The 72089-nt window shown below is 36.3% G+C and overlaps 1 protein-coding gene across 1 annotated transcript; it reads left to right on the top strand.

The window, feature by feature from the left end:
• Positions 1-22346: 22346 nt before the first annotated feature.
• Positions 22347-52020, top strand: LOC138705767 (uncharacterized). Its single transcript, XM_069834401.1, has 2 exons — positions 22347-22406; positions 34799-52020. The coding sequence occupies exon 2, from the start codon at positions 34805-34807 to the stop codon at positions 35801-35803; it is 999 nt and encodes a 332-aa protein (XP_069690502.1). The 5' UTR covers positions 22347-22406; positions 34799-34804; the 3' UTR covers positions 35804-52020.
• Positions 52021-72089: the final 20069 nt, after the last annotated feature.

Raw genomic sequence — 72089 nt, 5'->3', positions numbered from 1 at the left:
TACGCTTTTGGAGACGTCTGTACTAGATTATTTCATGCAGAACTTTATTATTTATGTTCTTAGTGACATTTCATGCAGGGTTCACACGAAGCAAAAATTATGAAGTCAGCTTCTAAAAATTGAGAATTAAATTATTCGTATTGTTTTTTAACCAAATGTTCAATTATTTCATGAAATAAAGAGATTGTTTTGTTAAATCTTTATTAGATTTTGAGAAGTCTCATAATTCAAACATTTTCAAACATTAATATTGAGTCATATTTGTATTCCTATTTCATATTTGTAATACTTTCTCTACCTAGAAGGATGCGAATTCTAAAACACTTGAGTCGTCCTCAAGTACTGAGCAGCACGCCGAAATCCAACGTGTGGACCGGAAGTTGCTTGTGCGACGCTTCCGTGACCAAATAATAACAAATGTCTAATTAGGAGGACATCTGCCCAGCTACCTGGTAGTTAGTGGACTGGAGAAACCAAACTAATTGCACAGATTCTCAGTACCTTCGCAACCTCTACATTTTTCAGGTTATGAGTTTGATTCTGAACCTCTAAAAAGTTGTAGTGGTATTCCTTCTGACATGAGAGTAAGTTCAAGAGTTACTTATATGAAACCATGATGTAACCAGTCTTCAGATTAGTGTCCAAATCACAATGATGCTGCAACATTATCTTAATAACCAAGCCGATCTGGATTTGATTCCAAACGGCGACATGAAATTGTTTCCTTTCACAGGGACTGAAAGTGTACTCCATGCCATGTATCTAGCCTGTATTGTTTTAAGCGGTGAATGCGACATGCTAAATACATTAACATAAATCCAACTAATTATGATAATTTGATTTTAGTTGACTATTACACTTTTACTACGCCATACTTTTGACCAAAATACGGCACGGAACGACGTATTTCAACCAATCATGGCTGCTTATCCTACAATTTTTATCACCTCACTAGCATTTGTTTCTTTTTGTTTTACTTGGTTATTTAACGACGCTGTATCAACTACGAGGTTATTTACGTCGATGGAACTGGTGATAAAGATATGATATTTGGCGAGATGAGGCCGAGGATTCGCCATACATTACCTGACATATGCCTTATGGTTGGAGAAAACCTCTGAAAAAACCCAACCAGGTAATCAGCCCAAGCGGGAATCGAACCCGCGCCCGAGCGCAACCCCGGATCGGAAGGCAAGCGCCTTAACCGACCGAGCTACGCCGGTGGCTATTTGTTTCTTTGTTTGCCAACATTGTACTTTCAATAATTTTACATAATAAAACGATTCATGGTTATTTTATCATTCTTAATTAAAATTTGTCTATCATTTATCTTGTTTATATTATGTAGATTATGTTATAGCTTTTGCTGTATTAGATTATGAGACTGCAACGTGTTCATAATATGTGCGTCCGTTTCGTCTGCAATATTCGCCGGGCTGATCACGTAACACCATCCCTCGAAATGTTGTCCTGGCTCCGTCTAGAAGATCGTAGGAAAATCCATTGTCTTTCCCTTCTCTTTCACACATTGCATTTCTCCACTCCTGTCTATCTTGCGTCTCGTTTTCAAAATTTATCCGCCCATCATAACCTAGACACACAATCACAACACTCCTCAATATTATCCATTCCCTCCCACCGAACATCCTCATATTCATCTTCTTTCACTGTGGCTGTTCCTCGGCTTTGGAATTCCCTACCGAGTAATGTCAGGGACTGTCAGACATCAAACCAATTTAAGAATAGACTAAGGAAATATTTTTCTAACAATTCTTGTTAACGATAATAGCTGTTTCAGGTTTCTCAATGTTTAATGGTTATATATATATATATATATATATATATATATATATCACAGATAAATATCTAAATTATCTCATTATTATTATTATTATTATTATTATTATTATTATTATTATAACTATTTCTTACCAATGTTTATTATTGTCACGCTAACATTACTTATCCAACTTTCATTATTTACTTTCATGTTGTTTTATGGTCTAGATATTAATGTAATAACTATTTGTATTCAATTAGAATTAGAGTCTGGCTGGGCGGAAGAGAAGGCCTACTGGCCTTAGCTCTGCCAGATTAAATAAATAAATTATTATTATTATTATTATTATTATTGTTATTATTATTATTATTATTATGGATAGTCACATATCAGAGATTGTTTGATAATTGAAGTGGAATGCAACTGTTATAATAAAAATGAAACTGAATCAACAAAGCCTTCTTGTCCAGTAATCGTTCATAGAGTTCAATGAAGTTTGTATAGTTGGCACAACTAGTAACAAGAGAACAGCTCATCATAACACACTATTGTCACAGTCTAATATATACAGCCACGAAGCTTGAGTTTATGAGGGTACTAGAAACAATAGACTGTGCAGGTACTATTTCGCATTGTCTGTAATGAGGCGATAGTAGCGATCCTAGTGATTAGCAACTATCTATGGATGCATATTTACTACGTATTGAGCTTCGTGACTGTATATACTAGACTGTGTTGTCATCTAGTGGAATATTTGTAATGATGAGATGGTACAATAATACATTTTCAAGACAGTTTAGAGTTTTAGTAAGTCAATTAATATTTTATGCAGCATTTGTCTGTTTTGTCTAGAACTGAAGTAACCTAGGGCTTCTGTATGCTTTTATGGGTCGAGAAATTGCAACCGGATATTTAAAAAAAACATGGACTAAGAAAGCAAGATGGAAAAGGACTAATTTCAGAAGAAATGAAACTATAACAGTAGTAATAATTATAATTATTATATTATACATTATTTTGTTGTTTTGAAGAAAAAATGAATGGAGAATGCGTGAAAAAGAGAACTGATTTTCCATTTCTGATTGTTATAATTTCACTAGCACAACAAAAATAACCATTTTCCTTTCTATTCCTCCAGCTATAGAAAGAACTATAGAAGCAGCTATTTAAATTAAAAGTGAACAAACAGGAAAGATTCACAGTACGAAGTTGTTAGCTAATTCACTTATCAAGCGTCTTCGACATTTTCCTGGAAGTGATTGAAAAGTTCAGGAAATGAAACGACGCCCAACGGACAAGGACTCATGGGAAGATCCGTTCGTTATAATGGCAATATGACGTCTGTTCAATCATGTCCGGGACTGTTACATTGAAAGACTGACTGCCAGTTTCCGCTGTCTCTCTTCTGTTCCGCACACACCCTCAACAATGCCGCGGCTACGGATGACTCTTACCAACAATGACAGCGCCCTATTCCCTGTGGTTTAGGTTATAAAGAGAGAAATTAGAGTGGATGAGATGTGATTGGTAATTCATTTTGAGTTCCCCTTTGATGCAGGCATTATTCAATGAGAATGATTTCACGAAAGAAATGGTAAGAAAAATTGTGAAAGCATAACAGCAGACCAGAAGAATCCGAGGTATTAGGAAACGTCTAGCTAATCTTTTGGTTAACCACATGCAAAAAAAAACTCAAATTGTAGTTTTTCGGCTATAAATCAAGCGGACTATGCTTCGAATCTCGACAAAGAAATAGAAGTATTATTATTATTATTATTATTATTATTATTATTATTATTAGTATTAGTATTATTATTATTATTATTATTATTATTATTATTATTATTATTATTATTATTTTGGTCACGTGTTGGGATTCTGTCGAAAAACGGAGCTGCTGCGCAACAATCGACGCCATAAGGCCAGGACCGGTATTGCTGATGTCCTCAAGCGTCGTGGATGGGAGGTATACGAGGAGATCCACTGCGTCTCATCCTTAGATTCGAACAGAAGAGCAGATATTGTAGCCATCCACAGGACTCAATCTAAGGGAATCATTCTTGATCCTACAATCCGGTTTGAGAGGGATGCCCTGCAGGCACAACACGTTGATGAGGAGAAGAAGTCCATTTATGAGTCCTGCATCCCATACCTAAGTGAAAAATATAACCTTCCCACTAGTCAGTGGAGTGTTTCTGGTCTTTTGTTTGGTGCGCGTGGCACCCTTCCTAAATTCACATGGAATATTTTAAAAGCACTCGGTCTCGATTTTTTTAAATTCAAAAAATTTTATTGGATATTCTTAAGGATTCAATTCAAATATTGCATTACCATTTATATTTTGGCCATTGACGATTCTTTTGGGTTTTTATTACTCTAGATGTTTTGCTAAACAATTCCCGTATTTAATCTTTTTGTCTTTCTAAATTATTTCTGTAGTGCTTTTATTCTGGATCTTTATGGTCACCCTCATTGAGGGCAGATTATTTTGTTAAAAATGTTTGTGTGTATCATCAACAATTGTCTTATTTTTTATACTTTGTATGTCTCATTTATTTTGACCTGCTGTTCACATTTTATTATGCTTTTTCCTTTCTTTCTGTATGTTATATATTATGTCTGATTTCTACTTACTTGTTGTTTACATTTTATTATTATTATCTTATTCAGTTTTGTGTGTAAAATTGTAGTGTACTTTGTAAATTTGTAGTGTTTTTTGTAACGCAGTTTTACTCCTGGTTGAGTGTTAAAGAAAGCCGTATGGCCTTAACTCTGCCAGGTTAAATAAATCATTATTATTACTATTATTATTATTATTATTATTACTATTAAGTGTAGCCCTTCCTAACAGGGACTCGGTGTGCATTGCAGTCATAGGCGGAGAGAGAACCTTTCCTTGGTGGGGCAAAGGAAAACCATAGAGTCCCCATATAACGGGGTTATGAGGGACATCATATAATCACGTAGTTGTGTCTTAGAGAGGGAATTTCATATTCTTACGACGGTTTTCTATTTCTCGACAAAACGCGAAATTGAGTACAAAATGCGAAATATAGAGTTTCTGCAAATAAGTGCGAAATTATAATTTCATGATTTTTTTTTCATGCACTTTGGCCAGTCTTTAAATTTTTCTTGCAGTTGCACATCCTTTACTTTCTGTTCCAATCCACCCCCCTCCTCCCCAGTTTTAAGCAGAAAGAACAGCCACTAGCGGGAATGCTGTAACAGGCTCGCAAACAGTTATGTTGCTTTCTCTTTGTTTATGAACAGGAATAAAGGCTAATGTTAACATATTCTTAACAATAGACTACAATCTAAACAAAGAAGAGTCTATTTAAACATAAGATCTTCTTCATGTCAAACTAAATGGGATATGTAAATTATTAGAAATTCAAAATAGGTCTTAAACAATATAGGATTGTTTACCTGGTGCTTAAAGTTTTAAAAGGAAGGGGATCAATATGTGATAAAGTAGCCAAAATACAACTTTGACCTTAAATCCAGAAGTTTGAGATGGGCAGGGCATGTAGCACGTATAGGTGAATCCAGAAATGCATATAGAGTGTTAGTTGGAAGACCTGAGAGGAAAAGACTTCTGGCGACGCCAAGATGTAGATGGGAGGATAATATTAAAATGAATTTGAGGAGTTGAGATATGATGATAGAGAAGCGGTGACCAAAACTCGAGCTGCAGTGATTACATGCGACAGACAGCGTATGAAGTAAGGAGACGGAGGAAAGGTACTTGGCATGAAAACTACAACCAGTGGTGGTTCTGTACTAACATCTTGATCAATTCCGCTGATAAAAATCTCAAGCATTGCTGTATCAGTAATGTCACTGCTGTCATCAAGAGCCAGTGAATAATATACAATTTTTCTTGCTTCTTATTTTAACCTTCCTCTTGAATATAACCCGGAATTTTCTAAATTCCTTTTAATACTTGGTCGAGAAATTCGTAGTTTTTCAAAATTGAACACTTCTTATGGAGAAGTTATTTAAGCTATTTTAATCATTACTCTTTTGAAAAATTCTGTTCTACTAAAAGGCGAGATATTTCAAACCCCATATGTAGCTGACTTCCTTACATTTATTTATCTCATCTTTCTCTTCGTGGCTATGATTTAAGACATGTCAATTCCTGGAGTTTAACAGTTCGTTGGCACATAATATTGAATTAGTTTTTCTACAATATTATTATTAAATGAATAACTAATAAATAGTTACCCTCATCTAAAGATTAAGAAGATTAAAATTCAGACAAAACCTAATAATTTTATCCTTCTTGGGAGAAGATCTAAAAAATATCAATATTCATGCACGTACAGAAGAATGATAGAATGGTCAGTAATATAATAATAATAATAATAATAATAATAATAATAATAATAATAATAATAATACATTATTCAGCGTGGTAATTAATGTTTCTATAGGTCTATACTCCTAATTGAACCGTTGAGCAAAGTCAACATATTACATTTTGTCCGACAGAACAACAAAAAAGTTCTCCTTATTCTTTATGAAACCATCTCTTACTGCTTGTAGAGACATGTAGAGCGACATGATATCGGCACTGCTTGCTTTCAGTATGTGAATGAAACACACAGCAATGTACAGGAAACTCCTCTTACCCGTTTGAATGTCTGTGATTACACGATGTAATCACAACACCCGCTTTGGTCACCGCTGTGGTAGAGACTGGATTAATTTTGCTCAGGATAGGGACCGATGGTGGGCTTTTGTGAGGACTGCAATGAACCTCCGGGTTCTCTAAAAGTTATTTGTAAGAAAGTAAGTAAGTAATAATAATAATAATAATAATAATAATAATAATAATAATAATAATAATAATAATAATAATAATAATAATAATAATAATAAATGAGACCGGTGGAAATGGAACCCCAGATATCTATTCAATGGAAATTTAAATTTTGTGCACGACCACGTCCCGATAGCGTGTGCAGCACGTGTTTGCACGCATGTTATTACCAACTTGGCACACTTGCCTCCTGTCTGTGTTGAAACAAGACGCAGCAGATGGGCAGCGATCTGCTACCGGGGTCACCACGCCGCCCAAATTTTCGGAAACTGGTCAGCGGCGACTGCCGAATTGAGGTCGTATAACCCGCGCGTGATCGTGCAAAGGAAGTCCAGCCTTGCCCTCGCTGACGTCATGGACCATGAGAATCTCGAAGTCCGCGAACACTAGCTTTGGTTCCATTCAATAGATGAAGCACATCACTGGTTTAACGTCGACACTAATTTTCTGAAAGCAAGATGCACTCTCGTTTTTCCTGCCATCAGTTCACCGTTTCTTCCTAATTACCTTGAATATGCAGAAGCCAAAACCAAATTTTATTACTGCACCGTTTCTTTTTGGGATAGATCAACAGTTTTGTAATCAAACTACGAATGTTTCAAGGAGCAAATAACCAGCTACAGTCATAGCATAGCTAACACAAGTCGAAAGTTATTATCATCATCATCATCATCTTCTTCTTCTTTTTCTTCTTCTTTTTCTTCTGCTTCGCGGGTTAGACCTTCGGCCTGTTCCGTCTTGAGGGGAATTCATCTTGCTGATGTCTTCTGATGTAATGATGGTGATGATAACGTACTTAATGCGTTTACTATAATGATAGATGAAAGACACAGGAAATTATATCTCTAAGTTATGTTAAATTATATTATGTCAATTCTGCAATAAAAAATCAATTTCCACCTTCCTCTAACCGGATCTGCTGTGACAATACTTGCATGTTCAGTTACACAACGACAGTGTTCACGCACAGAGAGGTGTCCCAAAGCTCAAGGTCCGCCAATAATGATTGGTTTACAACTCACAACACAAACTTTAGTACAACTGCGCTCGAGTCGTGACGAGGATCATTATTAATCAGCGTTGCCAATGTATGAACACTTACGTTCAAAGATATCTAATGCCTAATAATCTATTGTGATCGTTGGTGTAAGTGTGGCTTCTTTAGTTATTACTTGTATGAATAGATGGCGAAGATACTATTCAGTGTCGCCAATTATACATAAATATACACCTCCGAAACCTGGTCTACTAATAAATGAGGAAAGGAAAATTGCGACATGGGAAAGGAAAATTTTAAGAAGAATATACGGGCCCAAACTGGCGAATGAAGAATTGAATATTAGAACTAACAAGAAATTTTACGAGATATATGATGAACCGCATAATGGGTGTAATTAGAAGCGCAAGGCTGAGATGGGCTGGCTATGTTGAAAGAAGTGAAGAGAGATCATTACTGCCGAAAAAGATTTATAGAGGGAAGCCGGATGGAGAAGATATATTGGAAAACCTAGGAAGAAATGGATTGAAGGCGTTGAAGAAGATATAAAGCAGATGTCCACCGTTGTGGCTAAGGGGTTAGCGAGTCTAACTCCGAACCGAGCGGTCAGGACGAGTTGCTTCGGTGAGGTTTTTTCGAAGGCGGAAAAACCCGAAGGACTTTCTAACGACACGATGTTGGCAACAGTGATAAATTGGCTTTGCAAATGACACCCTGACACCACTTCGAAATCTTCAGACTGAAATGTGACAATAAGAGTAATTTAAACAACTACTGTGACAATTACCAGAGATGACGTAATCACGAGTTGAAGCACAGCCCAGATTATAAACAGTAGGTATTAAATATCTCCATATAATCAACTCATTATTACACGAATGAACATTTAGAACTGTCAACAAAATGTCAATTAGATAGATTAAGTCAACACTATGTTAATTAGATAGAGTAATTGCATTTCAGATTCCTGTGTTATACTACAACGTTGAATAGCACCTAGATTATGCAAACGTGTTTCATTAATAAATGAGCCGTTCAGAGCAAAAGTGGTGTAAGTCAAATTTGAGTAATGAGGTTTAAAGTGAAAATTCTGTAAAATACAGCGCAAAGTAGCAGTTAATATTTCCTTCTTGCTATCCACTGACTACTAATAGTCTAAATAAACTGAATATTAATTGCTATTTTGCGCTAGATTTTGCAGAATGTTTACTTTAACCCTCATCACTCATTTTGACTTATACCACTTTTGCTCTGAACGGCTCAAATATGGCTGAACCAACTGCATCGTAGCAATGAGGCGCACATTTTCGGCGAAGCGACTTAGAAATACATTGAATTCAGTGTTTAATTACGTATAATTATTAAATTGCATAGAAGTGATCCGTCCAGTGTTGTTAGACGGCGGGAAAAATCCCGAAAAACGGGAATTTTAAGTAAATGGTGGGATGGCAATACAGAGTCGAATTCGGGATTTTTAGTATTACATGTATTATTTATTATTTCTTACAATTTTGCGAGTTATGACATTAGTGTACTATAAATTTTCACTTTTAGACTTTTTGGAGCTATACCTAGAAGCTGTGACCACTAGATCACAAACCTGGTCAGTAGGTGAATATTTGAAACTTGGATAACTTTGGAATGTATATTGATATAAAATTCAAGAGTAGATAACAACCAACGTTTTTCCACCTCAAATGAAGGTCTTTTCTCTTGGACAATATTTCCTTTCCAATTAGAAAATGCCTTTCCACCGTTCCTCACAATCTTCCTTGCATTATCTTTCCATTTGTCGAAATTCAGCTTACGTTTTCTGTACTAATTCATGTTTTTAAGAGCTGATGATGTCAGCTTAGAACAAGAAGCCTCAGCCATCTTCTATAACATACAACGTTCTTCCAGGTAAGCCAATATTGATATATATGTTTCAAAACGAAATTTCCCTTAGATCACTGGTATCCTGTAGAGGAGAGTTTCTCAAACTATGATCCGCGGACCACCTGTGGTCCTCGAGGTCTGCCCTTGTGGTCCTTCAAACAAGATAGAAGAAAAAATACAATTCAAACGAATTGCGTATAACATTATAGCTTAAAATCTCAGAGTCTGGAAATGACACATGGCAATCGAATTTCACTTTTTCTCCCAGTACTACATTTTATGAAATTTATTACCCTACCCGTCTATCGACTTCCCACTCTACTCTCAGCAACAAAAGAGGGATTTAAAGCACTATACACGTGGTGTTTCTCGCAATCTTTTCCCTGCACATCTGGCGCCGCGCCTGTAATTCAGCCAGGGACCACCCGAATTCATAACAGAGGACCAAAGTACCGAATCTTAATTCAATTTTAAAATATAAGTATACTGATATCAAAATATGCTAAGAAAATGATAAATTTGCTTTCGAAGGGAACAAGAGTAAGGTGGTCCGCAGAACTGTTCTGACTTAAAAAAGTGGTCCCCACTTCAAAAAAGTTTGAGAAACGCTGCTGTAGAGCATATGTTCAATTAACTCGTACGAGGTAGCCCCTAGCGTAAGCAACTCGCAGAGCATATCCTTTAAGGTCGTTTTTACTATTTTATATGGAAAGTTATTGACCTTAGCAGAGCATGTTTGACGTGCAATATCTCCTGGTTCTATAGACATTTGGACACTCATGCTGTACAGGGACTAGCATTCAACGTTATTCCACTGAAAACTCTGTGGTCAAAATTGTTACATCCAACTTTTTTCCACTGAGGTACTCAATTGCATAAACTATATAGAAATATAAAGCCACCGGCGGAACTCAGTTGGCTAAGGCGCTTGCCTGCCGATTCGGAGTTGCTTTCGGGCGCGGGTTCGATTCCCACTTGGGCTGATTACCTGGTTGGGTTTTTTCCGAGGTTTTCCCCAACCATAGGGCAAATGTCAGGTAATCTATGGCGAATCCTCGGCCTCATTTCGCTATCACCAAACCCATCGACGCTAAATAACCTCGTAGTTGATACAGCGTCGTTAAATAACCAAATAAAATAAAAAAAATAGAAATGTAACTAATATAAATAAATGTAGCCTATATCAATCAAAAAGAAAGTAATTAACAGTCGATATATGTCCAAGCGCACCGTAGGCCTATCTATCTGCTTTTCATAGCAGTTCTCTCAGGGTTGAGCCTAATTTGATATTTGTTATGCAGCACGACACTGACACCTACCTACATAGTAAATCACATTGAAAACGGACAAACAGACATGTCCTAGACGAGAGCTGAATCCACAACTATAGCTTTCCTGTATCGACAAATCTGTGTCCCTTGGTCGCTAGGAACTGCATGTACTGTACAGTATATGCCATGACCGGCATTAGCAAGTAGATACATGACTAACCTAATTTAATTCAATTAGTTACACATCAAAGGCAGATCTAAACAAGCACATAAATAAAGTGACACCTTCAGGTTGTCACGCAGGTCGTTCGGGTTCAAGTCCCGATCCGGCCTGGGATTTTATTCACAGTAATAAACAGCCATTCCATTTGTCACGGATGTTATATTTTTACTAATTCAAAACTCTATATATTGAAAATGAAGTGACTTTTTGTCAATTTTATTATTAGAATCAATTTAGAAGATCACTAGCATTTTACAGAAAAAAAATTGTTCGATAATAGTACATTATGCAACGAGCCTATAATGGTAGTAATTAAGACGCAAGTATGTTTCTTTATGAAACGAGCGCAAGCGAGTTTCATAATAGCGTCTTAATTACCATTATAGGCAAGTTTCATACAACTTTTTATGCTCGACCATATTTCTAACTTGAACGTATTGAAAATTAGGTCTCTTTATGGTTATGTGCGAACTGACCTGAATTGTGAGATGTGCGCAGACGCGAAAGTATTGATTTTTTCCGAGGCCGAATGTCATTGACCTTGGCACAGAATAAGAATGAACATTAGTCTGATATAACCTGAAAATGATTTAGAATTGAAAAACGAGATGACAAATTGAATTTATTTGAATATTATTTACAATTAACGCTAATTATTATAGTAACAGAACATAACCTTCTGCGACAGTATTGGATTTCCAGTCTCCGTGACTTTTCGCTAATTGTCTGTCGATTGCATATCCGAGAATAATCGATATAACGGTACAAAGCTGACTTGTCATTGGCTGAAGACCTGTACTTTAATGAGTAGGTGTACTTTAATGACATGCATTAAAGGACTGCTACCAGGTGTATAATTACTACATTTCGGCACGGTCGAGCATAAAATGTAATATTATTATTGCTGAAAATAAAGAAAAATTTTCGTCACGGATGTTGCAAGATTTGTGAACTCACTTCACACCTTATTAACAAAAAGTGTAAAACACAGGACTCTGCCTCAAGCGAAAAGAGATTCATTCTCATAGTGTCCATGTGAAAGCTATGCAAATATAATGGCATCCAATTAGTTCGCAAAAACATAAGTAATCGGTAAATATTTTATAGCCGTTTCTTCCATGTCAGGGATGTTACACGCATTTTGTCACGGATGCTACAGATGAGTTAATGTCCTTCATTTTTCCAGTTTCAAAACAACTGTGACATTTCTAAGTCTAAATATTCACTTGAACTGTAAAATTAATTGTTATTAACCCAAACTACTGAAAATAAGTGGCAGAAATAATATAGTAAAGAGTAATAGTTCCTTGATCCTGGAGCTCTGGAATTAACAGTGAAGACTCTCAAAATATTTGTTCAATTATAGCTCCTTGAAAAAACATACATTAACAGCTGATTTCTCTATCAGTAAGTACTGCAAACTTAACGGAAAAAAAATCACTGTACTGTACCTATTACCCAGCCAACACCATTTATATTCAATGCTCATAAAATTTGTAAAATATTTTCCTTTTGAAAATAAAACATTATAATATCTAGATTTAGAGCCTTATCTATGTTTTGCACTAATAGTAAACACATATTTCTGAAACATACTTTTTCATTGGAATTCCCAGTTTTCCTGGAAAGGTTGTAAACTTTTTTTTTTACTTGGTTATGTAACGACACTATATCAACTGCGAAGTTATTTAGCGTCGATGGAATTAGTTTTAGCGAGATGGTATTTGGCGAGATGAGGCAGAGGATTCGTCATAGATTATCTGACATTCTCCTTACGGTTGGGAAAACCTCGGAAAAAATCCAACCAGGTAATCAGCCCAAGTTGGAATCGAACCCGCGATCGAGTGGAATTCCGTAATACATCTTGTGGAGGGTAAAGTCGCAGTTGGGAATTTTCCGTTTCTCCAAGTTAGGTATCATTGATGAATAATAAATGAATGAAAAGAAAGGAGAAATAAAAAATATATAAATTATCCAGCAAAGGCAAGGCAAGAAGGAAAAGAAGAAATATATAGAGGAATAGTGGAAGAAAAGCTCATAGAGAGGAACATACCTGAAACTGCCAGAAAACGGTGGATTACTTCTTATGGGATTATGTTAAACCACGGGTTTGTGCCAACAAGCCAGGAGCATTTTATGACCTAAGAAACAATATCACGTGCGTTATTCGTTAAATTTAGCCTGGTATATGTTCGTCTTTCATTGAAAATTGGAAGATCCATATACACGCAACCGAACGAAGCCGCAGTGACTATTTAACTGATGTTCTCTTCCATACGTAATTCCATTAAGTGTGCTTCAAAATTAAGACAATTAAATTAATAAACCTCTTTCGTTTATACAAATTGTTTCATTTTAAATATATGACACTCTTATTAGAAGAACCTTTATATTTTGTTTGTTATTAAGAAAAAAAACAACACAAATTAATGTTTTCTTCCAGAAATCTGACATCTCTTTTCTGTCACTAACCAATGTATAATCTCTTTCTAAATGCTGAACACTAACTGGTATAAAAATGAAAAAAAGAAAAAAGACTGTGTTGCATACCTTTACGTGGAACTACGGGTTTCTCTTCTATTTCATTTCATCTCCTCGTAATCCGAATGCTATTCTCGTATTTTCCTTTCTCTTTGTATTCCTCTTGTATTATCATTGATCTTCTTGTATTCCCCTTGTTCTCCTTATATTTTCATTGTTCATCTTGTATTTCCCTTGTTTTCCTTGTATTCCCCTTGTTCTTCTTGTATTCCTCTCGTTGTCCTTGTTCGCCTTATATTCCCCTAGTTCGCCTTGCATTTCCCTTGTTCTCCTTATATTTTCATTGTTCATCTTGTATTTCCCTTGTTTTCCTTGTATTCCCCTTGTTCTTCTTGTATTCCTCTCGTTTTCTTTGCACTGTCCTTTTTCGCCTTATATTCCCCTAGTTCGCCTTGCATTTCCCTTGTTCTCCTTATATTTTCATTGTTCATCTTGTATTTCCCTTGTTTTCCTTGTATTCTCCTTGTTCTTCTTGTATTCCTCTCGTTTTCGTTGCATTGTCCTTGTTCTTCTTGTATTCCCCTAGTTCGCCTTGCATTTCCCTTGTTCTCCTTATATTTTCATTGTTCATCTTGTATTCCCCTTGTTCTCCTTATATTTTCATTGTTCATCTTGTATTTCCCTTGTTTTCCTTGTATTCCCCTTGTTCTTCTTGTATTCCTCTCGTTTTCTTTGCATTGTCCTTGTTCGCCTTATATTCCCCTAGTTCGCCTTGCATTTTCCTTGTTCTCCTTGTATTTTCATTGTTCATCTTGTATTCCCCTTGTTCTCCTTATATTTTCATTGTTCATCTTGTATTTCCCTTGTTTTCCTTGTATTCCCCTTGTTCTTCTTGTATTCCTCTCGTTTTCTTTGCATTGTCCTTGTTCGCCTTATATTCCCCTAGTTCGCCTTGCATTTCCCTTGTTCTCCTTATATTTTCATTGTTAATCTTGTATTTCCCTTGTTCTCCTTATATATTCATTGTTCATCTTGTATTCCCCTTGTTCTCCTTATATTTTCATTGTTCATCTTGTATTTCCCTTGTTTTCCTTGTATTCCCCTTGTTCTTCTTGTATTCCTCTCGTTTTCTTTGCATTGTCCTTGTTCGCCTTATATTCCCCTAGTTCGCCTTGCATTTCCCTTGTTCTCCTTATATTTTCATTGTTCATCTTGTATTTCCCTTGTTCTCCTTATATTTTCATTGTTCATCTTGTATTCCCCTTGTTCTCCTTATATTTTCATTGTTCATCTTGTATTTCCCTTGTTTTCCTTGTATTCCCCTTGTTCTTCTTGTATTCCTCTCGTTTTCTTTGCATTGTCCTTGTTCACCTTATATTCCCCTAGTTCGCCTTGCATTTCCCTTGTTCTGCTTATATTTTCATTGTTAATCTTGTATTTCCCTTGTTCTCCTTATATTTTCATTGTTCATCTTGTATTCCCCTTGTTCTCCTTATATTTTCATTGTTCATCTTGTATTTCCCTTGTTTTCCTTGTATTCCCCTTGTTCTTCTTGTATTCCTCTCTTTTTCTTTGCATTGTCCTTGTTCACCTTATATTCCCCTAGTTCGCCTTGCATTTCCCTTGTTCTCCTTATATTTTCATTGTTAATCTTGTATTTCCCTTGTTCTCCTTATATTTTCATTGTTCATCTTGTATTCCCCTTGTTCTCCTTATATTTTCATTGTTCATCTTGTATTTCCCTTGTTTTCCTTGTATTCCCCTTGTTCTTCTTGTATTCCACTCGTTTTCTTTGCATTGTCCTTGTTCGCCTTATATTCCCCTAGTTCGCCTTGCATTTCCCTTGTTTATCTTCCTCCCTATCATGCGGAATAGGACTTATAAGCTATTATGTCAAATTATGAAGTTGCCCCATGCTGACCACATAACCAAAGGGTATCGCCGTTTATAAACGTCTAGTGATGATTCAGGATATAGCAGGCCTATATGAGCTAGAACGACTAGGGCCAAAGGTTCAAATCCTTTAATAAGAAGAGTAAGAAGATATTGCTGATAATAGTAACAGTAGTAATCCTATATATAAGAGATGTTAAAAACTGGCTGCCAGAGTACTGCAATTCCAGCTAATGCCAGACTCCTCGTTGCTGAGTGTGAGAGCGGGCCATTCTGACCTTCCCCGCGCCGTGGGAACTCAGCATTCAGAGGGGGAAGCAATTTATCAGCGCAATTATAAATTAGGATCGCGTAGAATGGTGAAGGTTGCGCCAATTTAATTATATCCGATCACGATGACGACGACGACGACTCGCGGCCCACACGCTGCGACAATCAATCTCAAGTTGCTCAACTTAATTCGTCGGAACACTCTCCGGAGTGACACATGCAAGGGGAAAGCTTTTAACGGTATATAATCACGAACACCAAGCGATCTGATTTATACGCATTTAGTTTTAATGTAAGTGTGTTCTGAAGTAATGAAATTTAGTGAAAGTACCATGAAATGAGCGTCCATCGATATGGCTCAGTAGAGAGTGCGTGCACTTCCCAACCAAGAGGACTGTGGTACTATTTCAGGAGTTAGCGGAGATTCTCCACGGGACTCACAAGGGAACTGTCAACATTGAAAGGTTGAGTAGGACCTTCAGATTTTGCACACTAATACGTTTTGTTGTTGTTTAGTCAACTGTACGAAGACAGATCTGAATCTCATAAGTGCCCCCAATAAGGAATCACACATGAGCCAACTATGCCTGGAGATAATGGGGTAGGGTGGCCAGTTTCATTTCCCCTCCAATGCATACATCGCCGGTTAGCTACATGTTACACTAATCAGACTTCAGATGCATACAAACAATTGTTCTTCCTCTGACACGTATCGTCAAGTGAATGTACTGCCTGATAATAGATATACATATCAGCCAGAATCTCAATCGAGGGGTTGATACGTCTTATTAGTATAAAATGTTGTGCCAAAAAAAAGTTCCGACAATAATATGCAAGATATTAAAACAGTATAAAATTTTGTGCCAAAATGTTGCAAAAATTATATGCAAGATATTAAAACAATATAAAAGTTGTGCCAAAAAGTTGCGAAAATAATATGCAAGATATTAAAACAGGATAAAATGTTGTGCCAAAAATGTTCCGAAAATAATATGCAAGGTATTAAAATAGTATAAAATGTTGTGCCAAAAAAGTTGCCAAAATGCAAGGTATTAAAACATTATAAAATGTTGTGCCAAAAAAGAGATGCGAAAATAATATGCCAATTATTAAAACAGTATTAAATGTTGTGCCAAAAAAGTTTCGAAAATAATTTTCAAGGTATTAAGACAATATAAAATGTGCGGACTCCGCTTTGTATAGAAATGGACTCGTTTAAATTGTCGTTTATTGGTTATTATTACATAAGCATTTTCATGGCAAAGTCAGTGTACGGTAATTTCCGTTCTATAATATTCTTTCATTTTTTTCCTATTAGTGTAGGTCAAATATGGACCGTACAGTCAAAAGTAAAGAAAAGAAAGGAGGCTTGATTAATTAATTAAAGAGTGTGATCCCAAAACTCACTCAGTTCATTTGGCCATTTTCATAATTTATAAATATATCTATATGATTAAGCTTGAACCCTCTGTCATTACATTTTAAGCATGTCTTCTTCCAAAACAACGCCAATCCTTGTCTAAAAGGTTGTGTTATTGTGCATGTCACTTGAAAACTCGCTTAGTCCGTAGACCAGTGGATACCATCCCATCGCATCTCCTCATACTCATCCTCTTTCACAATAGCCCTGCCAAGATTCTGGAATTCGCTACCTGCTAGCATCAGGGACTGTCGAAATAAAATTGAATTCAAACGCATACTTACTAGCCACTTGGTCAGTAATTGATTTCTTGTAAATAGTTTCCTTAATCTATCACAAAATATTTCAATTCCAGTAATTTCATCACTATACAATTTTGTTATTCTAGGTTTAATTTGTAATTCAGTAAATATAAAATATTCTTTGTTTTTCTATGATAAATTATCTAGCTTTAATTAGTCAGGTAATCATTTCGTACTTTGATTTTTATTGTAATTGTAATTGTAAATTTAATACTAATTGTAATTTTATTTGTAATTGTAATTATAAATTTAATACTAATTGTAATTTTATTCTTCATATTATAGCTGGAATCTCCTGGTAGAGGGGCAGAGAAGGCCTGACGGCCTTATCTCTACCAAGTTAAATAAATAAATACTAAATACTAATACTACAAAACCTAGCTCAGTACTTTAATAAAAATGAACTTAACGCGTTTTGGCATCACACTCTTTATTAAATGGAAAAGAAAAAGGGGCAGAAACAAAATAAAAGCGTAAAAGAAAGAGAATAAAATATAAATTCGATGAGAGGGAAAACGGAAATTATAATAGACGAAGTGTAGAAATAAAAAAAGAGAGGAAGAAATAAACGGAAAATGAAGACACGAGAAAATAACCATTTAAAAGCAAGGAGAGTAAAAGCAAAGGGAAATAAGATATGAATAGGAGTAAAAGGGAGGGAATGATGGAGAACATCTCCGCAGTGGCACGAGTCTCACTACATTGCAACACGCGCGGTTTATGGGAGAGCGTGCTTTCTTCGGACTCCGCGGGCATTGCACAGCGGCGTCACGCGCCCCTGCCTTCAAAAGACACAAGTAAACGTATCTTTTGTAATTGGAGTGTGTCGCGTGGAATGCTGGATTCCTTCCTGGTGACACGATCACAGTCGAGGGTCAGACCTCGGTCTCATAAAAATCAGTGCAATTATATCCCACATGCTTTCTCATCGTACAGACACTTTGCTCTGACTTCCTTCTTCTCGGTTCTGTATCATATGGAAAATTGAAACGAGATATGAATGGACGACCATATAAATAACAATAATCCGTGGCGCTACAGCCCGTGAAGGGCCTAGACCGACCAGCCGGCTGCTGGCCTCACGCCCACATGTCGAAGCAGAGGTGGACGATCATCCAACCAGAATGGAGGTATCGTGTGGTTAGCGCGATGATCCCCCCAGCCGTTATAGCTGGCATTCGCAACCAGATTTCGCTACCTATCGTAGCTCCCCAAGTGCATCACGATGCTGGGTGGGCACCGGTCCCATACACTGGCCGGAATTTCATGAAAAAATTTCTTCCCCCATGAGGACTCGAACCAGCGCGCATTCCGTAACGCGAGTCCTAGGCAAGATGCGTTAGACCGCGACGCCATGGCGCGGGACGGACGACCATATGAAGAGTGAATTATTTTAACTTGAACAATTTCAAGGGAAAAATTGTTCCGGGTCCGGGTATCAATCCCGAGATCTTAGGCTGAACGCACCAACGCTTTTATTTTATTTCAATCCTGTAAAATTCTCACTCTTCCATCGCTGTATGTATTGCAGTGTTTGTTATATACCAAAATGAATATACATCCCTTTGAACTTGCATTTTCACGAACACCATACGAGAAGTTGGAAAGATATAAGACTTGATTTTTGCAGATACAAGACTACACAAAACAGTTTTTATTATGTCTCTCTGAAGTTTTATAATAGCTTACCTAATTCAACTAAAATTTTAAATTATGACTCATTCAAAACGACAATTAAAAGAAAATTGTATGAACACAGTTTCTATAACATTAACGAATATTTTAACTTGGCTAATAATTTTGTATGATTTTATTTATATTGACGTTGCTATGCATAAGGTACTTATGTGAAAGCAATAAAGTAGCTATCTATCTATCTATCTATCTATCTATCTATCTATCTATCTATCTATCTATCTATCTATCTATCTATCTATCTATCTATCTATCTATCTATCTATCTATCTATCTATCTATCTATCTATCTATCTATCTATCTATCTATCTACCTACCTACCTACCTACCTACCTACCTACCTACCTACCTACCTACCTACCTACCTACCTACCTACCTACCTACCTACCTACCTACCTACCTACCTACCTACCTACCTACCTATCTATCTATCTATCTATCTATCTATCTATCTATCTATCTATCTATCTATCTATCTATCTATCTATCTATCTATCTATCTATCTATCTATCAATTTTGCTAGGTACCCAGGAACTACTTCACCCGACACCGTCTCAACTTTTCCCTTTATGTCTACATAACTCGAGTGGGCCTACATGTCGTCGCGGCGCTGGTAGATGCAACATATCTGTACAATTACATCCGAGGCCGTCGTTCTAGTTAGCTCTACCGAAGCGGAGTAAAGAATCGTCATCCTGCGTACTATAGGGTAAAGTTGCCTAATTCCGTGGTACGTTTCTTTCACTGAATGTCACAGGATTGGGTATCTTAATAGGAAACTCACCAATGTTTCAAAAGTAAGCGAAAGATGCACTCTTTCGAGAAAGATGTCTGGCGCTATGGTCGAACTCAAAGATTGACTAACATTCAATTTAAAAAAAAAAGTATCACGGGATTAGGAGTATCACGGAATTAGGCAATTTTATCCTACAGGGTGAACCGTAAGAAATGTCATTAATTCAGGTTACTATTCTTTGAGATATTTCAAACAAACATGTTTAATACTCGTACAATTTTGCTCCTTTTTACTTTCTTTGCAAGATAAAAATGATTTTATATGAAGCACTGCATAGCGTGTTTTGGTAAAAGGATGGATTTAATTTCCAATATGCTCAGTCAGTTTAAGAGAGCAGTGTATTGTGATAATAAGTAACGGTTAGGAACGACCCTTTGCATGTCGGCCATACTGAGGCCTATTGTGCACCCCGAATGTTATGGGATGAATGAGAATGAGGGTTTACCAGCCCACTGGCCTCATGTAACCCCTCACCCGCTCACTCAATGGGGAGCTCCTAACCTCCCCAGCTCTATGTTCATACCGCGAAGGTGAGTTAGCGAGTCTAACTCCGAACCTAGCGGGCCCAGGTTCGATTCCCGGTTGGGACGAGTTGCCTGGGTGAGGTTTTTTCGGGGCTTTTCCCTCACTCCAATGGATGAATATCAGGTAACTTTATCAGGCGATTGGAACCCCAATCATCTTCGCCACTTCCTTTCCTCCCCTATCATTCTTTCATTCATCACCCCATTACTTCTTCTGATTTTCAGATCGCTCTACAGGCGGCCCTCCGAAACTGCTGGCTCTGTAGACCGGCCTCCGTGGATTGTATTCATGTGATGATGGATAGCTTCTGCAACGGAACCCGGGGCAGACCTTCTCGGAGGAGGACTTCCGCCTCGGACCGTTAAGGGAGCCTTGGGGGGGTTGCCGAAGCAGGAGTGGTACATGGACTCTGTGGCTGTAGGGACCGGTCGTTAAGGGGGTCAAGTGGTTAGGTCGGTGCGCGTAGAGGATCGGCAGGCACGCAACTCGTCTCATATTGGGGGGTATACAATAGACCTCAGGTCGTAGTGCGAGGGATGTTCCTTCCCTCCCTCCTAATAAGAAAAAAAATTCTATTTCAGTAATGTTAGCTTCACCAAAACGTTTGAACGGAGCCGCCATTTTCAGTTTACAGTCTATGCGGTAAACGAATAACGATCGCAGTGCATGTTTTATAGTACGTACCGTACATAATTTGGAGTTTAAAATGTTCGTAAACAAAGAAACAAATGGTAGGGAGGTGATAAAAACATAAGAAAGTATATAAAGATTAGAAGAAGTAAAGTACTCTAATACAATAAATTAAATATTAATTGATTCACCAAAATTCTGTTTCACTAATGTTACCTTTACCAAAACGTTTGAACAGAGCCGCTATTTTCAATTGACTATCTATGCGGGAAAAGAATGACGATCGCAAAACATGTTTAATAGTGCCGTAAAGAACTTGCAGTTTCAAATATTGGCAAACAAATAAACAAATGCTAGGGAAGTGATAAAAACAAAAAAATGCTAAGACAGTGATAAAAATAAACAAATACTAGGGAAGTGATAAAATTACAGCGATACACAGCCATGAGTGGTTAAAACACGTCCTTTCGTACCATTTCATTGGTCAACAGTAGTATGATGTAGTAAAAGTGTAATAGTCAATGAAAAATCCCACATCTGACCGGAACTCGAACCCGCACTACCTGTATGACAGACTGAATACCTGACCACTCAACCACTGTAGGATCACACTACTGTTCTCCAACCACGAGAAAGTCTCTGCCGGATGAGACGAAGGGGGATAATGCTGTGAATGAATGTTGGTGTCATAAGATGTCATAAGGTCACACACGTGGGCACTCTTATCTCTATTGGCTAGCTCTCACAGCACAAACCATAACATTGATACAGACATATTGATACTACCCTAGTTACAAAATTAGATCACAGTTAATCTCCTGGGGTGCTATTCATAGACATTTCGCAGCACGCACTACGAGCGTACTAAGCTAGCCCCGGCTATCCACTGGTTACTAGTACAGAATTCAAATCATATTCTATCGCTAACACTGGTTTATGAATACGAAAAACGCTGATAATCCACCGAAAACCCGCGCTAAAAATGTCTATGAATACGGCCCCTGGTCTTTTAATCTCTTCATACAGGAAATAACATATGCAGGAGAGCGCATGGTTTTTAAACTGGCTTATAACGGTAATATTATTTATCTACTTCGTTCCAATAGATGAGGCAATAGTAAGCACATTCCTTTCACGGTTGATCTGGTTGGAAAACAGTAAGGCTGAAATTATTATACCTAATTGTGACGGAAAATAGACGTGCGGCTATGTTTAGAATAAGTTTAACAAAACTGCAATTGATAGATTATAATTTCTGTACTGTAGGACTGACTGTTGCTGTGTATTGCCGGCAATAATCCTGATAGCCTGATAACGTATCAACTGATAACCTGTGGTCGCTGATAACGCTGTATCATTGTGAGTCAAGATAGTGCACATGTAGGACAGTGGACACGGTCGTGCTTCGTGGACGAAGGTACGTTCATGTAACAATGTACTGTAGGTACCTACAGGGGACACTGTTGTACCTTTAATCACTTTTCATATTGACTTTTTTTATTTTGGGACATTAAAATTTTAAATAAAAAATATGTCTGAAATAATTATTGAAGATTACTTTAGAACGTCCTACAGGTACTTTCCTGTTTTACAGATCTATTAAGGATGAAAAAAATAAAATGAAGTGATATGTAAAGTGTTCCATGGTACAACAGGTTCGTGTACCTTGGAACATTGAAACACAGGGAATATAGGTGGTAATATAACTGTAAAATCTCACGATCATTAAAAAATGTATTTGCCATCATTTGCAGGCTTCTCTGATTGAGATTTAATTTCCTGGAGGAGCCATAACTGCTTCAACAACTTTTTAAAAAGCATCCTGATCAATTAGAGTCCTCCTAACTCCAGACTTACTTCATGGCATGATTTTAAAATTAAAAAAATATTGAAAGTTAGAATGTATAAAACAGTGTTATATTACCGGTTGTTCTGTATGGTTGTGTAACTTTGACTCTCATTTTGAGAGAGGAACAGAGGTTAAGAGTGTTCGAGAATAAAGTGCTTAGAAAAATATTTGGGGCTAAGAGGGATGAAGTTACAGGAGAATGGAAGAAGTTACATAACGCAGAACTGCACGCATTGTATTCCTCATCTAACTTACTTACTTACGTACAAACGCAGAACTGCACGCATTGTATTCCTCATCTAACTTACTTACTTACTTACAAACGACTTTTAAGGAACCCGAAGGTTCATTCCCGCCCTCACGTCGGTCCCTATCCTGTGCAAGATTAATCCACTCACTATCATCATATCCCACCTCCCTCAAATACATTTTAATATCCTCCCATCTACGTCTCGGCCTCCCCAAAGGTCTATTTCCCTATGGTCCCCCAACTAACACTCTATATTCCTCAGCTAACATAACTAGGAATATTAAATCCAGACATTTGAGATGGGCAGGGCATGTAGCACGTATGGGTCTATCCATAAATGCGTGTAGAGTGTTAGTTGGGAAACCGGAGGGAAAAAGCCCTTTGGGGAGGCTGAGAAGTAGATGGAAGGATATTATTAAAAGGATTTGAGGGAGGTGGGATATGATGGGACTGGATTAATCTTGCTCAGGATAGGGACCGATGGAGAGCTTATTTGAGGAAGGCAATGAACCTCCGAGTTCTCTAAAAGTCATTTGAAAGTATGACTTATTTCTAAATATGATAAAATATGCATTTAAATTACCAATAAGAACCGTGTCATCGTGTTCATAAAAGCTAGAAATGTGTTCAATTTAAGTTTCTAAAAAGAGGTCAGTACAAAAATCTGACGTCATACAAATTCGAGCTCTAGTGATAATAATAGTAATGCTAATCACAATCATCCTGTGTGGCGCCAGTAATATTTCTCAACTACATAGTCATCAATCACGGGTTTGATTCCCTGAAATGAAATGGACGTTTATTTCCAATTAATGTCTGTTCTGCGTCATATGCTTACCGCACGTTATCTACTTATCAGACGCTATATCTGTCATATTCATCACTTGACCAGTTTAATGTATAGCCACGGTAGATATTGCTTGGAAATTCCCGACAAGAAACGAGGAATTTGGATAAAAAATTAAATTCTTGTTCTCCACCACAAACTCCATCGTGACAAATACAATAATAATAATAATAGTAATAATAATAATAATAATAATAATAATAATAATAATAATAATAATAATAAAAATATCATCAAACCGTAATGAGTTTGCAATTAAAGACGACACATTATAAGAAAGGGATCGTCCAGTCTAGGCTCATTTCAGTGATTGTGCTATTATCTCAAATAATTTGTATTCTTCATTCAGGTATTCTGTCTTCATTATTAGGTTGGAAAAAAAATGGCTTATTTAACGATGCTCCCAACTGTAGAGGTTATATCAGCGTCTCCGGTGTGCCGGAATTTTGTCCCGCAGGAATCCTTTTACATGCCAATAAATCTACTGACATGAGCCTGTCGCATTTAAACACATTTAAATGCCATCGACCTAGGCCGAGATCGAACCCGGAGCCTCTAGCATAGAAGGCCAGCGCTATACCAATTACGCTACCGAGGCCGACGTTCGAGAATATTTTCTGCAATTTTGAGATATATATTTAAATGTTAATTTTATTACTTCAGTCTTCAAATCGATGGCTGAGAAGCTCGTCAGCTCTCGGCAATAAAATCTCGCTACACAGGATGAGTAAAAAATATGGAACAATGCTTGTAACTTTCTTATTTCTAATTTTACAAAGAAAGTATTTATACAAATTTGTAGGGTATCAAAGGAGAAATATTTTGAACACAGTTTCAAATACTATGCTTTTCATTTATAAAGAGTGTGCCAATGAGACTTTTTTAATGGCAGCATTTACAAAGCCTCGTCAAATTAATGTACAGAAGCATTAAAATTTCCCTTTGTTCAGTGCACATACATTGTCATCAAAAGATGTAATTTTTACAAAACAGTTTATAAATGGCAAGACAAAATATGATTTTGTACGTACTGAGACCTGAAGAATCCAAAAATGGGGTACATGGTACCATTTAAAAACAGTCTCATTGGCACACTCTTTATAAATGAAAAGCATCGTATTTGACACTGTGTTCAAAATATTCCATCTTTGATACCCTACAACTTTTGTATAAATAGTCCCTTCATAAAATTAGAAATAAGAATGTTACAAGCATTGTTCTATACTTTTTCCTCACCCTGTATAAATCCCAAAAGAGTAGCTGCCCTTCATTAAGGGTTCCCAAAAGGCATAGCATACTAAACTAATAAAAATAATAATAAACATTTGTATTATCAGTATCATTATTATTATTATTATTATTATTATTATCATTTTCAAAAGGAAGCTACCCTTGGGAAGTTACATTTATTTAATAAGTATTAATAATAAGATACAATATAAAGTACTTTAGGTGTACAGATGATTACGTAAAATCTGAACAGAATATTTATTACGTCTAGAGCAATAATTTTCAAAAATTTTAAAGGTATTCCAAAAGACTTAAAACTTTCAACTGAGAATTTTGGAATTGTTCCCCTTGCTCCGAACAATGGTTCAAAGGCTTCAATCTGTCCTAGTATACGACAGTAATCCCTAAAGTACTGAATCGTAGGCTCATAGATGGTCTTCTGAAATTCACTCGCTGTACAATGAGAAAGTAAAAGTAGAGCAATTCAGATGGGACAGGAGCCTTGCCTTCCTCAAGCACTCGTCCATTCGGTAAGGAGAGCTGTCCCACAGTGTGCGAGCTTACCGAGTAGATTTCAAGTTATGATACGGGCCTAGAACCTGCTTACAACGTGGATAATTAATTTCATGTACACTACCAGATTTCCCGACTGATACTCGCTTACCACCCGATCCACCCCAATTGTTTACGCATGGGATATTTGTACCGCAATAATATCACCAGGATTTTATCTTGCAATATAATACCTACGCACTTGAGTTGATTGTCAGCTTTTTAGAAACTCAGTTAAAGCGTACCTTAGTTGCCAAGCAAACATTGACTTTGGAACGTACAGGGGCCCATTCCACAGTGTTAACATCTTACAAATTAACAATTTACAAATCACACGTAAAACATCACAAAGATTTGTAATTGTTATTAACATTGTTTACATTTTACGATTTTTAGGAAATTAATTTGAATTCCAAAGGTATAATATTTTTCAAGAGAACTTAATCTTTGTGAACGCAGTAATTATATTTTTTGTAGAAATGTCTTCAGAAGGTTGCATTAAAGAAATAGAGGATCTAGAGAGAAAAGGAAGATATAATTTAATGTACCGCGAGGTAAAATGTTTGGATTTAACAAATAAGAATAGAAAATCCGTGTGGCTGATAGAAGAAGAAGCTACAGTAGAATAGCGGCAACAATGTAGATATTAGCAGATAGAATTCGTATATAAAACTTCCATTTCCACGCTTCATGTTGTGAATTAAAAATTTACACGAACATTAAAATTCACCTTAAGTGGTGTTTTCATTTCTGCCTCTCACAGTGAATATATCGAATGTTCAATTCATGAAAAGTTTTTTTTTCTCGTACTCTATGTTTTAAAGATTATAAAATGTAATAGAGAGACAATTGCTTAGGCTGAACTGTAATGGAAATTCAAGTGTAATGTATTATCCACAATCATTAGAATAATAGCAACAACATTATATATATATATATATATATATATATATATATATATATATATATATATATATATATATATATAACAAATTAAAGACCGAGAAAATTCTTCAACGAATACATGAGTAAGATGTACTTGCACCTAAGCATGAATATGATATCCATTCTTGTACAGCAGTGGCAAAAAAAAAACCGGACCGACCCTTGTACCTGATTTCAGAGCCTTGTTCACTCCAGAGCACGATAGACTGGTAACTAAGGCTTTCGTGGTTCGAATCCTGCCTGGAAAAGAAACTTTTTCTTTTGTTCCTTATTCAAATTTATTCCCAATACTATTCGATTGCAGCGATATTTTACTACTTAATTAACTTATTATTCCCAGAACATGAATTTTACCAATCGGAAAGTATTGGGAATAAATTTGAATAAGGAACAAAAAAAAAAGTTTCCTTCCCAGGCAGGATTCGAACCACGTAAGTCTTAGTTACCCATCTATCGTGCTCTGGAGTGAACAAGGCTCTGAAATCAGCTACAAGGGTCGGTCCAGTTTTTTTTTTGCCACTACTATACATGCACAGAATATCTTGAGAGATGATTCAATACATTAATGCATAATCCTCCTATATAAACGGTCAAAGGACAAAATTTATTAATATAAAAAGTATACGTAATTTTAAAAAGTTCAGAAGTGAAAATTTTATATTATTCTAACATCAAGACTGGCAAAATTTTAAGAAACGATATGTAATAGACCTACATGTAATACTAAAAATCCTGAATTCGACCTTTTATTGCCAAAAACTACTGTCACCTCGCTCCGTACCTAAAATTCCCGTTTTTGCCGGATTTTTCCTGCCGTCTAACAACATTGGACTCATTCTATCTCCTACTGAAGGACAGGCAAAGTGTAGTTGGTTTCGTTGGTGAGTGCAATACTCGAGGAAGAGGAAGAAGAAGGGTGCTGACATCTGGTGAGCAAGCAGCAGCACGCGAGCTGAGCTTTTAAAAATGGAACAGCACCTGTCGCAAAGCACAACCGCTAGAGCTAACAAGCCGAAGTGTTTGCTTTAAATTTACTCCTACTTAAATTTCTTTTTCATCCAGTCTCCCTTCGCCTTATCATTTTCTCTTCTTAGTTCGTTGTTTAGTTTCTTGTAGTTTCTTCGACCTTCTCCTGTGTTGATGTTTTTTTTTTTCCTTTTCTCCTCTCCTCCATCTTCTCCAACATTTTCCCTATGACCCAAGGTTTCTTATTATTCACACCTTTTTTGCATCCTATTGTTTCTTCTGCTGTCATCTGTATACAGCTTATAGATGAGTCCAGTACTCATTATTATTATTCTCAGATGTGGATTGTAATGTAGCGACTTTCTCTTGAAAATTCACTTCCAAATTACCCCTTTCCTCTTCGTTCTTCAGTTTTTCCAAGTTCAATTTCTTCGTCACTTGTCTTCCTCATATCTTCTTCAGACGAATATCTACTTCGCCTATCAGCAGGACATGATACGAATTAAGATACGTTCCTGGCAAAGTCTTTGCATTTTTTTAGCAACTGCGGAATTTTTTCTGTACCAGTTACAGTCAATATGATATCTGCACTCGTCTCTTGGGCATGTAGGCTACACATGTATCTTCTGAAATATGTTAATTTAATCCTGAAAGTAGAAACTGTACTTAAAGCTCTTGTACATGTGCATATTTATGCATAATAAGCCACCGGCGTGGCTCAGTCGGTTAAGGCGCTTGCCTGCTGGTTTGAAGTTGTGCTCGGGCGCGGGTTCGATTCCCGCTTGGGCTGATTACCTGATTGGGTTTTTTCCGAGGATTTCCCCAACCGTAAGGTGAATTTCAGGTAATCTATGGCGAATCCTCGGCCTCATCTCGCAAAATACCATCTCGCTATCACCAATTTCATCGACGTTAAATAACCTCGTAGTTGATATAGCGTTGTTAAATAACCAACTTAAAAAAATATGTATAATATTACATGTATGTTCGTATTTTAGAGTATTAATATACATATGTTATACACTTATAAATTTCTTTAAATGTACAATAATAATTTTTCCGAAAGTACTGTAGTTCCGAAAGCAAAATATAATGGCTCTTAAGATCTGGCAACACTGCCCATAGCTTTAAGATCTCTTCTCAGTGTTTCTCCACTGCCTTTGAACACTATCTCGTTCTGACACCATTTATGTAACTTTTGTGCAGTTGGTAGATACTTATTTACGACCACAATAGACTAATGTCAGGGAATCTGGCGTCTAATAATTCATTTATCCAGGACTACGGTATTTTTATTTGCAGAAGCTGGTGACATTGCTTCGGAGTTATAGTAACTAGATTCTTGTTTTTCAGCTAGCTTGCCTTATTTCTGCATCTTACAACAGTCGTTTTACAGATTTGTCTCGCTTCTCTACGCATTACCTTTCCTGACTTGGACAAATTGAACTGCTCGAGTATTAATTGAAACTGAGGATACTTGTGACTATAGCATGACGTCATACATTGTAGTTCTGGCGTCCGCCGATACGTTTTCCGCCGTGTCGACTGGTACTTGATCGTCAACATAAAAATTGTTTCAATGTTTTTGTTCCTATTCAGCAGAATTCCATTATAAGGCATACAATTTGTTTCCATTGTTTTTTTTTAACCTGTGTATATACGTATGTAGAAGTTGTATAGAACTAGGAATAAACCACGTTCTTATCGTTCTATTGATGCATTTTTTTTAATTATATACATTATTATATGCATTGGGTGAACCGTAAGTAATGTCATTAATTTCAGGGGGTTATTCTACGAGATATTTGAAACGAAAAAGTTTAATACAATTTTGCTCGTTTTTGCTTCATTTTCCAGATAAAAAATGTTTTACATTAATCGTTTTATAGCGTGTTTTGGAAAAGCCGGTGATTTAATTCCCAATGTGCTCAGTCATTTTAAGAGAGCAGCGTATTAATGATAATAACTTATTGAAACAATTTCAGTTTTCTCCTTTAAATGTGCAGAAATATGATTCGAACAAATGCAACATTTCATTCTGAAAAGGAATTTTAAAATGTTACATTTGTTCAGATCAAATTTTTGCGCATTTAAAGGACAAAATCTAATATATTTTTTTTTCAGTCATTCATTACCCGTTCCCAAAACATGCTATGAAATATTTCATATAAAATAATTTTTATCTCGAAAAGGAAGCAAAAACGAGAAAAATTGTATTAAACTTATTTGTTTGAAATATCTCAAAGAATAACTCCCAGGAATTAATGACATTACTTACAGTTCACTCTGTGTGTATGTATGTGTGTGTGTGTGTGTGTGTGTGTGTGTGTGTCTGTGTGGGTGTGTGTGTGTGTATAGGCACATTTCTCACTTCTACCAACCTGCAAGTCTTGCAGTTCGAAGAAAGAAATGTCTCTAAATGTATGCAAAACACTGTAAGAAATATAATTTATTATAATGATGATAATGAATAAGTTTATTACATATGAAGTCTCATTAGTGTAACAAGTAGCTAATCGGCGATGTATTCAATGGAAGAGGAAAGGAACTGGGCACACTACCCCATAATCTCCTAGCCTAGTTGCCTCATAAGTGGTGTCCCTTATTGGTTTCACTTGTCTTAGACATGTCTTCGGACAGTTGACTAAACAAACAATACAATATAATGTAATATAATATAATATAATACATCCTCTGGTTGAGGTTCTGGCTGATATATACATCTATTATCATGCAGTAGGCCTACATCTCTCTTGACGCTATGTGTCAGAGGAAGAACAATTGTTTGTATACGTCTGAAATCTGATTAGTGTAATATGTAGCTAGTCGGCGATAAATGCAATGAAAGGGGGAAGAAATTGGCCACCTTAACCCATTATCTGCTAGCCTAGTTGCCTCATAAGTGGTACCTTCTTGGTATCACTTGTGAGTTTGACCTATCCTCGGACAGTTGACTAAACAACAACAACAGCAATACAATACAATATAATATAATATAATATAATATAATATATAGTGTCATAGTGTACCTATATATTTATAACAGGCTATAATAATTATTATATTACGTATTTTAATATAGTCTAATACATGGTATGGTAAGATATGGTATAATGCGATCACTTTTCATTCTTCGAAAATCAGCATCCCACTCGATGAAAAAAATGCTTACTGTAGGTCTACGTTGTAAAAGACGCTGTTTATCAGAATGGTAATAATGATTGATGGAGAACTGGAGAAACGACTGCATGGGAAACGGAAATTCCACTTGGAGTCTTTATGACCTTTTGCGTGGAAAGGAAATGTTCTAGTCGTTTGTCTGAAGGTGCGGGTTTTATCTTACAAAATGAATTGTTACTGGGCACATACAGAAACCTCCCCTCAAACTGCGAACATTGCTGTATCTCCACAGCATATAGGCAAACAACTTAGAAAAAAATCAGTTACTCTAACTAACTGTAAGATTGGATATTTTAAATTTGAATTAAATAGTTTCGAAAAACTGAGTACCCCTCAAACCTCGAGTAGATAGGCCTATTGTTTAGGCAGCTGGCGAAGCGCATTGAGCACACAAGGTCATGACACGTGACAGTGTAGTCATTCACGGAGTATGGAACTCAACTACTCTCTACAAGTAAACGCCATTCTTTTCTTAATGCAATAGTTTAAGCAAGTTTCCGCATTCTCACAGCATGATCAGCTAATACATATATACATATATATATATATATATATATATATATATATATATATATATATATATATGTTATCGAGAACTGGGTGCGCTGTTTGAAGGGTGGTTACATTTCTTTTGACTCCTTAGACTCACACGAGACGGTGGGAATCTCATGGCATGAATCCCCAAGTTAAACTGTACAGAAATTATTAAATAACTCATCTCTTACTTTATAAGAACACACGAATGCAGCAGTGATAATACTCTGGAATCTCCTTTATCGGACTGGGTCATATCTAATAATTATTGTTGCTAGGTGACGTTATCAGCCAATACTGAGCGATACATGCCACAAAAATTAAATTACGAGTAGAAAAGGAAGTTTCCATGTTTGTCAGGCAATTGCTCTGGTAAAGTCTATTTTTTTTAATTTATGATGATTTTGAGTTGAGAGAAAGAGGAACTACACTTTCTAGGCCTATATTATTACTATTTTTTTATTGTCACATAGACAAAACTTGCAATGGAAGCTTACGTCTTTGAAACGCAGATTAACGCAACACTGTACCAAACTCTAGGGCTTGAAGAGTGGATTCCAACACGTACGAGTATATTATAGGCCTGGATGACCAGTTACTAAAAATGTATTTTTAAAACGGTCCTTTGGTCAAATTTCTTGATTAAATATCGGTTCAATTTTTACGGCAATAGCTGGCCTAAACTAGTTCGTAATATCACGTATATGTGATGTTCTAAACTCGAATCTCCGTACTTTGACATTTTATTTTGTTCTTTTTACTTAATTTTCAATCCTTCAGTAATTGTTCTTCCTCTGACACACAATATCGTCAAGTGAGATGTACTGCCTGATAATAGATGTAGGCCTATATATAAGCCAGAACCTCAATCAGAGGTGGTATATTATATTATATTATATTATATTATATTATATTATATTATATTATATTATATTATATATTATATTGTATCGTGTATTACATTTAGATTCAGAACTGTTGCGTCGTGCCACAATGTCTAGAGTTTCGTTCGGCATTCGTTCTCATCATTTAACAGCCAATATCACGCTCGTGATCAAAACGAGTAACAAATGATGAAAAATTACAAATAGTGAGATATGGCGTTGTTAATGAAGTTTGATGCCCGTTTAATTGAAAACCTTGAAAGTTTAAATGTCAGATATAAAACCAGTCATTAATAATGTGACCTCTACACTGTCTGGTAACTATTTCACGCACCCCAGTGCATTTCGATAATTTAAACAATTTTATAATTATCTGAAGGTCTCGCGCATTCACTTTTTAACTTACAGCATTAATGTTAACTGAATAACGAATATCCTGAACTTCAGACACATTTACGTCACAAAATGAAGTTTTTTTATTGTTATTAGGAATAAAAAAATTAAATAAGTAACGTTCAAAATGATGAGTTACTCAACAACACGACAGTAATAACAATCCTGAGTCCTTCAATTGTTCCTTCGTACTACGTATAATTTGTATTATAATAATTCCTAACTTATAATTGACAGCACGCGACGAATCAACTTTTCAATTTTCTACGAGCAGTCATGTTCAATGTTATATAGTCGCTGTTATTGATGCAGCCTCACTAAACGACGAAGATCGTGAACATGACATTCTCGAATTTTGTTGCTCATAGCGAATTTTGTTTTGAGTCCAAATTAGGACTTATGGCGAGAACTGGTTGAAAAATGTCACGGGTTCGAATCCAGCATGACAATGAACTGTAACACGTTGTAGCTGTGAACTAGTGCTCGCGTAAGTAAAGTGAAATATGTAGTCTATGGTGACTTTTCTTCCTTTTTCCAACAAATAATTATATCATGCTCCATGACAAGCTGTCTGTAGGGCTTCCATATCTTCTATCATTAGACACCAGGTCTTCTCCATGACGTCTGATTTGTAACTGCTAGTCTTAGTCGATTTGTCTGCCTCCTCCTCATTCGCATTTGCTACGTTCATCTCCGTATTATAGATGGACATACAGTAGGGCTCCTGTTTGTAGGTTACATGAAGTGTAACGTGAGATATGACGTGATATGTTCAAGCTTAAAAATTACGTGTATATGATAGTAGTAGTAGGGTTTAAGAAGGGCGCGTCAGCTACTATGGCTATTTGCGCCCTTATCTAAAATTCTTAATGTAACAAATACATAAATAATATAATAATCAGAGTGCTAAAAGAACTAAAAAGCGTTGTCACCATAAAACGAGGCACACAAATGCAGTATACATAAGGTGATTTCTACAGAATCATAAAAGTGAGCAATTCTACCACACTAGGTGGTATTCAAGACGAACAAATAAAACAATAAAACTAAGGCCACCAGAGATAACTTGTCAATCATATTTTAAAACCATAAAATTTTATAAAATATTCGGATGTATAAAGTCCGAATGTATATGATATGATATGATATGATATGATATGATATGATATGATATGATATGATATGATATGATATATTATACGATATGATATATTATACGATATGATATATGATACGATATGATATATGATACGATATGACATATGATACAATATGACATATGTGACATGTGATGTGATGTGATATATGACATGATATGATATGATATGATATGATATGATATGATATGATATGATATGATATGATATGATATGATATGACAGGATAGGATAGGATAGGATACGATACGATACGGTATGATAATTATATAATTCTTCATCTGAATGCAAGAACTAGGTAACTCAATTTTTCTTATTTTGAGATATTTCCTATTTACTTATTTACTGCACTAAAGGAATATGTCTCGTTTTCTTTTACCTATTTGTTACATTGGAAAATAGATGTGGCTAATATCGTTCGATCAGTTACCTAATTTTTGCATTACATTCTGCGCGATTTTTGCTATGCTATAATAGAGATAACTAAAAAATGCAAATTTCGACAGTTACCTAGTCCTTCCATTCAGGTGTTAAGATATGATATGATATAATATGATATGATATGATATGATATGATATGATATGATATGATATGATATGATATGATATGATATGATATATGATATGATATATGATAAGATATATGATATGATATATGATATGATACGATATGATATCATATGATATATTTTATTTTATTTATTTATTTTGCTAATAATTGTAACATAAAATATAATATACACAGAAAAAACTTAGCTCGCCCCTGAAAGAGTAGAACTCGTGCTCAGGGGCGGATTATGATATGATATGATATGATATGATATGATATGATATGATATGATATGATATGATATGATATGATATGATATGATATGATATATGATATGATATATAGCCGTACGGGAACAAAACAGTCTGCTTTTCAGTGCAGAATAGAATTATTGCTAACATAATATTCAAGTACATTAGGTAGTAGGTATATCCGAAATATGAAGTGGGCTGTACTATGGTGTGTGTTGCAGGTCATCATGGAAGGCGATGAGGACTTCGGTTTTGTGGAGCGAGACGACTCCCTGCTGCACAAAGCTTTAACGCGCGTGGAGCCGTCCCCCCAGTCAGGTGAGTCTGACCCTAACAACAACGGAAGCAGCGACACACAACAGGTGGCACCGGAACAGACAGGAAACGACACGGACGTCACTTCCGGCGATGATGCTCTGGAGTCCATCTGCGAGGACGATGCGGCGGTTCCCAGTGACGGCGTGAGCTCTAGGAAGCTCGCAGGCACCCTGCAGGACTCTCCAGCGATCGAGCAGCTGGGGCATGTGTACGACGCCTCCAAGAGGAAGACTTCCGTCGCCAGCGTGACTTCCGTCGCCAGCGCCACCTCCACCGGATCCAACCGCTCCGCCAAGCCTCCTGGAATCCTGCGCAACATGTCGTCGGGGGTGTCACCCGTGAAACCTGCTGCTGCGGAGGTGAGAGAAGACGACCTACCACAGAGCTTCCAGGTCAAGTACCTGGGCGAGCGAGATGCCAGGGGGTTGTGGGGCATCAAACACACGCGCCGACCGGTCGACTCGATGGTGGCGGCCGCTAAGAGTCTCAAGGCGGGCACCGTCCTGCCCCTCGTCAAGTTGGTAGTATCGAGGGAGGGGGTCAGCGTGGTGCCGGCTCATAAGAAGGCAGAAGAAACTCTCAAGTTCCACCCCATCGACACCATCTCGTACGGCGTGCAGGATCTGGTGTATACGCGCGTGTTCTCCATGATTGTGGTTCGCGAGGGTGCGGACCTCAAGGGGCAACACCCGTTCGAGTGCCACGCGTTCGTCTGCGACAGTCGTGGCGCCGCCCGCAAGCTGACGTACGCTCTGGCGTCGGCATTCAACGAGTACAGCAAGCTGGTGAAGGCGCGCGGAGGTGCCGACAAGGAGGCCGTCAAGAAGAGATTCGCCATCGACCTCAGGAGCCCCGAGGAGATCGAGGCCGATCTCAACTCACCGCAGCCGGAGGATTCCGAGGCCTGAGGCAGTCTGTAACTCCTTGGAGGTACGGAGCAACTGCTGATCTGGTCCAACCTGAGGATAGGGGGCGACTTCTGGATACTGTTGATGTCAACTTGGGAAGATCCGCTCTCCGCCAACAGCCTGATTCTCAGTAATGTTAAATCTGGGTTTGTATTGCAGGGCGTTTCAGTAGCTTGAAAAACGTTCATGACGGATTCAGTTCTAATGATTGTCAGAATTAGGATAAGTTAGAACAAGTGGTTCTCAAACTGGGGTCCGCGGTTCCAGGGGGCCCGTGAAGGGGTCACTCAGCTGAAGTGTTGGGCTATTTGCAATGTTGCCAAATCTTTTTTTCTCTTGGTAAGATTTCTTTTTCTGAGTGATGCTGGAGGACAACTTAATTCAAGAACAGTTTATTGATTTGATAAATGATGGAGGTACAAAACATTTCCGTGAAATGTATTGTAGTGATTTTTAGAATTGAAATGACACAATCCCATCCCGATGTTGCAAAGAAGAGTGCTGATCCCATCTACAACCGACTATGAGTGTGAGACGGCATTTTCCACACTCCTTGTTATCAAAACAAAATCCCGAAACAGATTAGATGCGACAAATGATATGACAGCAAAACGTAGAAGAACTGGTTCATGCAAAACAGATACACCTATCCAATTGAATGTAATAATTTATCGTCAAAAAATGTTTTAATAACAGTAGCCTATATGTTAATTGTAGTTAATATGGATTTTTAATTACTACTTCCCATTTTATAAAAAGGATCCGCGGTCCATCTAAAAATTTATAAAGGGACCGCCACGAAATAATTCCTAAAAAGTTTGAGAACCACTGAGCTAGAATAAAGACGTGTGATATTTTAAAATCATTCGGCGTCCTGTGCAGCTTACAAGTAAGACGCCTGTCTAGTGATAAGTGAAGTTTCAACTGAAACAATTCTTATGCTAAAAGATGCAACATGACTCTCTCACTGATAACAGCGAGTTATCTCGTCAAGTATTGTGATTGTTTTATTGCATGATGGCAACAGTCAACTTGATTTCCCTTTTGTCTTTCAGACAAAATTCCCAATGCCCATAAATTTATTTATTGGGAATGTGATATAAAACAATAGACAACAGTTTTATCGGAAGTAATAGTCTTGTATAAACAAGTGCATAACAATAAACAAATGAATAACAATCATTTTCGCAAGGAAAATATTCGTAACTCAATAAATTCAATGTGTATTTTTATAAAGAACGTTAACCAAAATTTCAGTGAAAAATATAAATTTTTATAAAATGACGCAAACTGACTTTATGTGAATGTAAGTTAGTATATTGGAGTTTATAAAAATTCATATTTTTCATTAATTCTATTAATATAAGTGTCATTGAAATGTTTATGACCGGTTTTTCCAAGTAATGTTAGAAAATTTAACGACTGTTAAACTCTAAACAGTTTGTTAATTAATAAAATTGTATGTTTTCAACACCAGTTTGGTTTAACAGATTGTTAACAGTTTGTTAATTTTAAATGTAGGATTTCGGGCAGTTAACTCGTTTAACAGTTAGTTAAATATGGCCGATTTCTCCACAGCTGTTCGAACAGAAGTTGCGAAATTAATATTTTGTGTCTCTCTGTAGGGAATGTTTAGCATATGACTGATAATATAACATTTAAAAAATACTTTGAACTGTTTAAATACATCAGTGTTATTTTATTTCTTACGTATTTCATATTCATAATAGCAATGAGGAAATATGACCTTACTTTGTAATTATTATTCTGCACGTCACCTACAACTTTCATTTGTCAACTGTTTGTTTATGGAGCGTGGCCTACTATAACAGGTTGTCATTTTATGCAAATTTCATGACTCACTTTATAATATGGAATTTATAGATTAATTTTAGCCAATCAAAAATTGTCTTACATGTGTACAATCATTACCAACTGCTGTTGAGTAGTTAAAATAGTGCTAACAGACGTTATAGTTAAGTGTTGGTTATCTTAAACAAAATTATGTTGAAGAAATGGAAAATACATTAACAAAGCGTTAAAAATAAACAGACTGTTAATTTAACATTCGTTAAGCAAAATTAAACATTACTTGGACAAATTGGCCATTAGTCTTTAATATTTAAAATTTTCTGAAACAGTCGACAGTTCATTAAACTTCAAAATAATTTTAGCTTTTCGTGGGCAGCAATGTATATTAGTGTCCATTTCTGTACATAAATTATTTTTAAATGGTTGTGCAAATATGTAGAAAAATGTTCAGAAGACGTTTCGCCATTATATTTGAAGAAATGTGTGCTTGTTTCTTCTTTCGAGCAATGTATGTAAATAACATGACTTATTAGACGTATCATCATCTAGTGTTCAATAGACACATTCCAGTTTAGTAATCCCAATTACACATTAGCAGTCACCTGGTCTTCGTCCGTTATATTCCTACACTACAGATGTTCTCACAGACTTTCATGCGAAGCCATCTGCCTGCAGACAATGGAACGCATTCAAATTAGTTAGCCGCGAGGCAGAAAAAGTGAGCAGTTAAACGATGTCACGTAGCCAAATTTACAAACATTAGTATACTTTTAATTGTGTTAGCCTCATAAACTCTTTTCGGGGCAATTAATTAACTACATGGGTAAGAATTTCTAACGGTGCCTACTGCCATGGGCCGAAAATGAAGGAGTTGTCGAATGCCTACGGGAGAAACGAAAGAATTCCGAGAAAATTTAATCCAACATTGTGTTCGCCATCACAATTTTCACTCAAACAAGGATTACAATCCGTCTTTTCTGCATGACTAAGCACGACAGGAGCATAGCCCCATTATTTTGCATATTATCTCTATGTAAAACTACGTGTTCTCTTTGCATTATCCTCGTCTCCTTGTAGCTATTCGCCTTGTTCTCCTTATATTCCTCTTGTTCTCTTTGTTTTCCCTTGTTCTGCATATATTTCTCTTCTTCTTTATGCATTTCCCTCGTTCTCCTTGTTTTCATTGTCTTCTCGTTGTTTTCCATGTATTCACCTTGTTCTCCGTGTATTGCCCTTGTTTCCTTGTGTTACTTTTGTTCTCCGATTCCTTTTCTTTTCCTAGGATTCCTCTTATTCTACTTATCTTCCCCTTGTATTTCCTTCTTCTTGCATTCACCTTGTTCTCCTTATATTCACCTTGTCTTCCCCCTCTTGTAGGCCTTCCTACATTCCCCTTGTTATCCTTGTATTCTCTTGTTCTACTTCTATCCCCCCTTTTCTCATCGTATTCTTTTGTTTTCCTTGTATGTCTCTAGCTCTTCTTGTATCCTCCTTGTTCTCCTTTTATTCCCTTTGTTCAACTTGTATTCCCATTGTTCTACTTATCTTCCCATATTCTCCTTGTTTACCCCCTTCTTCTCCTTGTATCCACATTGTTCTACTTCTCTTCCCCTGGCTCTCCTTGTATTCCCCTGTTCTCCTAGTCTTCCCCTGATTCTCCTTGTCTTCTCCTTGTTCTACTTACCTTCCGCTTGCTCTACTTGCCTTCCCCTTGCTCTACTTGCCTTCTCCTTGTTCTCTTTGTATTCCCCTTGTTCTGCTTATCTTCCTTTTCTTCTCATTGCATTCTTCTTGTCTTCCCATTGTTCTCCTCATATTCCTCTCGTTCTCCTTGTATTTCCCTTCTAGCGGTGAGAGAACAGTTGGTTTTTTTATAATGCCTATACCCAAAAATAAAGAATTGGTTAAACGTCAAAACCAATACTCTAGTCTCTTTGCTAATCGTACGTTTCTATTCCCTCAAAGTCCTCTCATTTTTCTTATCAATTTAGTAACACCTTGAACGTAATCTGTCCTTGAAAGTTATGTACCTTCTCTCCCGCTAGCCGGCCAATGATAATGGGATTTTAAGCAGATAAAAACCTTACAATGACTTTCTCCGAGAGGTAAATAAAAGCCATGGGTTCGGAGTAGTAAATCAAATGCACTGAGAAGAATTCTATTCCTGAATGAAACAGTTAAAAGAATGGTTGTTCCTCGTCATTGTCAAAATTCAACTCTACTAATCGTCTTCGACATTCATCCTGTCATCGGAGGTAATTAATTCAGCTTTCTTTTGATCTTCGTCTTCGTTAGGGCGACATGAGAATAGTTTTCAGTAGTTTGGCGTATAAGTATGATCCTATGTCCGTCTCATCTATGGAGTTTAAACTGATAAACCACCGGCGTAGTGCATGTATTTGCTAATCTGGGGCTGCACTCGCGTGGGTTCGATTCCCTCTTCAGTTATTACCTGGTTGGACTTTGTACAAGGTTTTCCATAACTGTAAGATGAATGCTCATCTCGCCAACCAACATCTCGCTATCATCAATTCCATCGACGATAAATCAGTTAGTAGTTGATACAGTTTATAGATCTGAATGACGTGGAGAGTAATGGTGGATTGATTTTTGGTAATGGTAAATAGTCTATTATATTTTATTTTTTATCACTAGCAATGGAAAAATGCTCACTTTACTTCATTACTAAAGTTGATACAGTGTTGTTAAATAACCGACAAAAACTAAAATAAACTGGTGAACTCCTCTACCATTTATCACAACCGAAGACCTTTATCAAACAGCGTTTAGGTTTTATACTACTTTCAAAATAAGCAATCTTGAAACACTTTAACAAAACTCGAACATGTCACTAGAGCTGTTGGTTGAAAAGGCAATATGTGATATGCGTTGCAATAACAACTGTATGTAGACCAGCCCTGATAAACTTGGCAAGGAGTTAACTTCTCGAAGCTAAAGTATCTGTCAACTATATGTAGAGATATCGGACTAATTATAATACTGATAAAACGATGAAATCATCCACGCCATGTTAATACTTCGGAAATTGGTATTTCTGTACTACACGCCCCTTCGACTGTAGAGACCAAGCCTTGGTTTTTCCGAACAGACGCATGCGACATGTGAGGTGCGAGGTCCGCGTCACAGAATTCCGGACTACACGAGAGATAGTGAGTGGTTCTATAACTGCGAGATGCGAAATCTGTGCACTTCGCAGCTATAAAAACCACTCACTATCTCTCGTGTAGTCCGGATTTGTGCGAGGCGGGCCTCGCACGTCGCATGCGTCGCCAAGGCTTTAGGGCATAGCGGTGACCAAAACTCGAGCTGCAGTGATTACATGTGACAGACAGCCTAAGGAAGTAAGGAGACGGAGGAAAGGTACTTGGCAGGAAAACTACAATCAGTGGTGGTTCCTGTACTAACATATTGATCAATCCTGCGGATAAAAATCTCAAGCTTTGCTTTATCAATAATGTCACTGCTGTCATCAAGAGCCACTGAATAATATACGATTTTTCTTGCTTCATTTTTTAACCTCCCTCTTGAATATAATCAGGAATTTTCTAAATTCTTCTCCCGATACTTGGTCGAGAAATTCGTAGTTTTTCAAAATTAAAAACTTCTTATGGACAAGTTATTTAAGCTATTTTAATCATTACTCTTTTGAGAAATTCTGTTCTATTTTTATTTTATTGGGTTATTTTACGACGCTGTATCAACATCTAGGTTATTTAGCGTCTCAATGATATGAAGGTGATAATGCCGGTGAAATGAGTCCGGGGTCCAGCACCGAAAGTTACCCAGCATTTGCTCGTATTGGGTTGAGGGAAAACCCCGGAAAAAACCTCAACCAGATAACTTGCCCCGACCGGGATTCGAACCCGGGCCACCTGGTTTCGCGGCCAGACGCGTTGACCGTTACTCCACAGGTGTGGACAAATTCTGTTCTATTAAAAGGCTTTAGAGCACGAGATATTTCAAACCCCATTAGGTAGCTGACTTCCTTACATTTATTTATCTCATCTTTCTCTTCCTGACTATGATTTAAAACATTCAATTCCTGGCGTTTAACAGTTCGTTGGCACATAATATTGAATCAGTTATTCTACAGTAATATTATTAAATGAACAACTAATAAATGGTTACCCTCATCTAAAGATTAAGAAGATTAAAATTGAGATAAAACCTAATAAATAATAATTTTATCCTTCTAGGGAGAATATCTAAAATTATCAATATTCATGCACGTACAGAAGAATTATAGAAACACATACTCAGTGGTCAGTAATAATAATAATAATAATAATAATAATAATAATAATAATAATAATAATAATAATAATAATAATGCATTATTCAGCGTGGCAATTAATATTCCTATATACTCCCAATTGAAGCGTTGAGCAAAGTAAACAAATTACATTTTGTCCGACAGAACAACAAAAAAAGTTCTGCTTCTCATTTTTTTACGAAACCACCTCTTACTGCTTGTAGAGACAGAGTTTGTAGAGCGACATGATACAGCCACTACTTGCCTTCAGTACATGAATGAAACACAGCAATGTACAGGAAACTCCTCGTACCCGTTTGAATGTCTGTGGTTACACGATGTAAACACGACACCCGCTTTGATCACCGCTGGTTTAGAAAGATGATACGATGCCACGGTAAGCAGCAATGCGATGGCTAAAAAGTGATACCTCGTATCTGTAAATTTGCAAGTGAACAATTTTTTAAAATTAATCTCCATTAAATGTTACGTATGTATATTGAACTCAAAAGCATCTCTGTGGTGCTTCAATTTTACAAGAATCTCTTCCATTTAAATATCAAAATTTCAGTACTATTGCTGTTATACCGTACAGCTGTAATTTTATCTATATTGTCATTTGTTTAATAAAACTTCTGTAAACTTCATTCATCCTGAAATATTAAATAGCCCCTATAAACTGTCAGGATCAATCAATTTTCTTTTCTTTTCTTTCCTAGTTATGAATAATTCTGTACGGAATTAATTTCTATCAGCGGTTATTTCAAAATATGACATCGTTTGAACTTGTGGCTCTATTCAAAGTTCCACCAACTAAACATAGTTAATTACCCTACTTCCTGCTTATGTCGGTCCATACATGTGGACACGCTCATCACTGTCTTCCGGGAAATCTTGAAGCGTCCACTCTCGATTGTTAGCAGTGCATGACTGCATGTAATAAAGGTCATGACCTTCCTGTTTTCCTCAGTGACATTGGGGTGCGGTTCAAATATAACGAACTGTCTATAAGATTTAGTTCCCGATCGAGTGAACTCCAGATCTAATTTCTTCCCTGGTTACTAGTTTACGAAGAAGCAGCTAGCATGAATGTCTAGTGTTCGTTCACACCCCCCTTCAAGTACAGAAAACAAACTTATTCAGATCACATTATTACCCTTCTATCTGTTTCCAGCTTAAGTGTTTTGATAGATATGAAGTCACTATTATGTACCAGAAAATGCTTCTGTATTAAATTGTTAGCAAGGCAGTAAGTTTCTCATGTGGCCTAATAATCATGAAGAATTTGTAGTATTCTGGCAGGGGAGACGGGGATACTCCAAGAAAATCTGTCCCACACAGTTTCTGAACGCAGCAACGCTCTTGGATTCGTTGGGAACTGAGCTGAATTTTCCGGCGTAGAAAGTCGAAACTCCAGCCGTTCGAACGTGGGGCGCAAAATCGTGGTGATAAAAGTAAACAAATGCTAGAGAGATGATAAAAACTGTAGGATAAGCAGCCATGATTGGTTCAAACACGTCGTTCCGAACCGTTTTATTGGTCAAAAGTAGTATGACGTAGTAAAAGTATAATCTTTTCGCTGTAAGAAAAATCCTAATGTAAACAATAGCACGTGACTGAAGTGAGGCTTCATTGGCCACTGTTTGGCGCCATAGATTCTCAGTACGTGTTCCCGCCTACTGTTGTACATTCTGTTTCTTGTTAAATATTTCCCGTTACTCATCCAGTAGGCCTAACCTCACTACTATGCATTCGTTTGCTTAGGAAACATTTACTTTATAATTACTGCAATTAAATTATCACATAACTTATTATTATACCTTTAAGACTATTTGTTTTTCCGCTTTTGAGAGGGTTTCCACTCTTATGATTAATAACCACACACACCGAGGATACAGAAGCCATACTATGACAACTACGAGCTCAAGTGACGCCAGCTTGTTACAAGAACAGACTACCGCGGTGTTACTTTTGGTATTCATCCGCGTTCATTGTACATAATAATATATAAAAATAGTTTTTCTTTTACATAGCATTTTACATATGAGTGAAGTTATATGTTTCATCGTATTTAACAACTAGAATTCAATTTTTTATTTTTAAATAATACAAGATTATGGTTTCGAAATACGAACTATATTTTCCTGCGTCATGTGAGTGTTTCGACTAGGAGCCAATCACGGGTATGACAACAATGTGCTTATGTTTACATTAGGATTTTTCTTACAGCAAAACAGTATATAGGCCTAATGGTCATCATAATATATAATTATTTATTAGATTCCGTAGGTCTTAACCCGAAGTTCCTATTAGAAGAGTCCCTAATGAATATCATCATCATCATCATCATCATCATCATCATCATCATCATCATCATGTGTTTGCTGTTGATCCGGGGCTGCGCTCGGGTGTGAGTTCGTTTCCCGCTTGGACTGATTATATTATCTGATTTGTTTTCCTCCGAGATGTTCCCAATGTCAGGTAATTCATGGCGAATCCTTGGTCTCATCTCGCTATTACCAGTTTCATCGACGCTGAATAACCTAGTAGTTAATACAGAGTCGTTAAATAAAATAAAAATATCAAAACCATTATCAACAACAATAACTGTTACTACATCTACCATTATCTTAAAAAATTAGACCCTTTGGCTTATTTTGTATTTAACAATTTACATAAAAGATTTTGACCCTTAATATTATTATAGGTCTACTTTGTACACGCCACTCGATAGTTTTTTAAATTGTTTTTTTACAGACGTTTCATCAACTGCTATGGTTATGTAGTGTCTTAATTAAATAAAATGATAATGCCAGCGAAATGAGTCCAGGGCACAGCGCCGAAAATTATCCATCATTAACCTCAACCAGGTAATTTGTCGCAACCAGGATTTGAACCCTGGCCCGCTCGTTTCACAGTCAGGCATACTAACCTTACTCCAAAGCGGTGGACCTTGTCAATGGTAGTAGGTAAATCTATTCTTCTCTAGAACGTAGTTTGCAGCACAAAAAAATGGAATATTCCACATTTAACTAGTAAAATTCTAAGATGAATTTTTTTAAATTAAAGTTTATGTGCATTTAACAGCTTTATTAGTTTATTATTAGTCTATTGTAAAGGATGAGTAATTCCTTACTTCAAAAGTAAAAGTAAATCCATGGCGCTACAGCCCATGAAGGGCAAGACCGACCAGCCGGCTGCTGGCCTCACGTCAACATGTCGAAGCAGAGGTGGACGATCATCCAACCAGAATGGAGGTATCGTGTGGTTAGCATGATGATCCTCCCAGCCGTTATAGCTGGTTTGCGAAACCGGATTTTCACTACCTATGATAGCTCCCCAAGTGCATCACGATGCTGGGTGGGCACCGGTCCCGTACACTGGCCGAAATTTCATGAGAAAATTTCTTCCTCCATGAGGACCCGAACCAGCGCGCATTTCGTAACGCGAGTCTTAGGTAGCATGCCTTAGACCACGACGCCACGGCGCGGGACGTCTTACTTCAAACATACAAAAAAAAAAAGAGTCACTATTAAATAGTATAATAACAGGTCTAAGTAAGAAATGCACAAGTGTAAAGACAATATATTGAAAGGCCAGAGAGTTAGTTCAACAAGCAAACAGTGATTATAATAGTAAAATCAACGCCTAAAGTTGATTTTTCTATTGAAAGTAAAAGTGAATAGACCACATACATTCATAAGAACGGTACCTCCATGTTCTTTAAATTAACATGGCACAGGATAAGATTAATTTATGACACGGGAGAAAGGTTATTTTACGACGCTTTATCAACATCTTAGGTTATTTTGCGTCTGAATGAGATGAAGGTGATAATGCCGGTGAAATGAGTCCGGGGTCCAGCACCGAAAGTTACCCAGCATTTGCTCATATTGGGTCGAGGGAAAACCCCGGAAAAAATACCTCAATCAGGTAACTTGTCCCGACCGGGAATCGAACCCGGGCCACCTGGTTTTGGGGCCAACGGGAGAAAGGTTAAAAATCTTCTACTTTCATGCCCGTAATCGAACGCGGGTCCGGTGACCTGGAGCAGAAGAAGTTATCACCTGAACCACAGTTAAGTACGAAAGCCAATCATGCTCGTAATGCAAATATATTTTTGAAGGTAATTATACTGGAATGTGTTTATTTTCGTAATCGTTTATAGTAGAAGTTTCTCTGGACCATGCCAGTGGCTGTGTTGTGGCATCCAATTGGGTCTGAAACCTGATATCGGAAGTAGAGAATGCGCCCGACCTCGATTCCACAGCGCAGCCCAGCTTCCTTTTGTTGTGTTGCGTAAGGAGCTTTCAGATGTAATTACTGTTATTTCACGACATTGCGTTGGATGAGCATCTAAGTCAACAATTGCTTACGTGTGTCATTGTTATGTTTTCACATGTGTGTTCCTACTTAATAGAACGGTCCCTCATTTATGCACCCAATTTCCTGGATGTAGTTTTAATTAGTGTAATATTAGCGGAACATTTATTATTATTATTATTATTATTATTATTATTATTATTATTATTATTATTATATTTAAATAATCTGTTATACTAATTATAAATAACCAGTTACGTTCATATCTCCATATAAATATGTAGTACGTCATAACCAATATAAAATTGGACGGCGTACGCAATAGTAGACCAACCGACAATTTGAAAAAAAATATGAGATGTTTGCACAAATCTGTTGATGGCAGACTAATTTAACTAGGAAAAAATCAAGAATGCGATATCTGAATTTTGCTGCAATTTATAAGCAAAAATTCGTTTATTGCATGGAAGTCATTTATTTGTTTTGCTTTGAAATATTAATTCAACCGCTGGTGTCTTATTAAAAATCGGTTAGCCTTTTTCGTTATTGTTTGTGCTATTTTTGTAATAGTATGAATGTTATAATATTTCTTGCATAAAATGTTTTATATAAAAAATAACAGATTTATATCAATGGCCAATATCTCGAAACAGGTTTCTAGCGCTTGGTCTCTTATTGCGTAACTCCGTCTAATTAATGAAGAATTTTGGGGAGTACTTGAAGAATGCGTTAAGTCCATTTGAATGAAATACTGGGCTAGCTTTTGTATCCACCAGTCTACGAACTGAGCGAGTTTTTGAGTGACGTGCACAATAATACAACCTTTCAGACAATGAATGGCGTTGTTTTGAAAGAAAACATGCTTCAAATGTAATAAAGGGCTCAAACTTAATCATATATATGAGGCATACAGTTCCAAAACCCTCTAAATCGATTCGAGCAAATTTTTCAGGAAAAAAAAAAGTTTACTGCTTTTGTTTTTATTCTGACATGACTAGGTATTTAGAGGATATTGGAAAGGTAATTTCTTATCAGATGAACTTTTTCGCTAAATGTACAGCTCTTTGGAACATTATTGATATATGGGTCAATAAGAGATAAAAAATAAATTTACTGAAAAAGTGGATTTAGGCGGTTTTGAAACTGTATGCCTTATATACAGGGCTTTCATTTCAAAACTTTCCAGTCTAAATAACTAATTATTTAAATTGAAATTAAATTAAAAAAAACACGTCAATTTAGATATTGAGGGGGAAGTCTTACGCCAAACTTAATTGTATTACAGATTTCACCCCCACACCCAGCCACTCGCACTTTGAAATTTTAAATGGCACCCCTGTATTTTTATGCTTAAATATGAAAGAACACTGAATTGTTTTTTTATTGTTTATACGCCTCATTCATTTGTTTTCGAATCTTTTGTTTTCTATTGTCGCCTAGCAACCTGGATTTTTGTTATTGTTGATTAGAGCTGAAGAGAATAAAGCTACAAAAACTTACTGAGCATTTCCTGTAATAGTTGTGTTTGTGTATTAAATTATTTTAAAATGTTGTCTACCCTTCAAAAGAGAACATAAATCATCCTTACTGATTAAATGTAGGAAATTACACAAAATAAGCTGTGTTTTCATCCTACAGTCAACTGATAATAACAAAAATACAGGTTGCCTGGAGACGATAGAAAACAAAAGAATGAGGTGTATAAACAATTGAATGCTCTTTCATATTTAAGTATAAAAATATAGGGTGCCATTTGAAATTTCGAAGTGGGGGTGGCTGTGGGGTGGGAGATGAAATCTAAAATGCAATTAAGCCTGATTTCAGACTTCCCCCTAAATATCTAAATTGACGTGTTTTTTGTTTAAATTGAATTCAATTCAAATAGTTAATTATTTAGACTGGGAAGTTTTGAAATGAAAGCCCTGTATAATCATAAAAATGGCCAAATGGATTGAATGAGTTTTGGTATCACACTCTTCATTTGTTTTGGTTTTAAAATATTTCGCATTTGTTGAACAAGTGTTACCCGTTAAAATTATTAATAACTGGATATGTACTATTTCTATTTCTCATACTTATTTAATTTTCTTTGTAATTTCCAAACATGTTAGCCTTACAGGCCTACGCTTAATTGGCTGGAAACATCTTCTCTCTTATTGCTCTGTGATTTACGAATACCTGTTTCTCTATTTTGATTTTACACTATTACTGTTATTAACTTATTTTTAATCATCATTAACATCATCACAATTTCTACTATACCTCAAACTGTAGCATTTATAACTATGGATCCAGCAGAAAACAATTTAATTTCGGTATTAAAACAAATTAATCACCTTCCACAGAGACTATTCATGAGTGTTTGTCTTGTATTTTTCTCTACCGTCTTACAGCACTCTCCAGCCTTTCCTATTTTCTGCCTTCCTCTTTGTATCAATAATAATAATAATAATAATAATAATAATAATAATAATAATAATAATAATAATAATAAATTTAGGCTCATTACAGTAAGTTCGTCTGAACCATGTTTCTGAAATTTGTGTATTCTTATCCTTAGATATAATGAAAAATCGATTTAAGCTGAGTCGTAAGTTGTATTTAAGATAATCTAAATTTAAATTGGTGCAATATATATTTTTCAGCAATAATCTGCTTTGAATGTATTTTATAGAATATATTTAACTTATTTATTTCTGTAAAACAGTACTGCAAGAAGTTAAAAGTAGTAGTTTTTTATGAAAATAATTTCAGAAACATTGAACTGAAACATAGTCTGTTTCCCTTTCAAACAGGTGGCTTTCTATCTTACATTCGTGGCTCTCAATAAAATCCTTCAGCCACACCAAGTGTGACACTTCTAAAAAAATTGTGACTAATAAGATTTTTTCAATCCAAAAATTTATTTTAGAGAAACGAATCTTTCAGCATTTTTTCACTTGTCTACCATGAAGGCAAAAAAATATGAAATTTGATTGATAAACTTCAAGGTTGTGATTTACTTGTTCGCAAATATAAAAATGTATGTATTCGTCTCACTGTTTTTTTTTGTATTAAGATGCAAAAAAAGTATCATCGTCTACTTGTTACAGATTTGTTAGTCGTAAATCGATTGATTACAATAACAGTCAATTGGCATCAACTCTTCGTACCTCAACTCTCGAATTGTGCAGGATTACGTCACAATACGGCGCATGATTTACGCCACGATATCTGAAAAAATGACAGTTCGTAAGGAAAGAATCGACTTCTGCTAGTAATGCAGTTCTAGCAGCATTCTCCCTCTCAACCAGTGACAGACAGACATCTGACGGCCGGGCGGAAAGTCAGAGATTCTGTGTTCACTACAATCATTACTGATAAATGTAGAAGCTTCCGACATTGTTATGGTGAGAATATGTACACCTACAAATTAAAACTAACTAGAATGAATTTTGCAGTACATTTTGAAGAACTTTTTTTCAGATAAGTCTTTGAAATACAATAAATAAATTTAATGTTGTTCCGTCAATGACTTAACATGTTATACATAAGCAGACAGTGTATGCGGAATGACTTAAGGAAAAGTGAAGTTGTTTCGTATCAGAATATATGGCACGTGCCGCGCCGTCCGTCTTTTGTGTACCTGGCGAGTACAGCAGCGTACAAAACGAATGAACCCCGGTTCGTTCATAGTAGTATTGCAACGCAATGTGTGCAGTTGTGTTATCCTACTCAAGTATTTGGTACGCGTTGAATTGTGTTGTGCTGATCCATTCATAATTGCGAAGGCAAAACGTTCAATTCGCTCAGAGATACGAAATGCAATTAAGAAGTATGAGAGTGACATTTTATATATTAACGAAGACAATATCGTGTGTAATGTATGTAAAATTGAAATAAAAACCAGAACAACTCAGGCTATAGAGAAATATTTCAACAGTACATCGCACAGGAAATGCGTTGAAATGAAATCTGAGGAACCATCTACATCATCATCATCATCATCATCATCATCATCATCATCATCATCATCATCTAGTTGTGCGGGTCTAAACGAAACATTTTGCAAAGACAAGTGCAATATGATGCTCAGTGCAAATATTCCTCTAAAGAAATTGAGTGATCCCCATATTAGAGGTTTTCTTCAGAAATTCTCTCGATACAAAAACTGTTTAAGCGATAGGCGAAGACAATTCAGCTTCGACAACTTACGAAAATTATAACGTCGTTTACTGCAACAGTAGTAATTCCATCAATGATGATGAGGTACGTGCTACAGTATTTCATGTTTCTTTTCCTTCTGGCTGTACGGAGATACAGTAGCATATTGACGTCGTCTGTTTAGTTTAAAACCTGTTGAGCCAATGGTCTGAATGAAAAAAAAAATGTAACATATAGTAAATGTGCACCTACATTCAACGATAAGTCATCCCGCATCCACTGCCTACACATAAGGTATAAAAACTTTATATTATATATTTAATTGTTGGTATTAACGTTTTCGTCGCTACTTGCGACATCATCAGATACCATATTTTGCATTCATAATAGACTTGTAATTTAATTTTAACACAAATTTAATCGCCTGTAAGTCGACTTAAACTTATCAATAGAATATTAGGCTCACATGGCTACTTCAATACACTCACAGTACATTTTGTATGACACAACAGTTAAATCCGAATTGTAAACAAGTCTTCATATTTAGTTTATTAACATGATATTATTCCCTAAAAAAAAAAAAATAAAATAAAAAAATTATTTTGTTTTAAATTATGAAGACTTGTAATTTTATATCAATTTGTGTATATTTATTTTAAGCTTTTAACTTTTTGATATCAATGGTATATATAAAAACAGAGGTTATTGTATTATGAATGCAAAATATGGTATCTGATGATGTCGCAAGTAACGACGAAAACGTTAATATCAACAATTAAATATGTAATATAAAGGTTTTATATCTTATGTATAACAAGTTAAGTCATTGACGGAACAACATTGAATTTATTTATTGTAACTAGAATGAAATTATATACTAATTTATTAAAGTTAAATCATCACAACTAAACTGAAACATACAGAAGTAATACAAATTATAAACTTGTCACTTTGACACTACGATGACAACTACAGGAAGGATCAATTTGGCAACGCCGTCTTCACTTCCTGCTTCCAGTAAAGGAGAGTGACGAATCCAGTTCCCAAGGGCTGAGGCATCAGGTAAGCGGTAAGAGAGTTCAAAAACAGGCGTAACGGAGTTATCAGAAGTCGTTTCTTTGGTTGTGGGAGGTGTAGGACTCAGCCTTTTCGTTTTAATTGTTTTAATTCGATTTTGAAGTTTATTGGTGAAATTTTGTAAAACCTTGCGTATCTTCAAGTATACGTTATTTTAATTGTCATTTCGCCACCTGAGACGCCTCTTGCGACGAGGGGAGCACACAATGTTAGGCGAACAAGCTCAAGAGTTATATGAAAATGTGTGTGAGAAAATGTAGTATACAAAGCCCTTCTCGAGCAGCTCGACAAAACTGAGATACATAAGGGATGACCTAGTTATTGTGTACAAGCGTTATAAATATGTATAGACTCAATGTTGCCCTATTACTTATATGTACAGTACATGAAAATATTAATTTTGCTTGTTTGTATGTTAGTTTAAGAACTGAACATAATAATTCTTATATATGTGTATTTGTGATTGAACAGTGTGTGAAGAAAGCTCTCATTATAGTTTGTAATAAAGTTTCACAAGTTAAAATAATTATTAATGAACAATTGTGTTGTATTATAAAATCACTTAAGAATAAAATTATATTCAACAGAATAGATTTATTTTATTTTAATTGGTTATTTAACGACGCTGTATCAACTACTAGGTTATTTGGCGTCGATGAGATTGGTGATAGCGAGATGATATTTGTCGAGATGAGGCAGAGGATTCGCCATGGATTACCTGGCATTCACATTACGGTTGGGGAAAACCTCGGAAAAACCCAACCAGGTAATCAGCCCAAGCGGGGATCGAACCCGCGCCCGAACGCAACTTCAGACCGGCAAGCAAGCGCCTTAACCGACTGAGCCATGCAGGTGGTTAAAAAAATAGAAGTATTTATTAATATATTTATTTGAAACTATTTGATAATTTTATTTATTCACCCAGTAACACCACAGTCTTGTATATAGTCACGAAGCTCAATACGCAGTAAATATGCATTCATAGATAGTTGCTAACCAATAGGATCGCTAATATCGCCTCATTACATACAATGCGAAATAGTACCAGCACAGTTTATTGTTTCTAGTACCCTCAACAACTCAAACTTCGTGATTGTATATACTAGACTGTGCTATTACTCTATTGTATATGGATTCCCGGCTAGCTTTCGTTCTACATGTGACCTCGTATTTCGCTGACGGGGAACAAGAAACAACTCCAGAGTTCGTGAAACGAAATGGAAACCAACAAGCCAACATTGCATCACTGACTCAATGTTGTTCCAGTAGGTGGTAGCACTCACTAAGCAACGTTATGGTTTACAACTCTTTTTCATAGATGGCGGTAATTCTCTGATGAAAATGTCCATCCGTAGGCCTATTTATTCATACGGCACTATTTTTTTTTAACATTCATCGGTTTACAAGCAAAACATATTAAATCAAAACTATTACTTCTGCAAAAAGGCGTTTTTATTCTAACAAAATTAAATGCTCAAAATATTATTTTTAGTAAGTCGTTTCTCTTTATGAGCATTTAATTTTCCATTTCAAAATTTGTACATATAGGCCTATATTATGCCTTGTCCTCAGAAGTAATGTTTTTGACTTAATGTGTTTTGTTTGTAAACCGACGCATTGTAGAGATCTTGTACGGAGTTCAAGATGATGAAATAGCAAGAATTGCAAAACAGTCGACATAAAACGACCAGAGTTAATATTGCTTTCTTGTTTAGTCAACTGCCCGAAGAAAGGTCTGACCCTTACAAGTGATACCAAGCACCACTTATGAGGCAACTAGACCAGGAGATAATGGAGTAGAATGGCCATTTCCTTTCCCCCATCCATTGCATACCCCGCCAATATTAGCTACATATTACACTAATCAGACTTCAGATGCATACAAACAAAAATGTTCTTTCTCTGACACATATTGTCAAGTGAGATGTACTGCCTGATAATAAAGGTATACATCAGCCAGAACCTCAATCAGAGGATAATATTGCTTTGTTGACCTTATATTCAGAGGATCAACAGGAGATCAAACCCTATCTGTTAAGGGGAGAGAATGGTATTTTTGATGAAAAATAACTAAATTTTCAACAAAAAAAAAATCTTTAAAAATACCCTCTGATATGTGTGGATCGCCATTTTTAAACTTCCTGCATTATGGATTTTTAAATCACTCGCCCACTTTTATTGTTGTTTCCGGTAAATTAAATTTTCAATTTTTTTTTTCTTTAAAATACCCTTTGATATGTCTGGAATGCAATGCATAACATTTTGTGGGTATTAGTGCCCTTATCGGATGTTGAGACGTCATTTTAAAATTTCCTGCGCTATGGATTTTTAAATCACACGCCCGTTTTTATTGGTTTCCAGTAACTTCATTGTTTTTGCTACATTGCCAGACAAAATGAATATAATTTCTGAACTATTAAAGATACATGCATGAAATTTAGAACACACATTCTTTAGACAATTAGGAAACTTTTCTCTGTAACAGAATTTTGTTAATTGATTTCATTTTAAAAATACGTCCGTTTGTTTGCAAGAAAGGAAATCAGAAAATTATTACTAAATTTTAATTGTTATTTTACAAACGTAGGGACTAATATCAAAATTCTGTTACAGACAGTTTGTAGAACATACTTTTGCAAATACATTGCAAAAACTGTTTGAATCTATCTTTAAAAACGGTTTAGGTATATCGGTTTTAGTACAATCCTGCATTGGGTATATTTTTTTCAAATTTGGGCCCCCAAATAATTTTTTTTTTTTTTGGTTGAGTTGCCACAGCTATGAGCTCTCTACATAGAAAAAATTGATAATTTACACCAAATAGGAAAAAAGTTTAAAAAAATACCATCCTCTCCCCTTAAGTAAATGAACTGGCAAAATTCTACTCAGGACCGTGAGCAGCATTTTTAAAAGGGAGTTTGTTTAAAGGTTGGAAAATATTATTTTTATAACGTACTTTGTATTAAATTTTGTAATAAATGTCTTTTAATTAAAATATTACTATTTCAAAAGATATGCATAGGCCTATCTACGGTACTGTATATCACATTGAAATATTTCACCATTTAATTTTCTAACTTGATGTTTTCTTCCGAAATAGGTGGTTAAAACCCCAAAACCTTTTTTGTGAACGACTTTGATTCCATTTATGACGGCAAACGGTGAACAGAAAGTACTAAACCGCGGAACTTCTTTTGATCAAAGAATAAGACATACTTCATATACATTTCTGATACATATCTTGCCGCACTCGAATTTCATTTAATATTATAATTTTCCCAGAAGTTCCCAAACTTCGTCAATTCACAACTTTCTTAATGTATAAGAAGAGCGCTCAGGCCTAAAGAATACCTCAGAAATCTATATAGGCTAACTAACTGATTCACAACGACGTAAAACATTTCTATTCTTATTGTATTCGCTAGAAAAATTTCAATTGGAAAAACTATGTTTAGACGTATTTCGTTTTAAGAAATCACAAAGAGTAATGTGATCCCGCGACGCCTAAGTCACTTCGCTACATCGCGACGCCACGGATCTCTGAGTCGGGCAGCTTGGAAATACTGTATTTCACTCATAGTCTACATTAAGAATTCCCAAAATGCAACCCTATATCCTTGTTAACACATAATGTATGTGAACTAACCACCTTGTTACTGAATTAAGCGCAGGCCACTTACGATTTAACAGTAGCGTCCCAGCATTTTAGTTTTAATCTTTTTAATACCATTTTCACTTAATCTGAAGAATCAATTCATTCATTCACTCATTTATTAATTTATTTATTCACTCATTTATTTAATTAATTATTTATTTATTCACTCATTTATTTATTTATTCACTCATTTATTTATTTATTCACTCATTTATTCATTCACTCACTCATTTATTTATTTATTCATTCACTCATTTATTTATTTATGCACTCATTTATGTATTTATTTATTTGTTCACTCATTTATTTATTTATTCATTCACTCATTTATTTATTTGTTTATTCACTCACTCATATAATTATTTATTCACTCACTCATTTATTTATTTATTTACTCATTTATTTATTCACTCACTCATTTATTTATTTATTTATTCACTCATTTATTTATTTATTTATTTATTCACTCACTCATTTATTTATTTATTCACTCGCTCATTTATGTATTTATTTATTTATTCACCCACTCATTTATTTATTTATTTATTCACTCACTCATTTATTTATTTATTCACCCACTCATTTATGTATTTATTTATTTATTCACTCACTCATTTATCTATTTATTTATTCACTCACTCATTTATTTATTTGTTTATTCACTCACTCATGTATTTATTTATTTATTTATTCACTCATTTATTTATTTATTTATTCACTCACTCATTTATTTATTTGTTTATTGACTCATTTATGTATTTATTTATTTATTCACTCACTCATTTATTTATTTATTTATTTATTCACTCACTCATTTATTTATTTCTTTATTCACTCACTCATGTATTTATTTATTCACTCACTCATTTATTTATTTATTTATTCACTTACTTATTTATTTATTTGTTTATTCACTCACTCATGTATTTATTTATTTATTCACTCACTCATGTATTTATTTATTTATTCACTCACTCATTTATTTATTTGTTCACTCACTCATTTATTTATTTATTTATTCACTCACTCATTTATTTATTTATTCACTCATTTATTTATTTATTTTATTTATTCACTCACTCATTTATTTATTTATTTTTGACTCATTTATTTATTTTTCACTTATTTATTTATTTATTTACTTATTTATTTATTTATTATGCCCCAACGAGTAGCCTATAATTCATATGTAGGGGCTATACAAGAACACATACATATTTTGTACAATGTAATTTAAATTTATGAAACTACAGTTTCTGGAAAGCATACAAGATCTCAAGAATTAAAGAAAGAAAGCAAATTAGAATAAACAGTAAGGTAACGAAGTTTTGGCCAGAAAGAAGAAAAAGTTTGAAACCATGAAATAAATAAATAAATCAACTGAGAATTAAAATAAATAATCGTCCCAAAAACATTTTTTTAACAATTCTTAAAACACCGGCAATTTGGTAAAATTCTATATTCTAGGGGAAGTTGGTTAGAAGTTTTTATTAAAAATGCTTAATCCTTTCGTTCCATAAGTTAGAGCCATGCTGAAAAAAATATAATATTTACTTTTTGTCTTGTTAACTAAGTAGGCCTATGTATATATTTATTAAACTGAAATATAATGTTACTATGCATTAGATTATTAATAACTTTGTACATGAAAATAACAGCACCTAATTTGATAATCAATTCAACTGGTAGAACGGAAGAAAATTGATATAGATATTTAACTGGAATCTATTCTTAAAGCTCTATTTTGAATAATTTATAAAGGTCTCAAAGCAGTTCACCTTCCTTCTCCCCTTCCCCCAAAATACCAACTTTTTGCACACAAAATAAATTGTTGACACTGAAAAGTGCATTCTCGTAAGCATGATGATTGCATTCGACAAACACAGACAAATCTGCTCTTTTTAGTTTTTTAAGATAATTGTTGTCAGTGAGGTGACCGTATACCTGCAGAAGTTTTCCCCACTAGAATTCAATATTGTATTCCCTGGCTACATTTCCAATGTCTTCAAAATTTAATTTTCTTTCAAGTAACATGTATAAAGTGTAACTTTCATGAAAAACGGCTTCAATATGTATTCTAATTTTACTCTAAAGACAAAAATATGTAGTCAAGAGCAAAGACATCTTTTTAATAATATTAGTGTTTACTATTACTAATTACAGTTCATTTGTTTGCGTACGAAATTTTCTATTTCACAATTAACAATGACAAAGACCTTTTACCTCAACAAGTTCACAGAGAAGAAAGTTGATCTTTGACCTCACGAAACAAGCCTACACACGTGCATCATTCAATGACAACGCACACGCCCTTACGTCACATTATGACATCCGATGGAATCATGGTAGGCCTATCCTGAAACTTTCAGGAAGTCCGCACTCTGAGACTGAGTGACGGCTTCGTAATTGGTTAATAAATAGTCCTAAGGCATGAGCTGCCTGACTATGGTTTGTTGTTATGAATGGTGAATTAAGTCGCGGTGGTTTCACATGTTAGTTACTATTTACAGCCTCCTTTGTGTTGGAAATGAAAGAGTGGACGCGATGTGAAATGAATGGCGTTTTGCAGCGGAATGCCGTTTGGTCAGAAATGAACATCCCCTCTCCGCAAAGCAATATTATTATTAACTACTGGATATGTAAATTTTCCATTGCACACCGCGGCGTTGGCATTCCACGCAGGAGATTCGAGTTAAAATCCCAATCAGTCCAGGTAAAGTATTTTGTGAGCAAAGATTGTAGTATGTCAGGTACTTTTTAGATATCCTCGTACATGCCAGAATTTTCCTATTTACAATCACGCACATTAATAAGGTAAGCGTTCACTACATCGTATCGCACTCCTCGTACGAATCGCACGCAACGGATATTTTAAGTGGAGTGCGTTCACTGTAACAGCTCTACCTCATCGTCTCATCGGATTCCCTTTCAGCTGTTTAAAACATATGACGTGCGATATTGACATTGCTGAAAACAGAGGAGTTTGAGGTTAGGTCTATTAATCATGAGTGTTAGCGAATAAGAATTTTTGTAATTGTATCATGCTTCTTAATTGAAGAGGAAGAAACGAAAGAGATATTGGTTACATAATATGTATGTAAGAAACGACTTGATTACTGTAATGGGAATGCCTCAAATTATATAATTCTTCGCAGTTTTTTACAAGCGAAGTAAGTTTTCCGTCTGCCATTTTGGCGCGACACTGAACATGGCACAACGTAACAATAATAAGAAAGACCTCTTTCAGCTTTCCAATAACGGGACTGCCCCATTGGACAAAGCATAACAAACACACAGATTGAAAAAAAAAACAGACCACAAAAGAGGAAAAATAATAGCATACATATAATAGGCCTAAACCTAGTAAACAAACAGATTAGACGTTCAAACAAAAGTTCTTCCTTTTTAGGAAACAAAGTACAGGTGGTATTTTAAAATGGCAAGTGATCCTCTGAAAGCAGTAAGGGAAACATCACGAATGAAGTCGTTGTTCAGCTGGAACTTCTTGCAGAAACTGACAAAGAGGCGAGGTATTGTGCCTCTAGCGCCAACCATTAGCCCAACTACTTCAATGGAGGTGAGATGATATTTCTCCAAATAGAAAGGAATTGTGGGCTCATCAATTCTGCATTTTTCTGCGTGGACTTCAGCGGGCAGTTGTTCCTGTGCCTCGAACCTGACTGTCGGATCGATAATATAGGCGGATGTAGAGCCTGGTGGAATGGCAAGCATGTCAATTTGCCGACAGGATCTCTCTTGAGAGATGCCATGGAATTCTTCGTGTACAGTGAGACCTTTCTTCCTCAAGGCTTCGGTAATCATGGACCTGATTCTGTGATGTCTAGAGTTATCCCTTTACCGCAAAGCACAGTCCCCTGGTCTTGCCCCACCCCCACCGATGCATATCTGTTGGGTATCCTGAAAGAGCTGAACAAAACATCAGACATGCATAAAAAATGTTCATTAATCTTCAGGGGCGTTACGGAACATGCCTAAAGAATAATGGAGAATCTTTACAACATGTGTAAGTTCTTACATTACTGGTTGATACTGCATTTTCTCAATAAAATTTCATGTTCTTTAGTTTCAGTATATTCACTCTGAGCCGTACTGTATGAACAAAGGAGCCAAGTTCCACGGGATTTTTGTAGCGGCAAATGCTATCGCTTGACGCAAGGCGGAGGACATGAATGCATTAATGTTATTCATAAAGTAATATTTTCTGGCACATACGCGTAAATGACAGCCAGCGTCACGTGTATTGGTGAGCCAAGATTTGATTGGAGCCCGAAGGCCGTTATATTTCACAATACTCGGTACATTTTTTTATTTCGATTCCAGCTGAGCCTCGAAGACGTGACTCGAAGACGATACTCCTTGGCATTGAATGCGCCGGCCGTCCGCTGAGCTTGGCAGCCACTCACATGAGTCTCGCCGCGAGGTTGCCAGCACGCGCTACTTGTTGATGGTATCTCCATCAGATAGTCTCTTCTGCCCTGTGTCCCACGGATTTATATCTGATGTTTTAACAGGACGTGAGGAAAATCACTGTCGTACGCGACGTCTCCAGGACTCTCCCAGCCTCCTCCGTCCTCTTCAGCCGATAGCTTGTCATGTACGTTCATCCTTCTTTTTCTCACTCTTTGTTTCTTCTTTCTATATCCATCTCCAACTTTTTATCTCTGTTTCTACAGGATGTTGGACGAGCTGGAGCCTCAGTAGTTCGAGAGAGAGAGAGAGAGAGAGAGAGAGAGAGAGAGAGATACTGATGATGACACAGTCAAGTATATACAGTCACGAAGCTCAATACGTAGTAAATATGCATCCATAGATAGTTGCTAACCACTAGGATCGCTCATATCGCCTCATTACAGACAATGCGAAATAGTACCGGCACAGTCTAGTGTTCCTAGCACCCTTACAAGTCAAGCTTCGTGACTGTATATACTAGACTGTGATGACACTACACTGGTGTGAAAACGGGAATATCTATCTATCTATATGTCTATCTGTCTGTCTATCTATCTATCTATCTATCTATCTATCTATCTATCTATCTATCTATCTATCTATCTATCTATCTATCTATCTATCTATCTATCTATCTATCTACCTATCTATCTATGCGTAGCTCAGTCGGCTAATTATCTGGTTGGGTTTTTCCGAGGTTTTCCCCAACCGTAAGGCAAATGTCAGGTAATCTATGGCGAATCCTCGGCCTCATCTTTCCAAATATCATTTTGCTATCACCAATTTCATCGACACTAAATAATGTCGTAGTTGATACAGCGCCGTTAAATAACTAAGTAAAAAATCTATCTATCTATCTATCTATCTATCTATCTATCTATCTATCTATCTATCTATCTATCTATCTATCTATCCATCCATCCATCCATCCATCCATCCATCCATCCATCCATCCATCCATCCATCCATCCATCCATCCATCCATCCATCCATCCATCCATCCATCCATCCATCCATCCATCTATCTATCTATCTATCTATCTATCTATCTATCTATCTATCTATCTATCTATCTATCTATCTATCATGTCCGTCTGTCTAGCCCATCCACCCATCCGCCCATTCTTTTGTTCATCCATCATTCATCATCCATAACCTTCCGTCCGTCCGTCCATTTGCCCTCCATCATCCATATCCGTCCGTCCATGTGTTTAATTTTCTCCCGAATGTAATTTATATTTGTTACTGTTGCTCCAAGATATTTGAATTTTTCCACCTTTTAGTAGGATAAATTTCCAATTTTTATATTTCCATTTCGTGCAATATTCACGTCATCCGCATAGACAAGACGCTGATGTAACCCGTTCAATTCCAAACCCTCTCTGTTATGCTGAACTTTTCTAATGGCATATTCTAGTGCATAGATGTCCAATTGTAACTCGTACGAGGTAACCCCTGGCGTAAGCAACCCGCAGCGCACATTCTTTAAGGTCGTTTTTCCTATTTTATATGGAAAGTTATTGACCTTAGCAGAGCATGCTTGACGTGTAATATCTCCTGGTTCTATAGGCGTTTGGACACCCATGTTCTAGACCAGAGCTAAGTTAAAATAGTAAAGATGATAGTGCATCTCCTTGCTTTAGCCCCAGTGAATTGGAAAAGCATCAGATAGAAACTGGCCTATACAGACTCTACTGTACGTTTCACTGAGATACATTTTAATTAATCGAACTAGTTTAATAAAACAATTAGGTTCTAATAATATTTACCAGTTAAAAAGGTATTTCTAAACAACATTCTTTTCTATTGATGATATATGAAAAAATTTTAATGCCTGCCATTACCCTACCAAGTGGGAAATGGGGCGCAGGCAGTTGGGGTAGCAGTACGCAGATACAAATGCAACTGGAATATATATTAATAGTAGTATTATACTGGGTGTTCAGTTCAAAATGTGTCATGGCTCGCTGTATGCCGTCATGTGGCTAGCCGATGAGTCTAGAGAATTCAATCTTCCTACACTTCCGCAGAGGTGTATAACCTGTGAGGCAGAGAAGTTGCCTAGCAAGTACGGCGTTTATTCTGAAGAGTACGTACCGATACGTACGGTAACGCCGGTAGTGGAAATACGTACTGTCGGGATATGGGGAGAGGGTTAAGACGATTACTTAAGTATTTGTTGACATTAACTTCGACGGTCAACATGGACACGAAGCATTTGATTTGTGTTGTGGAATGTTACCGTACGCAACCGATGATAACAAATACCCTGCGTACGACTTGTCGGCGCAAAACACAGTTCGAAAGAGGTTATGGTAGCACACAGACCGTACAGACCGTCATATGTTGCTACGACGTTCAAGTTATACCGTACACGTTCTCAAGTTCAGATTGAAGAACGCCTTAAATAATAGGCAACTTCTCTGACATATAAGCTGAAACTCGCTTCAAATCGGTGACCCAACAACAGTGACGTCATGACACACTTTGAAATGAACACCCAGTAGAATCAACATTTAGCAACAATATGCAAAATTTAGTGAAACCTAACACTAAATTAAGTAGGCCTACGATGCAATATGGGACGTTCTCCAACAAAAAGTACAGAGAGATCTTAAGATTATCAGTTCGTGGTCGACAAAGATCAATATTTCTCTTTTAGATCAAATAACTCGGATGTTGTGTGTTAACATTAACATGCGAGTCTAAGTTTGACCGGCCAGTCGACCTGGTTGGCGCTGGCCTTCTATGCCCGAGGTTGCGTGTTCGATCCCGGACCAGGTCGATGGCATTTAAGTGTGCTTAAATGCGACAGGCTCATGTCAGTAGATTTACTGGCATGTAAAAGAACTCCTGCGGGACAAAATTCCGGCACATCGGCGACGCTGATATAACCTCGGCAGTTGCGAGCGTCGTTAAATAAACCATAACATTTAACATTTGACCGGCCAGATTGGGATTAGGAGTACTCTACTTTAAACAACTAATGACATCACGTTCCCAACGGACAAACACCCATGCCGAAAGCAAATTCGAATGACCTAAGCCATAAGCTCCAAGTTCATCGAGATTGAATGAGAATTAAAATTACAAATATAAATAAATAGACAGATCCGTCATTCATATCACGTAGCCCAAGAAAATTGGGTCGTGGCTCGTAATTTGTGTGTAACAACTTCGAATCACTGACAAGGAGGTGGATTTCACTCTATGACTAAACTTGTCTGCCACAATGCTGAGCTATCCTGTTACATAGTCTGGTAGGGAAGTGAATTTGCATACAGACAAACCCAGTTCCGTCACGGAAGCAGCTCCAACCCGAATAAGGCGCTTACAGCAACAAATGAGTCATTTCCACAGCTGGATGCACGCGTTCAACAAGCTGCAAACTGTGCAATCAGAAAAGACAAGAAAAACAAGAAAATGAATGAAGGGAGAATAAAATAAGAAAGGGCGACCGAGAGTAAGAAAGGAATAGACAGAATGTAGTAAGGAGCTACTGACAGGGTAGATCGTAAGGTGAATGAATTAATCGATCGGTAAGTTAAGTAGATAAACAGGGTGATTCATAATTCCTATTACACCTTTCTAGGAGTTGTCAAGGAGACTTAGTAGATAAAATTTTGATAAGCAACCCATGTCCGGAAATGCATTATTTCGATGCTACAGTGATCGTCGTCGTCTTCCTAACAAGTATTAGGTTGAGTGGCCTATTACGGTCTCAAACTAGAATTTTCAGTCCATCTCTTCTTCGGACGGCCTAGAGATCTTTTGCCATGCGGATGGTAATGAAATAGTGCTCTTGAAATTCTGAATCGATCCATTCGTTTGAGATGACCCTTCCACTGAAGTTGATATTTGCTGATGAACTGCATAATAGGTTCTATTTGAAGTTCTTGCATTATGTCTTCATTTTTTATGATACCAGCGAGTATATCCAGCTGTTCCTCTCATGAACCTCATCTCACTTGCTGTTATTCTACTGACATCTTTATTCTTCACAGTCCACGCTTCACTACCATAGTTTAATACTGGCTGTGCTAAGGTTTTGTACAAGCCTATTCTTGTGTGTCTTTGTACTAGTGAAGGTTTCATGATTTTATTAATGATCCCCATTGGTTTATTATATTTACATATTTTTTCAGCAATATCTACTTCATCATAAGGTGATAGTATGTAGCCAAGGTAAGTGAAAGTATTTACTCTTTCTATTATTTTATTATTCAAACAAATTTTAGTTGGCACAGGGAATTTCCCACAAAATGACATGCTTTTCGTTTTTTCAATATTAATTTGCATGTTATATTTTTCACTGACCATATTGAAATTGTGTACTGAATATTGTAAATCATCTTCAGTTGATGCTATGAGAACTACGGAACATCTTCTCGCTTGGAAAAAGAGACGTAAGTATTTCTCCCATTACAATAATTCATACAGAAAAAAATCAAATCGACATAAACCAGTGTATGTTGTCAATAAATTATCAAAAAAGGTTTGTGGAAACTGACTTATGTCACTTTTCCCAGGCACTGCAGAATTCTTCTTCCGAATCTAAAGGAGTCTCATAAACAAGACTCTTGATGCGGTCCCACACGAAAAAGTCAAGAGTTAAATCCGGCGATCGTGGTGGCCAAGAAGTTGGTCCGTGACTTAACATCTCTGTTTTCTCGGCTAACGTGTATTCAACCATACTGTACACTATACCGTTTTCAGCAACAAATGAATAGCAAGTGATGTTAAGGTCAAAGCAGTACGTAAGACTGTAAACAAAAGAAACGTGCCATCTGTTAACTGAAGACGTCGCCCTCCGTCAATGTGAGTTGCCTACTGTGAATCGGTAGAATTTATTTGATCTTGTCTTGAATATTTTTCCATCCGTGCGTCGCCAGCCCGCGATTAAAGAATGATGATGGAGTGGGGATCGAACGGAATGATTCAGATGCCTAATACAGGAAAATGTAGTAACCCCAAAAATATCACAAACTGCGATCTTGTCGGTCATAAGTGTCACTGTGGATTTTCCAATGAATAATCCCAAGCCCACTGGGACTGGAACCAGGATCGCCTGCGTGAAGAGTAATAGTTAGACTTCGTTGAATTGCCACACGCAGCATGCAATCAGGTTGCCTATGTACGGTAGTATAGAGGAGGTGAGCGACCGCCCGGTCTCGTAGTATAAGCAGTTCATGTTAAGAGTTGTGACCGGTCCAAATAGATAGAGCAGCTACAGCTAATGTATACCTATGTAAGCACTTGTTTTTGCATTACTGTGGTTGGAATAGTCAAAGTTTAACATTTGTTCAGTGCAGACAAGAATTCAATCAAACATACTACAATGAGAGTGTTGCTTTTCCAAACAATTACTCCTGGAATACCCTTACCCCCGCAGCCAGTCTTGACCCGCTGGAGAACGTGGTTGGATGCTGTTAATTATTATGCAGAACATTACGGAAAAATAATGGAGGTAATTCATGCATTGGATAGCACAGACAGTTCCGCTGTTGCAGCTGTAAAATCATTGCTTTCTGAACAGCTATTGAAAGATATTATGTCATTGATTCTAATTTTAAAATCGTGTCCAAAAGCATCATCCTGTTAGAATCGTCTAAACTACAACTCTCAGAAGCCCTTAATATAGTGGATAAAGTATCACAAACCGTTATCCAAAATAACAATTCTCTAATTTCAGAAAAAGTAAAATGTAAGTTGAGAAACATTATTGCTAAAAATTCTGCCTATTCACAACTTCGTATTATAAATTATGTACTATCAGATCACGACAAGACGCCTGAAGTTGGTGTACTAAAAAGTAATGACTTCCCGTTCTTAAGAAATGCACGTATTACATCGTGTGATGTTGAACTACAAGTTCCCAATATACAAACTGTTTAAGTGGCCATCGGAGGAGGTTACTTTGCAGTCGGTCAAAATGTACGTAACTCTTCACTGCAATGCACATATTCAAGGATGAAGTATCTTACATTAAATTTTAAGAGTTAATATATCTCACTATAAAATAATTGTATATTTACATGTTTAGACATTTCCTACTTCAATGATCATTCATTATATTTCTTGAATGGAAGATACAGGTGTTATTGTAACCGCAGTATACTGCTCAGTATTTACATGAGAGACACGCCCCCTTCTCATACAGTCTATACTGCGTGCACAGTAAACCTTGCGAATCTCGTGGCAATTCCACGAAGTCTACTAATAGAATATATCATCGCCACCGCAGAGGTGTCAGCTGATGGATAAGCAAAGAAAGGATCTCGGCAAGACAAGAATCCGGAAGCTGAAAGCCCATTCGAATATAAGAACTATCGTATCGGAGTCAAGGCACAGTAAATCGACACTTTCATCTCTGTTGACCCCTGACCTGTGAGCCTTCCGCTAATGAAACTTCATGACACGGCGCAGAATCAAGTTCTGCGAGGACCGGTGGCAGAACTTTTCAACAAAGAACAAAGGAATGAAAAACAAGAGAAAACTCTTTAAATAATAATAATAATAATAATAATAATAATAATAATAATAATAATAATAATTAGAGCGGTGCAGACGGAGCACATGACAGACAGAATGGCATCATAGCAAGGGTTCCGACGTTACTCGGCGTGTTCCCTGTGTACAAGCGACGGTCATGTACGCGATGTGTTGACGTACAGACGACACAATAGAAATGACACAGTTCCCTAACGTTTCTGCAATTAATTTTCTACAGATACTTTAATAAGATATCAAAATTGCAAAACTAATTAACCATTTCATCCTAAACAAATAATATATACTTTACATGTATGATTTCATACAGAACGCAAACAAAATCACTGTTTATTTGTAACGGGTTCATGATAGTCTATTCGCAAAAGCACTTGAACTATTGTTTTTTGTCTTTTTCTTTTCCTTACAATGAGTGTGAGTTATTAATGCACATGCTATACGTTAGCACTTTTCTTCCAAATGGGCCTATTGTTATCGTGCACAACAAATGACATTTGTAAGTTATTAACAGAAAACGAGTATCGTCTATCTGATAGCATGGCCTTGTATGTGGAGAAGCTTCTTTCTACGTCTGTTGAAACAACTGGGGCATACGTAAAATCCTGTACAACATTTTTTTTTCAACTTCTGTTATTTCTTCAAAGGAATCCTTATCTCCAGAAATACTGTCACTAATCTTGCAAAGTTTATAATATCCACCATTTTTTTTCAACATATTTGTTATTTTCGCAGATATTATTTTAGCAATTTTATCGTCTGCTTGAGTCACTTTCTTCCAGATATTTCACAATAGGAAAAACTGATCAACCAGTTTTGTACCAGACTTTTCTAAAGCTGTTATGCAATCACGAATAAACCCGTAATTGGATTCAATGTATTCTAATTGTTGTTTTATGCTTGAATCAACCAACAGACTTTAGGCTAGTGGTATTGCAAATGCATCTTTCACATCAAATGATTGAATAACATTCTGGACCTGGTCGAAATATTTACAGTAATAAATGCAGGCCTTCAATCAGGAACCCCATCGAGTAAGTATAGGAGAAGGAGAAAGAGATACACCAGGACATATCTTCTTGAATGCTTAACAAAACGCATCACACATTTCTTCATGGAACACGGATGAAGAACTATGACCCTGCTCACATTTTTCGCCTTTTTTTTCAACTTCATGAGGTCACGTTTGTGTACATCCCTATTTACATGTCTTAGAATATTACACGCTCTATTTACTGAAACTGATATTTTACACAATTTGCAGAATAGTTTATCTTCGCTGCAACAAAAAAATATCACCATATTCGGAAATAAGTCTCTTAAACTTCGCCGAACGGATTTTCTCCCCCTTAGGCATCGTAATACTAGAACCGAACTGTTCTCATGTTCCTTCAGTATTGACGTTTGCTTTACTAAGCTGTACCTACTGCTTGCAGCTATCCTGTGTACCGCAGAGTCAGACCTCTGCGGGTACACAAGGTGAATTTACAACCCTTGCCCTGTTGCCGTTGTGTCGAAAAACTGCTCCCTTTGCACTGCTCTAATAATAATAATAATAATAATAATAATAATAATAATAATAATAATACACTGCTACGCGGATTTAGCAGAATGTCTTTGAGTCTAAAGAAAGCAGCGGTACACTGGGGTCTGGTTGTTGTGACGAAAATCCAAGCTCTCGCATACCGACAAGGCATCATGTCACAAATACGTTCACGTCCGAGTATTTCTGACAAGGTAAATTTTATTCAACGCCTTGAAAACGGTGAAAATATTAAGGATATTGCAGGAGAGTTTAAGGTAATATTCATTAATTCATTCATTCGTCCTTTAATAATTTTATTTATTTACTTACGGTATTTATTTAATTTATGTATTTACTTATTTACTTTTTAGTTATTTATTTATTATTGTACTTTATAGATGTATTCTAAGAAATAAAATTAATTTTTACTAATGTTGTATAAATTTTTTTATTTAATTTGTTTAACTAGCTAGCTAGCGAGTACAAATTAAAATTATAAAACAAAAATGTTTCTAGCCACTAGCGTAAGAGCCAATAATATAACATCAAATTTACAAGGACAGTTTACTAAATACAGTAAGTAATTTAATTCAAACCAATAAATAACACACAAGAGCAAAAAAAAAAGAAGAGAAAAAGAAAGAAAAACCAAATTTAATATAAACTGACAATCAGACAGAAGCCAGTGATATTCAATAAAAACATGAATAAAGTCGACAGAACGAAAGAGGTAGGGAGAAAAAAAAACAAATTTCTCCTTCTGACGACGCCACAGACCAACGTCATGTCCTTATGTTGGCGACATTGTGTATTTAGTTAAATTTGGTAATAACCGTAACGGCATCGGTTCAAAGCTACCGTAGCAAATTCTCCAGTTTAGCGTTACTTTTTCTTTGAACAGTCCTGCCCGTGCCGTACCATGTTAAGGAATCCCTCGATTCATATTTCCTCGTAATCAAGTCAGAGGTTGACGAATTATTATTTTAATCAAGATTGATAAGTAAGCTGTGTTAGAATTTGCTTTTTATTTGTATATAGATATATTGAGTGGGCATTATTATTATTATTATTATTATCGTTATCATCATTACTTTTTCTTTTAATTTTGATGGATACTGACGGATTTCCAAGTATTAGACTGACGGGGATATAATTTATGTTTGGCTACACTGCCGCTGAGTATAGTCAGACTTCAGATGCATACAACAATATTGTTCTTCCTCTGACACATATCGTCAAGTGAGATGTACTGCTTGATAATAGATGTACATAGCAGCAGAACCTCAATCAGAGGATCATGATACATTAATGAACGACAATTTATCAGCTTCTGTGCTGCATTTTCGAAGTCAAAATACAAACTGTTAATATTAAGTTCGCGCCCTACTAACGCGATACGTAGGCCTACAAAACGACTTAACCTCTCTCCACATATCAATGGAACGGTCGGTTGATTTATATTCCCGACAACATTAGATTACAGGATTATGAAGACTGTTTATGAAAACAAGCATTGTAAATAAATTTAGTGAAGAAAGAAGGTGAATAGAATAATCTGAGGAAGACCCGAAAATGCAATTATTTTACTATCACATAGCATCGCAAGTTCTCCTTACACGTTAACAGATTTATTTCTATTTTGAACATTAACAAAAAGAACAACTTACCTTTGTACACGACATTATTCTGTCCAGTATTCTATTTATCTGCAGTAGCCATTCTAGTTCAGCAGATTAAAAAAAAACACTTTCTTCGGTTTAAAACATAGGGCTTCTTCAGCTTTACGTTTTACAGCTGTTCTAACAGTTCTGTTATCACTTCATTTAATAATTTAATTACGTAAATAGTTTCCTTAGATTTACGATTTGTGCATCTGAAACGAATAGTGTCATCATTGTCGATTCACTTCACTAAACTTGTAACTTTATATTTGTTAAGCACCCTCTTCCATGCACGTTATAAACCGTACTATAATCTGTTCCAACCCGATGTTGATATTATGCTGCCACCTACCTACACCAACCGTAAAGGAATTGGTCTAAATGGGTCGCTATGTAGGATCCAAACGTACTGCTGTTCCCGAGTTGTGCTTGTTTTTTTACTCGGGACAAATAGGAATACCGCTACAGTCCAAGGGCGCTACTATCTTATGTATAGGACGTGTTAGGCGGGAACGGGGAGTGGAGGGGAAGAGAGAGAAAGTACACAACCTGCAAAGATGCAGTAGCCTACCAACCCGAGACACGTATGAATTAACTCGGAAAATTGTACAGCTGGATTGTACAGCGGTGTGATTTCCCTGAACGCCTCCCTAACAGCTGCTTCAAATCTTCAATTGTTTGGTATCGATGTTTCGAGACATGCTACATAATTATTCCCCAAAGGGAAATCACAGCGCCTTTGCTGCGGAAAATTTCACACAGGACATGGCGCCGCATCATTTTGCGCCGCGACAATGATGGTGCCATACTGATGTTCTGGATCACTAAACAAGCTGGAACGTAAAGTATCAACCATTGTCACACATCTGCTATGACATGTTCAAAATAGATGCACATCAACATACAAACAAGGGGGGGGGGGACAAGACTTTCGGACCTTGGACCTTACTGTAGGAAGCTTCTTGGTTACAGGCGGCAAGTGAATTTAGCCTAGAATCTCTTCTTCGGTGAATGGACTCTTTACAACGCAGCTTTACTTTTTTCCAAAGCATGCCTTGTTAAAGTCTTTATTGTACAGTAGTGGCAAAAAAAAAGGACCGACCCTTGTAGCTGATTTCAGAGCCTTGTTCACTCCAGAGCACGGTAGACTGGTAACTAAGACTTTCGTGGTTCCAATCCTGCCTGGGAAGGAAACTTTTTTTTTTGTTCCTTATTCAAATTTATTCCCAATACTTTTCGATAGCAGCGATATTTTACTACTTAATTAACTTATTATTCCCATAACACGAATTTTACCAGCAATCGAAAAGTATTGGGAATAAATTTGAATAAGGAACAAAAAAAGTTTCCTTCCCAGGCAGGATTCGGACCACGAAAGTCTTAGTTACCAGTCTATCGTGCTCTGGAGTGAACAAGGCTCTGAAATCAGCTACAAAGGTCGGTCTGTTTTTTTTGCCACTCCTGTACTTTAGTAGTACAATATGCAACGAGCCTATAATGATAGTAATTAAGACGCGAGCATGTTTGTTTATGAAACGAGCGCAAGCGAGTTTCATAATTTTCATACGAGCGTCTTAATTACCATTATAGGCAAGTTTCATACGACTTTTTATGCTCGACCATATTTCTAACTTGAAATTATTCAGAAGTATTCATTTTATTTCTATCTGACTGAAGATCGGAAGTGACCTTGTGCATAGCTCGTAAATTGTGAGATGTGCGCAGACGCGAAAGTATTGATTTTTTCCGAGGAACAATAATGTCGTTGACCTTGATGTAATGTAGAGAATAACATGAACTAATTTTGATATAACCTGGAAATTGATTTAGAATTGAAAAACGAGATGACAAATTGAATTTATTTGAATATTATTTACAATTAACGCTAATTATTATAGTAACAGAACATAACCTTCTGCGACAGTATTGGATTTCCAGCCTCCGTGACGTTTCCCTCGTTGTCTTTCGATTTCATATCCGAGAATAATCGAAAACCTGAACTTTAATGAACAGGTGTACTTTAATGACATGCATTAAAGGACTGCTACCGGGTGTATAATTACTACATTTCGGCATGGTCGAGCATAAAAATATGAAGAAGCTATATTACATTAGATCCCTCATTTTGGAATCCATTATGACAGTACAGCCAACACTAGCCATTATACAGAGAGACAACACGGTAGCGGACTTGTTCGACTTTTACCCTAGCCCAGGTACTTGTTCAAAATCGAATAAACAGATCGCCACGATACAATAATAGTTATTACTAACACTTTCCTACACTGAAGGTCACTGCTACGAACTTTCCCCTTTGTAGTTGGCCCTGAGAAGAGAGATGAATGGATACAGAGAGAAGATTAAATGTTGCAGCCGTCTCATGTTTTATTAATGGAGCAGATCATCATAAACCATCGCAATGTCATAACAAACGAAACATCAATTCATTTCAGCACCATCCACCAGAGGTACTGAGAGGATTTGGTGATGCAACAATATGTGATGAAACATGTAGGCCTACATCTCTTGCAGCTTCTGCGATTATTAAAAGAAAACGAAATGGTAATGTGTTCATTTCCTGTAGGATTCTCTTTGGAATAATGTGTAAAATCTCTATTGTTTAAAACCGTCTTGTCATTCTGTTGCCTACGTTATTGTACAAAGACTGGCGAAGTTACCAGTGTGATTCAGTAGCACGCAGTTAAAAGTGCAATTTAGTTACAAAGCCAAAACTTAAGAAGAGACTGATATTTTATGGCCTCCTACAGTAGCCCTAATGTGTATTTAAGGCGTTGTGCTACTGAAATTTCTAAAATCCACAATTTTTTAGCTAGAGAGTT

Source organism: Periplaneta americana, chromosome 1 (genome assembly GCF_040183065.1).
Source record: "Periplaneta americana isolate PAMFEO1 chromosome 1, P.americana_PAMFEO1_priV1, whole genome shotgun sequence".
NCBI classification, from domain to species: Eukaryota; Metazoa; Arthropoda; class Insecta; order Blattodea; family Blattidae; genus Periplaneta; species Periplaneta americana.
The sequence above is the reverse complement of the archived record's forward strand: the minus strand, read 5'-3'. Positions and strand labels throughout refer to the sequence as shown.

Bases quoted from the DNA above. Each gene is read 5' to 3' on its own strand.
- LOC138705767 (XM_069834401.1), top strand. From the start codon at position 34,805: ATGGAAGGCGATGAGGACTTCGGTTTTGTGGAGCGAGACGACTCCCTG.